General features: G+C 35.4%; 2 protein-coding genes, 2 non-coding genes and 1 pseudogene across 4 annotated transcripts in view; 1 reads left to right on the forward strand and 4 right to left on the reverse strand.

Annotated features, from left to right (window-relative positions):
* Positions 1–20,421: 20,421 nt before the first annotated feature.
* On the reverse strand, positions 20,422–20,525 carry LOC130964511 (small nucleolar RNA R71). Its single transcript, XR_009080601.1, has one exon. It is a non-coding gene; the product is annotated as a small nucleolar RNA R71 (small nucleolar RNA).
* A 15,538-nt stretch (positions 20,526–36,063) lies between these two features.
* LOC130964692 (small nucleolar RNA snoR53Y) lies at positions 36,064–36,143 on the reverse strand. The gene has a single exon (XR_009080777.1). It is a non-coding gene; the product is annotated as a small nucleolar RNA snoR53Y (small nucleolar RNA).
* A 1,325-nt stretch (positions 36,144–37,468) lies between these two features.
* Positions 37,469–38,094, reverse strand: LOC130960681 (uncharacterized; annotated as a pseudogene).
* A 5,958-nt stretch (positions 38,095–44,052) lies between these two features.
* Positions 44,053–45,552, reverse strand: LOC130962757 (protein ALP1-like). The gene is made up of 3 exons (XM_057888925.1): positions 44,905–45,552; positions 44,595–44,820; positions 44,053–44,510 (listed from the first exon to the last, which is right to left on the reverse strand). The coding sequence occupies exons 1-3, from the start codon at positions 45,550–45,552 to the stop codon at positions 44,053–44,055; spliced, it is 1,332 nt and encodes a 443-aa protein (XP_057744908.1).
* A 24,477-nt stretch (positions 45,553–70,029) lies between these two features.
* LOC130962271 (short-chain dehydrogenase TIC 32 B, chloroplastic-like) overlaps positions 70,030–72,089 on the forward strand; it is a 6,727-nt gene continuing 4,667 nt past the window's right edge. The window contains exon 1 of the mRNA XM_057888440.1: positions 70,030–70,457. Coding sequence (XP_057744423.1) covers positions 70,337–70,457 — 121 coding nt within the window. The 5' untranslated portion in view covers positions 70,030–70,336. The remainder of the gene's footprint in view (positions 70,458–72,089) is intronic.

Genomic DNA, 72,089 nt, shown 5'->3' on the forward strand with positions numbered 1-72,089 from the left:
TCTGAGATACGAGATCCCCTGGATAAAGTACAGTGGCCTGCCACCGTGTGTACCAGGTTGAAAACTCGATACTCTGTTGACCCTACAATGTAAGTGTGATCAGGCACTATATGAATTTCGGGAATGTAACCCCCGTTCAACAATAATCATTATTTGAGAAAAAGCTATGCATAAACTCTTGGGGATGCACGTCTGATGAGCGGATAATTTATACGCTTTTTGGCATTGTTTTTAGTATGTTTTTAGTATATTTTAGTTAGTTTTATTATATTTTTATTAGTTTTTAGTTAAAATTCACTTTTCTGGACTTTACTATGAGTTTTTGTGTTTTTTTGTGATTTCAGGTATTTTCTGGCTGAAATTGAGGGACCTGAGCAAAAATCTGATTTAGAGGCTGAAAAGGACTGCAAATGCTGTTGGATTCTGACCTCTCTGCACTCCAAGTGGATTTTCTGGAGGTACAGAAGCCCAATTTGTGCACTCTTAATTGCGTTGGAAAGTAGACATCCTGGGCTTTCCAGCAATGTATAGTTCATACTTTATCCGAGATTTGATGGCCCAAACAGGCGTTCCAAGTCAACTCAAGAATTCTAGCGTTTAATGCCGGAACTGGCACAAGAATGGGAGTTAAAAGCCCAAACTGGAACCAAAGCTGGCATTTAACTCCAAGAAAAGTCTCTACATATAGAAGCTTCAATGCTCAGCCCGAGCACACACCAAGTGGGCCCGGAAGTGGATTTTTATGTCATTTACTCATCTTTGTAAACCCTAAGCTACTAGTTCTCTACATATATGACCTTTTACTATTGTATTCTCATCTTGGAGAGTTTTATACTATCTTAGATAACGTTTGGGGGCTGGCCTCTTGGCCATGGCTCGACCTTGTTCTTATGTATTTTCAACGGTGGAGTTTCTACACACCATAGATTAAGGTGTGGAGCTCTGCTGTACCTCGAGTATCAATGCAATTACTATTGTTCTTCTATTCAGTTCGGCTTATTCTTGTTCTAAGATATCACTTTTTCCTCAACTTGATGAATGTGATGATCCGTGACACTCATCATCATTCTCACCTATGAACGTGTGCCTGACAACCACCTCCGTTCTACCTTAGATTGAGTGGATATCTCTTGGATTCCTTAATCAGAATCTTCGTGGTATAAGCTAGAATTGATGGCGGCATTCAAGAGAATCCGGAAGGTCTAAACCTTGTCTGTGGTATTCTGAGTAGGATTCAAGGATTGAATGACTGTGACGAGCTTCAAACTCGCGATTGTGGGGCGTTAGTGACAGACGCAAAAGAATCACTGGATTCTATTCCGACATGATCGAGAACCGACAGCTGAATAGCCGTGCTGTGACAGAGCGCGTTGAACATTTTCACTGAGAGGACGGGACTGTAGCCACTGACAACGGTGATGCCCAACATACAGCTTGCCATGGAAAGGAGTAAGAAGGATTGGATGAAGACAGTAGGAAAGCAGAGAGACGGAAGGGATAAAGCATCTCCATACGCTTATCTGAAATTCTCATCAATGAATTACATAAGTATCTCTATCTTTATTTTATGCTTTATTCATAAATCATCTATAACCATTTGAATCTGCCTGACTGAGATTTACAAGATGACCATAGCTTGCTTCATACCAACAATCTCCGTGGGATCGACCCTTACTCGCGTAAGGTTTATTACTTGGACGACCCAGTGCACTTGCTGGTTAGTTGTGCAAAGTTGTGTAAAGAGTTGAGATTGCAATTGAGCGTACCATGTTGATGGCACCATTGATGATCACAATTTCGTGCACCAAGTTTTTGGCGCCGTTGCCGGGGATTGTTTGAGTTTGGACAACTGATGGTTCATCTTGTTGCTTAGATTAGGTATTTTTCTTCAGAGTTCTTAAGAATGAATTCTAGTGTTTCAAGGTGATGTTCTTATCATCATCAAAGCTGATTGATTCTCATCAATTTAGCTCTTGAATGTAATGTCCTGCTGAAGCTTGGCTAGCCATGTCTAATTTCTTTAGACTAAAGCTTTAGACTAACATTGCATGATTCCTGGAATTCTTATTAAGAATTTTGAATCCTTTATTTTACTTCTCCATATAATTTTCAAAAAAGCACAAAAAATTTATAAAATCATAAAATCAAAAAATATTTTATGTTTCTTGTTTGAGTCTAGTGTCTAATTTTAAGTTTGGTGTCCATTGCATGTTTTTTTGTCTTCTAATTTTCAAAAATTACATGCATTATGTTCTTCATTGATCTTCAAGTTGTTCTTGATGATTTCCTTGCTCTGATCTTTAAATTCTCTTGTCTTGAGTGTTTAGTTGTTTCTTACATGCATTTTTCAAATTGTTATAGTCCTTGTATACAAACTTTTAAGTTTGGTGTCTTGCATGCATTGTTTATTTGATTTTAGTTGCATTTTGATAATTCCTCATCATTAAAAATTCAAAAAAAATTTAATTTGTGTCTTTTCAAGTCAATAATACAGAGAATTGAAGATTCAGAACATACAGCAGAGGAATTACACAGAAAAAGCTGGGCGTTCAAAACGCACAGTGAGGAAGGAAAACTGGCGTTTAAACGCCAGCCAGGGTACCTGGCTGGGCGTTTAACGCCCAAAAGGGTAGAGTTTTGGGCGTTAAATGCCAGAATGGATACCATTCTGGGCGTTTAACGCCAGGATGGCACAAGAGGGAAGATTTTGTTTTTAATTCAGATTTTTTTTCAAGTTTTCATAATTTTTCAAAATCAAATCTTTTTCAAATCATATCTTTTCAATCATATATTTTCAAAATCAATTTCTTTCTATTTTCAAAAATACTTGCTAACAATTAATGATTTGATTCAATATTTCAATTATGTTGCCTTTTCTGTTGAGAAAGGTTTCATGTCTGAATCATATCTTTTAAATTTCTTGTTAGCCAAGTCATTAATTTTAAAAATCAAATCTTTTTAAATTGTTTTTCAATCATATCTTCTCAATCATATCTTTTTAAAACCATATCTTTTCAATCATATCTTTTAATCACATCTTTTTCAAAATAGTTTTCAATCATATCTTTTTTATTTCTAATTTCAAAGTCTTTTTCAAAAATCACCTTATTTCTTTCCCAATCATATTTTTCGAAAATCATTCTTCATTTTTTCAAAATATTTTTAAAATCTTTTTAATTTATTTTCGAAAATTTCTTCCCCTCTTCTCACATCCTTCTATTTATGGATTAACACTCCTCCTCAATGCACAATTTGAACTCTATCTTTCTTGATAAGTTCGAATTCTTATACCTCTTCCTCCTATTTTTCTTTTCCTCTGACACCTTAAGGAATCTCTATACTGTGACATAGAGGATTCCATATTTTCTTGTTCTCTTCTCTTTCATATGAGCAGGAGCAAAGACAAAAGCATTTTTGTTGAGGCCGACCCTGAACCTGAAAGGACCTTGAAGCGAAAGCTAAGAGAAGCTAAAGCACAACTCTTTGTAGAGGACCTAACAGAAATCTTCAAAGAAGAAGACATGGCAGCCGAAAACAACAACAATGCCAACAATGCAAGGAAGGTGCTGGGTGACTTTACTGCACCTACTCCCGACTTCTATGGGAGAAGCATCTCTATCCCTGCCATTGGAGCAAACAACTTTGAGCTTAAGCCTCAATTAGTTTCTCTAATGCAACAAAATTGCAAGTTCCATGGACTTCCATTGGAAGATCCTCATCAGTTTTTAGCTGAATTCTTGCAAATCTGTGACATTGTCAAGACTAATGGGGTTGACCCTGAGGTCTACAGACTTATGCTATTCCCTTTTGCTGTAAGAGATAGAGCTAGGATATGGTTGGACTCACAACCTAAAGAAAGCCTGAACTCTTGGGAAAAGCTAGTCAATGCCTTCTTGGCAAAGTTCTTTCCACCTCAAAAATTGAGTAAGCTTAGAGTGGAAGTCCAAACCTTCAGACAGAAGGAAGGAGAATCCCTCTATGAAGCTTGGGAAAGATACAAACAGTTGATCAGAAAGTGTCCATCTGACATGCTTTCTGAATGGAGTATCATAGGTATCTTCTATGATGGTCTGCCTGAACTGTCCAAGATGTCATTGGATAGCTCTGCTGGAGGATCTCTTCATCTGAAGAAGACACCTGCAGAAGCTCAAGAACTCATTGAAATGGTTGCAAATAACCAATTCATGTACACTTCTGAAAGGAATCCTGTGAACAATGGGACGAATCAGAAGAAAGGAGTTCTTGAGATTGATACTCTGAATGCCATATTGGCTCAGAACAAAATATTGACTCAGCAAGTCAATATGATTTCTCAAAGTCTGTCTGGAATGCAAGCTGCACCAGGCAGTACTAAGGATGCTTCATCTGAAGAAGAAGCTTATGATCCTGAGAACCCTTCAATGGAAGAGGTGAATTACATGGGGGAACCCTATGGAAATACCTATAATCCTTCATGGAGAAATCATCCAAATCTCTCATGGAAGGATCAACAGAGACCTCAACAAGGTTTCAATAACAATAATGGTGGAAGAAACAGGTTTAGCAATGGCAAGCCTTTTCCATCATCTTCTCAGCAACAGACAGAGAATTCTAAGCAGAGCCACTCTGACTTAGCAACCATGGTCTCTGATCTAATCAAAACCACTCAAAATTTCATGACTGAAACAAGGTCCTCCATTAGGAATTTGGAGGCACAAGTGGGACAGCTGAGCAAGAAAATTACTGAACTCCCTCCTAGTACTCTTCCAAGCAATACAGAAGAGAATCCAAAAGGAGAGTGCAAGGTCATCAACATGGCCGAATTTGGAGAGGAGGAAGAGGCAGTGATCGCCACTGAGGAGGACCTCAATGGACGTCCACTGGCCACCAATGAGTTCCCTAATGAGGAACCATGGGAATCTGAGGCTCACACTGAGGCCATAGAGATTCCATTGGATTTACATCTGCCATTCATGAGCTTTGATGAGTATTCTTCCTCTGAAGAGGACAAATATGTCACTGAAGAGTAAGTTGCTAAATAACTTGGAGCAATCATGAAGTTAAATGACAAGTTATTTGGTAATGAGACATGGGAGGATGAACCCCCTTTGCTCATCAAAGAACTGGATGACTTGACTAGGCAGAGATTACCTCAAAAGAGACAGGACCCTGGGAAGTTCTCAATACCTTGCACCATAGGCACTATGACCTTTGAGAAGGCTCTGTGTGACCTAGGGTCAAGCATAAACCTCATGCCTCTCTCTGTAATGGAGAAGCTAGGGATCTTTGAGGTGCAAGCTGCAAGAATCTCACTGGAGATGGCAGACAATTCAAGAAAACAAGCTTATGGACTTGTAGAGGATGTTCTGATAAAGGTTGAAGACCATTACATCCCTGCTGATTTCATAGTCCTAGAGACTGGGAAGTGCATGGATGAATCCATCATCCTTGGCAGACCCTTCCTAGCCACAGCAAAGGCTATGATTGATGTTGACAGAGGAGAATTGATCATTCAAGTGAATGAAGAATCCCTTGTGTTTAAGGCTCAAGGATATCCCTCTGTAACCATGGAGAGGAAGCATGAAGAGCTTCTCTCAAAATAGAGTCAAGCAGAGCCCCCATAGTCAAACTCTAAGTTTGGTGTTGGGAGGCCACAACCAACTTCTAAGTTTGGTGTTGAACCCCCACATTCAAACTCTAAGTTTGGTGTTGTGAGGTTCCAACATTGCTCTGAGTATCTGTGAGGCTCCATGAGAGCCCACTGTCAAGCTACTGGCATTAAAGAAGCGCTTGTTGGGAGGCAACCCAATGTTATATTTATCTATTTTCCTTTGTTATTTTATGTTTTCTGTAGGTTGATGATCATGGGAAGTCACAAAATCAATTGAAAAAGTAAAAACAGAATGAAAAACAGAAAGAAAAATAGCACACCCTAGAGGAAAAGCTTGCTAGCGTTTAAATGCCAGTAAGGGCAGCAAATGGGCGTTTAACGCCCAGTCTGGCACCATTCTGGGCGTTTAACGCCAGAAAGGGGCACCAGACTGGCGTTTAACGCCAGGAATGGGCAAGAAGCTGGCGTTAAACGCCAGAAATGGGCACCAGCCCGGCGTTTAACGCTAGGATTGGCAGAAGGAGCATTTTTGCTCGCCACTTGGTGCAGGGATGACTTATCCTTGACACCTCAGGATCTGTGGACCCCACAGGATCCCCACCTACCCCACCACTCTCTCTCTTCTTCACCCATTCCCCAATCACCTCAATACCTCTTCCCCAAAAACCCCTCACCTATCAAATCCCACCATTCTCTTCACCACTCACATCCATCCTTCATAAAACCCCACTTACCTCACCATTCAAATTCAAACCACTTTCCCTCCCAACCCACCCATACATGACCGAACCCTACCCCTCTCTCCACCCCTATATAAACCCATCTTCACCCCCTCATTTTCACACATCATACACACTACTTCTCCCCCTTGGCCGAATCACTCCCACTTTTCCATCTCCTCCATTTTCTTCTTCTTCTCCATCCCTCTTTCTTCTTTTGCTCGAGGACGAGCAAACCTTCTAAGTTTGGTGTCGTAAAAGCGTTGCTTTTTGTTTTTCCATAACCATTTATGGCACCTAAGGCTGGAGAAACCTCTAGAAAGAGGAAAGGAAAGGCAAAAGCTTCCACCTCTGAGTCATGGGAGATGGAGAGATTCATCTCAAGGGTGCATCAAGACCACTTCTATGAAGTTGTGGCCAAGAAGAAGGTGATCCCCGAGGTCCCTTTCAAAATCAAAAAGGGTCAACTTTGATCAAAGGTTGGATCAAGTCCTAATGGATACCACTAAAAAAGGGATGGAGCAAACAAGAGATCCCACTCATGGACATGAGCATGAGGAAATTCCTCATCATGAAATCCCTGAGATGCCTCAAGGGATGCACTTTCCTCCACAAAACTATTGGGAGCAAATCAACACCTCCCTAGGAAAATTATGTTCCAACATGGGACAACTAAGGGTGGAGCACTAAGAACATTCCATCCTCCTCCATGAAATTAGAAAAGATCAAAGAATCATGAGAGAGGAGCAACAAAGGCAAGGAAGAGACATTGAGGAGCTCAAGCACTCCATAAGATCTTCAAGAGGAAGAACAAGCCGCCATCACTAAGGTGGATCCGTTCTTTAATCTCCTTGGTCTTTATTTTTCTGTTTTTCGAAAATTATGCTTATGTTTATTTATGTTTGTGTCTTATGATCATTAGTGTCTTAGTGTCTATGCCTTAAAGTTATGAATGTCCTATGAATCCATCACCTTTCTTAAATGAAAAATGTTCTTAATTAAAAAAAGAGAAGAATTGCATGAATTTTGAATTTTATAACAGATTAATTATTGTGATGTGGTGGCAATACTTTGACTTCTGAATGTATGCTTGAACAGTGCATATGTCTTTTGAATTTGTTGTTCATGAATGTTGGCTCTTAAAAGAATGATGAAAAAAGGAGACATGTTACTGAGGATCTGAAAAATCATAAAAATTATTCTTGAAGCAAGAAAAAGCAGTGAATAAAAAAACGAAAAAAAGGAAAAAGAAAAAGAAAAAAATAAAGTCATGATCCAAGGCAAAAAGAGTGTGCTTAAGAACCCTGGACACCTCTAATTAGGGACTCTAGCAAAGCTGAGTCACAATCTGAAAAGGTTCACCCAGTTATGTGTCTGTGGCATATATGTATCCGGTGGTAATACTGGAAGACAGAGTGCTTTGGGCCACGGCCAAGACTCATAAAGTAGCTGTGTTCAAGAATCATCATACTTAACTAGGAGAATCAATAACACTATCTGGATTCTGAGTTCCTATAGAAGCCAATCATTCTGAATTTCAAAGGATAGAGTGAGATGCCAAAACTGTTCAAAGGCAAAAAGCTAAAAGCCCCGCTCATCTAATTAACCATGATCTTCATTGATATTTTTGGAATTCATTGCATATTCACTTCTTTTTATCTTATTTGATTTTCAGTTGCTTAAGGACAAGCAACAATTTAAGTTTGGTGTTGTGATGAGCGGATAATTTATACGCTTTTTGGCATTGTTTTTAGTATGTTTTTAGTATATTTTAGTTAGTTTTTATTATATTTTTAGTAGTTTTTAGTTAAAATTCACTTTTCTGGACTTTACTATGAGTTTGTGTGTTTTTCTGTGATTTCAGGTATTTTCTGGCTGAAATTGAGGGGCCTGAGCAAAAATCTGATTTAGAGGCTGAAAAGGACTGCAGATGTTGTTGGATTCTGACCTCCCTGCACTCGAAATGGATTTTCTGGAGCTACAGAAGCCCAATTGATGCGCTCTCAATTGCGTTGGAAAGTAGACATCCTAGGCTTTTCAGAAATGTATAATAGTTCATACTTTATCTGAGATTTGATGGCCCAAACAGGCGTTTCAAGTCAGCTCAAGAATTCTGGCGTTTAATGCCGGAACTGGCACAAGAATGGGAGTTAAACACCCAAACTGGCACCAAAGCTGGCATTTAACTCCAAGAAAAGTCTCTACACATAGAATCTTCAATGCTCATCCCGAGCACACACCAAGTGGGCCCGGAAGTGGATTTTTATGTCATTTACTCATCTTTGTAAATCCTAAGCTACTAGTTCTCTACATATTGGACCTTTTACTATTGTATTCTCATCTTGGAGAGTTTTATGCTATCTTAGATCACGTTTTGGGGGCTGGCCTCTTGGCCATGGCTCGACCTTGTTCTTATGTATTTTCAACGGTGGAGTTTCTACACACCATAGATTAAGGTGTGGAGCTCTGCTGTACCTCGAGTATCAATGCAATTACTATTGTTCTTCTATTCAATTCGGCTTATTCTTGTTCTAAGATATCACTTGTTCCTCAACTTGATGAATGTGATGATCCGTGACACTCATCATCATTCTCACCTATGAACGTGTGCCTGACAACCACCTCCATTCTACCTTAGATTGAGTGGATATCTCTTGGATTCCTTAATCAGAATCTTCGTGGTATAAGCTAGAATTGATGGCGGCATTCAAGAGAATCCGGAAGGTCTAAACCTTGTCTGTGGTATTCTGAGTAGGATTCAAGGATTGAATGACTGTGACGAGCTTCAAACTCACGATTGTGGGGCGTTAGTGACAGACGCAAAAGAATCACTGGATTCTATTCCGACATGATCGAGAACCGACAGCTGAATAGCCGTGCTGTGACAGAGCGCGTTGAACATTTTCACTGAGAGGACGGGACTGTAGCCACTGACAACGATGATGCCCAACATACAGCTTTCCATGGAAAGGAGTAAGAAGGATTGGATGAAGACAGTAGGAAAGCAGAGAGACGGAAGGGACAAAGCATCTCCATACGCTTATCTGAAATTCTCACCAATGAATTACATAAGTATCTCTATCTTTATTTTATGCTTTATTCATAAATCATCCATAACCATTTGAATCTGCCTGACTGAGATTTACAAGATGACCATACCTTGCTTCATACCAACAATCTCCGTGGGATCGACCCTTACTCGCGTAAGGTTTATTACTTGGACGACCCAGTGCACTTGCTGGTTAGTTGTGCAAAGTTGTGTAAAGAGTTGAGATTGCAATTGAGCGTACCATGTTGATGGCGCCATTGATGATCACAATTTCGTGCACCAACATCGGGGGACAGTCTATGCATTTTCAGACTTGTCGGGTTGGCTGGATAACCGACAGATGAGCCTCATCAGCCATAGGACAGGCATGCATCATATGCATATTTGATAGTGAAAATTATTGTCGGTCTAGAATTTCTCTTGTAGAAATAAGAACTTCGTTGTTAGCATAGCTCCAAATCAACAAACAACTCTCACATCAAATTTAATTTGGTTTTGTCACATGTACAAACCCCAATGAAAATTAACCGAAGTATTCAAACCTCGGATCGTCTCACAAGGAATTGCAATAAACTGATCAATTATTGGCTATAAAGGAAACAAGGGGTTTGATTTTCAATTGGCAAGTAAAGTAATGACAAGAAAGTAAAATGACAAGAACTAATAAAATAAAGGAAAATGACTCTTGGCTAGACATAGGTAATTGAGATCACCATCCTTGTCTACAAACCATATATTGACAATTATGAGGGACCAACCCATTAAGCCTACTCTTATGCTTGAAGTAAGTATAATGTCAACCTCAACGCATTAAGTACGTCAAATAGGCTTGATCAACATCAATCCATAAGTCCTAACCTAGCTACTAATTAACTTAGTAGTAGGCTAGAGTCAATGGTTATCAAATTGACCACTAAGGGTTCTCAAATCACCAATTCAATGAGATCCAATGACTCAAGGTCACTCAATTTTCTTAGACTAGGCCAAGAGTAAAGAAAACTACCCAACAACTAGTGTAAACATTTTATTAAACACCAAGAGTGCAAGAAAAGTAAACATCACAAAATGCAAGAATTAATGAAACCCATAACTAACATAAGCAAGAAATCAACAATAACAATGAAGATAAACATCAAAGAGACATGAAAACATCAAATTGCATTAGAAGAAATCAAGATCCAACAATGGTTCATCAACATAAAAGAGAGCAAAATAAGAAATTAACAAGAGAAACTAAGAAGATTGAGACAATAGAATACTAAAATATAAAGAGAATTGAAATCAAAACAAGAATTGAAAAATAAATTTGAGAGAGATTAACCTAACTTTACCCTAATTTCTATCCTAAATCTAGAATTCTACTCCTAGAACATGATGAAAAATCTAGAATTCTACTCCTAAAACATGATGAAAACTCTCACTCTGACTACTTGGTTCATCCCCCTTAAATCCTTGGGTTCAATAGCATCAGAAATGAGTTGGATTGGGGCCAAAATGCTTTAGAAATCGCTGGCCACAAGTTGCCTTTAGTGAGTCACGCTGATCCACCCACGCATGCGCGTGGAGAACGCGTACGCGTCTCTAAACGCCAAGAAACTATGACAAAGTTTATATCATTTTGAAGCCCCAGATGTTAGCTTTCCAACGCAACTAGAACCGCCTCATTTGGACTTCTGTTGCTCAATGTTATGATTGATTGAGTACAAAGAGGTCAGGCTTGATAGCTTTGCGATTCCTTCATTTCTTCATGAGTTCTCCCACTTTGCATGCTTCTCTTCATTCCTTCAACCCAATCTTTGCCTTCTAATCCTGAAATCACTTAACAAATATATCAAGGCATCGAATAGAATTAAAGTGAATTAAATTTAGCTATTTTAAGGACTAAAAAGTATGTTTTCACACTTAAGCACAAATTAATGGAGAATTACAAAACCATGCTATTTCATTGAATAAATGTGAGAAAAGTTGATAAAATCCCTTATATTACGCACAAGATAAACCACAAAATTGGGGTTTATCAAACCTCCCCACATTTAAACTAAGCATGTCCTCATGCTAAGAATAAAGAAGGACAAGAAAAGGGGTATGAACATTTATTCAATGCAATGAAACTATTTGCACCTATCTATATGAATGCAACTAAATGCAAAGTGATTCTCCCTACTTGGTTAAAAATGAATCAATCTCCAAGAACATATATAAGCAAGTAGGGAAAAGATAGTATGATGATTCATGAATCCCACCAATTCAAATATCAAAATAAAGTGTAAACAAACTTGCAAGAAGAAAGCTCATGAAAGCCGGGAACAAGGAATTGGGCATCAAACCCTCACCGGAAGTGTATCCGCTCTAGTTGCTCAAGTATATAGGATTGATTCACTCAATTCTCTTCTACTCATGCTTTCCATGATTTGTTTTTCATCTAACAATCAACAATTATTCAATGCATGCATACATTTATCATGAGGTCTTATTCATAGGTTGTAATGGGACTAGGGTAAAGGTAGGGATGCATATAGTCAAGTGAGCTTGAAATTTGAATCTTTGATTAACCTAAGCTCTCACCAAACACATATAATAACTTATACAATTCTAATACAATACCTATCTACCCATGATTCCCACTTTTTTCCACACTCTCATACATTCTTTTTAATTCATACTATATATGCATTGTTATTGTTACTTTACTTTGGGGCATTTTTGTCCCCTTTTTATTACATTTCTTTTTCTATATTTTTTCTCTTTTTTTTCTTTTTATATTTTTTTTTGTTTTTCTCATTTTTTTTTCAAACTAAGATATGTACAAGGATGTCAATGCATATGGTTTACACATTTGATGCATGAGTATGTACCCAATCCCAAGATTTTCAACAAAAATACGAAATACACTTTTACCTCAACCAATGTCCCAAGTTTCCCATACCCAAATGATACACACCCTCACTAGCCTAAGTTAATCAAAGATCCAAATTAGGAGACATTTATTGTTTTTCACTTAGGGGTAGTGATGTGCTAAAATTAAGAATAAAAGGGATTAAATAGGCTCAAAATTGGCTAACAATGGTTGATGAAAGGTAGGCTATTTGGGTAAGTAAGCCAAATGAAATTATGGCCTCAATCATATAAATGCATGTATACATGGAATAATAGACATATAGAATAAAACAAATCAGAGATTACACTCATAGAAAGAGAACGATGCACACAAGAATGGAAATAAGTGGTTAAATAATGTAACAACACAATTAGGCTCAAAACTTACATGCTTGTGTTCTTAGCTCAAAAACCATGTTCTAAAATAAATTCTTCAAGCAAGTTCAACAAAATTTTTTTCAAATTGGTAGGGTGCCCTAAAAACAGTTTTCTTGGAAAAGAAGTCATCACCCTAACCAAGTAGTTCTAACATAAAAAAAAAGTGGTAAAATATTTAAAACTTCTAACTAACATGCAACCTATCACGCAATACAACAACTAACTAACAAAGACAAAAATTGAAAAATTGGTGTTGAAAAAGAAAATTGTTATCCACGGAGATCGGTCGAATGACCTCCCCATACTTGAAGATTTCACCGTCCTCGATGCATGAAAAGAAGAGCAATGTGGATGAGTTGCTTCAATTGATGAGCTCGTTCAAAAAGTTGTGTGGATGAACTTGTTTGGTGCCCCCTTTAGAAGCCTTTCCATTCCTTTCCTTCTTGGTGGCCAACCTAAAAGGAGAGAAGAAGAAATAAAATTAAGCCTACAACAAAGATATCAAACCAAATAGAACATAGGCGGGGCTAATGCCAAATAAGAGTAAGGTTCTCACTACATGTTAGCTACGCATGTAAGTGAGAGAACAATATAAGCTAAGGCATATTACTACACTTGATGCAAGGGTAAAGTCAAAGCATGAAGAGCATGTTGAGCATCAAGTTCAAACAAGAAAGAGTGGATGATGAGAGACATTAAAAGTTCATGTCAATGCACAAAGGATGCAATAGTCATCAAAGATTTAGCATTGACCTAAAAATTTCATCACCCAACAATACCAAACAAGTCAAGAAGCACCAAAATAATCCAAAAAATTCTCAACAATTGAGTAAGAGAAATAAACACCATTATTAAAATAAGAAACTTAGAAAAGAAACTAAAAGCAAGTTATAAGAACAAAATTAAAATGCAATGGATGATAACATGCAAATGCAGCATATGAAAGAAATTGAAAATAAGAAAAATAAAAAGTGGTATTTTTTAAAAGAGAAGAAGAAAGGAGAGAAAGTAAGAGAGGAAGAAGAAGAAGAGGAAAGAAGAAGAAAGAAAGAAGAAGAAAGAAGAAAGAAAAGAAGAGAAAAAGAAAGAAAGAAAACAGAGCAGAAATAGGGGAAAACAGGGTGCGGAAGGCGACGCGTAAGTACTGCCCATGCGTGCACGTGAGAGGAAGGATGGACAAAAGACGCGTAAGCGTCGGCTACGCGTACGCGTGGAACGCAGAAAGTCCAGGTGACGCGTAAGCGTCACCCACGCGTACGCGTGGGTCTAGATTGTGCTAAATGCACATTTCCAATGCCAGTTTTGCACAACTCTCGGGTTTTTGTACCGGGAATCCCAATATGGCATACGACGCGTACGCGTCGGTCACGCTTACGCGTGGCTCGCCACTTTTTTTTTTGAAATATATGAAAACAGAAATAGGGTACTCTCCTAATCTACAAGCATTCTAAAATAATCAAAAAACAAATTTAACAACAAATCTTTTTAGTTTTTGAAAAATTTTCAAATACAAAACACACAAATCTTACAATTCAAGCAAAATTCAACAACTATTCTAATCAAAACATGAATTTAACAAACAACTTATCAATAAAAATAAAATGTATAAGAGTATAGAAAATAAGAAAAACTACCTACAATGGCACTCAATTCATTCATTGATTATATTTACAAGAGAATGGAAAGAGTTTAGAATGGTGGGGTGTCTCCCACCTAGCACTTTTAGTTTAAGTCCTTAAGTTGGACATTTGGGAAGCTCCTTGTCAAGGTGGTTTATGCTTGTATTCATCCTTGAACCTCCAAGAATGCTTGCTCCTCAATTGGTTGTTAGAATTTCTAACCATCTTCACCAAACTTGGGAAAAGTTCTTCCCAAGATATGAGCTCCCAAAATTAGTTTTCATGTTGTGATCCGGGATCCCATACCTTATTCTCGCACCCGTCTTCTAATTGGTCATCATTGTTCCATCCGGGTGGTAGGCACATAGAATTCTCCTTAGAGCATCAAATCCTCCTCTTAGACCCATACAATTTAGCACTCTTCCAACCATGGAACCTGTTCCTTGAGGGTTCAACCTTAATGAGCCTAACATTGTTTTTTCAACCACTACACAATTCTCTCCTACTCTCTTAACTCTACAGAGAGCTCTAAGTTGACCATCATTTTCAATCAAACCATATTCAAGTGAGAAAGTGAAGCTTAGGGATAAGAATTTTACCCACTTGAATATTGTGTTGGATGATGGTGACTTAGGAAAGGGGACCTCCCCACACTTAGCCAATGCGAGATCCATTTTGTGCTCTTCCTTTGAAACTTCCACCTTTTTGCAAGCTTCTTTAATTTCAATTCCTTTCTCACCAACTTCTTCTATACACCCCTCATTGCTCAAACTATGTGTCGGAGGTTGTACACGGTCCTCCTTGTCATCAATTCCATAACACAATGAGGTAGGTTCATCAATTTCGAAAGACACATTGGTTGGTGTGGAATCATCTTCAATGACGGAGCTTGCTTCTTGCCCAACCTCTTCCTCTTGGTAGCTTCCTTCCAATTCAATCTTTACTTCATTGCTTACCAAGGGTATGGGAGGTGAGGTATCTTCTTCTTTACTCTCTATGTCAAGCCCAATGGGAGAGGATTCAATTGTACACAAGAATTCATCAATGATTGAATCTATCTCTTGATTAACCTCTTCAAAATCTTCAACCATGATATGTATTGAAGGTTGCACACCCTCTTCAACATCAACATCAAGCTTCTTCGAAGAGGGCTCTATGATTCTACATTCCCATGGACTTCCAACATCTCCTAAGGCTTCAACCACTTCTTCCGACTCAATTCTCTCAACTTCCTCCCTTTGTGGTAATTCTTGCTTCAAACCCTCTTCTTCACATTAAAGCTCCAAACTCACTCCCTCACTATGCTCCTTGATTGCTTCTCCATATTCAACAATGGGAGTGCCTTGATTGCGCGAGCTTAGGTAGGATGAGTACATGTTGTTAACGGCTTCCGCCACGATAACAATCTTGGCTTCTAGCTCCTTAAACTCCTTTTGAGTCTCTTCTTGCCTTTGGAGGTAAGAGCTAATATCTCCTTGGAAAGACTCATCCATTGGAGGTGGTGGTGGGAGAGAGGGTTCATTGTTTGGGAGGGGAATTCATAATTGGAAGATGGTTCTTCTTGGTAAGGATATGGAGATGGTGTATATGGAGGTGGTTCTTTGGAGTAGTTGTGTTGGAATCTTTGTGGTTCGATGTATGGTTCATATGGCTCATAAGGTGGTCGATATGGTGGATAAGGATTAGGGTCATAATGAGGTGTTTGGTGGTAGAAGGCTTGCGAGTAAGGTGGTTCAAAACCATGTTGAGGGATGGTTGATAAACCGCTATTTTACAGTTTATCTTGTGCTTAATTGAGTGGATTTTATCAATCTTTCATACACTTGTTCATACAAAATGCATGGCTTTACATTCTCCTTCCTGATTTTGTGCTATGATTGAAAATATGCTTCTTTGGCCTTATATTTGCTAATATTAATCCTCTCTTATTACCATTAGATGCCGTGATATGTGCATTAAGTGATTTCAGGGATTACAGGGCATGAATGCCTTAGAGGATGGAAAGGAAGCATCCAAAAGTGGAAGGAATACAAGAACCTGCTAAAGCTGTCCAGCTTGACCTTCTGGTACTAAATCGATCATAACTTGAGCTACAAAGGTCCAAATGACGCGTTTTCAGTTGTGATTGAAGCTAACGTCTGGGGCTTCGCAACGATATATAATTTGTCATAGCTGCTCCGAAACCAGGTGACGCGAACGCGTGGATCACGCGGACGCGTGACCTGGCAAAAACCCAATCCACGCTAACGCGTGGACGACGCTTCCGTGTGACTTTGCAGCGACCTGTACAAACTAGAAATTGCTGGGGGCGATTTCTGGGCTGTTTTTGACCCAATTTTTGGCCCATAAAACACATATTAGAGGCTATAAAGTTGGGGAATCCATCAATTCATACAACAAGAATACAACATTCATTATTCAAAATTTTAGGATTAGATGTAGTTTCTAGAGGGAGAGGTTCTCTCCTCTCTCTTAGGTTTTAGGATTAGGATTTAGGATTAGGATTTCTTTGTCTTTTCAATTCCAAGTTTAATATTCCTTTACTTTACTTTATGTTTTCTTCTACTTTTATTTATTAATGACTTGTGTTGCCAAATTGGCTTATGAACTTTCCATGTTAGAATTGATTTTCTTATTTAATATAAATTAAGGTATTTCAGATATATGATTTTTATTTAGCTTTCTATATTCTTGGCTTTGGTTGAGTAATTAGAGACTCTTGAATTATCAAACTCTTTTGTTGATTGATAATTGGAAGTTGCTAATTGACTTGAACTCCACTAACTCTAGTCTTTCTTTGGGAATTGACTAGGACTTGAGGATTCATATTGATTTATCCACTTGACTTACCTTCATAGTTAGAGGTTGACTAAGTGGGAGCAACGAGCAATTCTCATCACAATTGATAAGGATAACTAGGATAGGACTTCTAATTTTCATACCTTGCCAAGAGTTTTCTTAGCTATTGATTTATTAATTCCTGCAATTTATTTCTCTTGTTCAAACCTTTCAAAAATCCAAAAATACTGTTTTCCATAACCAATAATAAAACACACCTCCCTGGAATTCCTTGAGAAGACGACCCGGGGTTTAAATACCTCGGTTATAAATTTTATTAGGTTTTGTTACTTGTGACAACCAAACTTTTGTATGAAAGGATTCTCTGTTGGTTTAGAAACTATACTTACAACGCGATTATTTTTGTTAAATTCTTTACTAGCAAGAATCAGTTCGTCAAAATGGCGCCGTTGCCGGGGAATTGCAAATGTGTGCCTTATTATTGGTTATTGTAAATATTTTCTTTTACTTGTTTATTTGTTTTTATTTTTGTTTTTAACTTTTATTAGTTACTATGAGTTCTCACCCCCATCGCTTTGAGTTTGTTGAAAGGAACAGAAACTATAACAGGAACATGCATTAAGGTCAAAACAATCAGAAATGGACGGAGCCACGAGGATCTGATCAACCCTTTCGGCAATAACACCTTCCAAGATACCATGGACAACGACCATTCTACAATGCATGCCAAGACAATAGTTATGGTGGAACTCTTCGTGACAACCAACCTCTACCAAATTACTATGGTCAAGAGCCATTCCAGGAAGCGTACCAAGATGATGAATATGGTGGACCCCCTTGTAATTACCAGCAAGCCCCACCATATGCTTATGAATCACCTCCCCGACACACCTTTGAACCACCATACTCACAAGTCCCCTACAACTAAACACCCTCATCTGATCCTAACCCTTATCCACCATATTAACCACCTTATGAGCCATATGAGCCATACATAGATCCACCACAATTCCAACCCAATTACTCCCAAGAACCACCACCTCCATATACACCATATCTATATCCATCAATCCAAGAGCCTTATGGTCCTACTTATGATATCCAAGCAGAACAAGAGTCAAGGGGTCGTCTCAAGGAAATAGTGGATCAATTTCAAGCAACCCTTCGTCAATTGGACCGAGCAGTAAGCCGAATGGCACCCGAAGCTCTCATGGCTAAAGAATCTCAATTTGAGAACAAGGAACTGAAGTGTGTGCTGCAACAAGTGGAAAAGATGGAGAGTGAGGAACTACCCTCTTATCATGAACCCTTCCTCCCAAGTAAGGAACCCTCATATCCACCCCCAATCTCCAATGGATGACATCCTTCGTGGACTTCTTTAAGGGCAAGCGAAGATGAAAAGGGATATACTAGAATTCGAGACTTCCTTATCTGAGGTAGTAAATCGATTAGCTTCCCGACATTCGGACACTCAAGGAACCCCCATGGCTTCATGCAGAGAATCTACTAAAGAACGCAACATGAAGGAGAAGCTAGAAACTCCAGTGGACAGTGAGCAACATGACATTGTATTAGAACAATTAGAGGAAGCCGTAATCGTTGAAGAGGAAGAAGTGGTCGAAGACTTAGAAGATGCAGAACCTCCATGGGAAACTCAAGTCATAGAGCACCCTTCTAAGGAGTTTGAATTTGATGTTGATGAGGGTGTACAACCTCCAAGGCATATCATGGTTGAAGACTTTGAAGGGGACGATCAAGAGATGGATTCAATCATTAATGAATTCTTATCTACATTTGAATCCTCTCCCATTGGACTTGCACATGGAGATTAAAAAAGAAGAGGTACATCCTCCCATGCCCTTGGTGAGCAATGAAGAAGAGATCGAATTGGAAGAAAGCTACGAAGAGGAAGATATTGAAATTGAAGAAGCTTACAAAGAGGTGGAAGTTGTCAGAGAAGAGCACAAGCGAATGGAGCTTGCAAATTCATTAGAAACACCTCTCCCAAGGCCATTACCATCCAACACAACGTTCAAGTGGATAAAATTCCTATCCTTATCCTTTACTTTCCCACTTGAATATGGGCTACTAGAGACGGATGGTCAACTTAGAGCTCTTTACGGCATTAAGAGTAAGAGGAAGATGGTTAGTGGTTGGAGTTGTCAAGCAAGGTTCAACATGGTTGTGTGCTCAAAGTTTAAACGCAAAGGTTGGTGTATAGCTCAATTGAATGGGTCTAGGATGTTGTTTGGCCGCTTCAGTGAGAATTCAGACTACTTGCCACCCGGATGGAATAATATTGCTCAACAAGAAGAAGGGTGCAAAAGCAAGATTTGGGACCCCAGAATTCAATCTAGCGATCAATACTCTTGGGGCCTTGTGATGAGCGGATAATTTATACGCTTTTTAGCATTGTTTTCATATAGTTTTTAGTATAATCTAGCTACTTTTAGGGATGTTTTCATTAGTTTTTATGCTAAATTCACATTTCTGGACTTTACTATGAGTTTGTGTGTTTTTCTGTGATTTCAAGTAATTTCTGGCTGAAATTGAGGGACCTGAGCAAAACTCTGATAAGGAGGCTGACAAAGGACTGCTGATGTTGTTGGAATCTGACCTCCCTGCACTCGAAATAGATTTTCTGGAGCTACAGAGCTACAAATGGCGCACTCTCAATGGCGTTGGAAATTAGACATTCAGAGCTTTCCATCAATATATAATAGTCCATACTTTATTCGTGATTAGATGACGTAAACTGGCGCTCAACGCTAGTTCCATGCTGCATTCTGGAGTCAAACGTCAGAAACATAGAGGATTCATCTTCTCTTCTTTTCTTGTTCTCTTCTCTTTCATATGAGTAGGAACAAGGAAAAAGGCATTCTTGTTGAAGCTGATCCAGAACCTGAAAGGACTCTGAAGAGGAAACTAAAAGAAGCTAAATTACAATAATCCAGAGATAACCTTGCTGAAATTTTCGAACAAGAAAAGGAGATGGCAGCCGAACCCAACAACAATAATGCAAGAAGGATGCTTGGTGATTATACTACACCTACTTCCAAGTTTGATGGAAGAAGCATCTCAATTCCTGCTATTGGAGCAAACAATTTTGAGCTGAAACCTCAACTAGTTACTCTAATGCAACAGAACTGCAAGTTTTATGGACTTCCATCAGAAGATCCCTACTAGTTCTTAACTGAGTTCTTGCAGATCTGTGAGACTGTTAAGACTAATGGAGTAGATCCTGAAGTCTACAGGCTCATGCTTTTCCCTTTTTACTATAAGAGACAGAGCTAGAGCATGGTTGGATTCCAACCTAAAGATAGCCTAGACTCCTGGGATAAGCTGGTCATGGCCTTCTTGGCTAAATTCTTTCCTCCTCAAAAGCTGAGCAAGCTTAGAGTGGATGTTCAGACCTTCAAACAAAAAGATGGTGAATCCCTCTATGAAGCTTGGGAGAGATACAAGCAGATGACCAAAAGATGTCCTTTTGACATGTTTTCAGAATGGACCATAATAGATATAGTCTATTATGGTCTATCTGAGTTCTCTAAGATGTCACTGGACCATTCTGCAGGTGGATCCATTCACCTAAAGAAAATGCCTGCAGAGGCTCAAGAACTTATTGACATGATTGCAAATAACCAGTTCATGTACACTGGGACGCCTCAAAGGAATGGAGTTCTTGAAATTGATGCTCTGAATGCCATTTTGGCTCAGAACAAAATGTTGACTCAGCAAGTTAACATGATTTCTCAAAGTCTGAATGGATGGCAAAATGCATCCAACAGTACTAAAGAGGCATCTTCTGAAGAAGAAGCTTATGATCCTGAGAACTCTGCCATGGCAGAGGTAAATTACATGGGTGAACCTTATGGAAACACCTATAATTCATCATGGAGAAATCATCCAAATTTCTCATGGAAGGATCAACAAAAGCCTCAACAAGGCTTTAATAATGGTAGAAGAAATAGGCTCAGCAATATCAAGCCTTATCCATCATCTTCTCAGCAACAGACAGAGAATTATGAACAGAGTACCTCTAACTTAGCAAATTTAGTCTCTGATCTGTCTAAGGCCACTTTAAGTTTCATGAGTGAAACAAGGTCCTCCATCAGAAATCTGGAGGCACAAGTGGGCCAGCTGAGTAAGAAAATCACTGAAACTCCACCTAGTACTCTTCCAAGCAATACAGAAGAGAATCCAAAGAGAGAGTGCAAGACCATTGATATAGTCAATAAGGCCGAATGCAAGGAGGAAGGGGAGGACGTGAATCCCAATGAGGAAGACCTCATGGGACATCTCCCAACCAAGAAGGAGTTCCATATTGAGGACCCAAAGGAATCTGAGGCTCACATAGAGACCATAGAGATTCTATTAAACCTCCTTCTTCCATTCATGAGCTCTGAAGACTATTCTTCCTCTGAAGAAGATGAAGATGTAACTGGAGAGCAAGTTGCTCAATATCTAGGAGCCATCATGAAGCTGAATGCCAAGTTGTTTGGTAATGAGACTTGGAAAGGTGAACCTCCCTTGCTCATTAGTGAACTAGATACATGGGTTCAGCAAACTTTACCTCAAAAGAGACAAGATCCTGGCAAATTCTTAATACCCTATACCATAGGCACCATGACCTTTGACAAGGCTCTGTGTGACCTAGAGTCAGGCATAAATCTTATGCTACTCTCTGTAATGGAGAAACTGGGGATCATTGAGGTACAGCCTGCCATATTCTCATTACAAATGGCAGACAAGTCAGTAAGACAAGCGTATGGATTGGTAGAGAACGTGTTGGTAAAGGTTGAAGGCCTTTACATCCCTGCTGATTTCATAATCTTAGACACTAGGAAGGAGGAGGATGAATGCATCATCCTTGGAAGACCTTTCCTAGCCACAGTAGGAGCTGTGATAGATGTTAACAGAGGAGAATTAGTCCTTCAATTGAATGGGGACTACCTTGTGTTTAAGGCTCAAGGATCTTCTTCTTTAACAATGAAGGGGAAGCATGAAAAGCTTCTCTCAGTACAGAGTCAAACAAAGTCTCCACAATCAAACTCTAAGTTTGGTGTTGAGAGGCTACAGCCAAACTCTAAGTTTGGTGTTGAATCCCCACATCCAAACTCTAAGTTTGGTGTTGGGAGTCTACAACATTGACCTAATCACCTGTGAGGCTCCATGAGAGCCCACTGTCAAGCTATTGACATTAAAGAAGCGCTTATTGGGAGGCAACCCAATTTTTATTTATCTAATTTTATTTTATTTTCATTGTTCTTTTATGTTTTATTAGGTTCATGATCATGTGGAGTCACAAAAAAAATACTAAAATTAAAAACAAAATCAAAAACAGCAGAAGAAAAATCACACCCTGGAGGAAGGACTTACTGGCGTTTAAACACCAGTAAGGAGCATCTGGCTGGCGTTCAATGCCAGAACAGAGCATGGATCTGGCGCTGAACGCCAGAAACATGCAGCAATCTGGCGTTTAAACGCCAGGATTGCACACTGAGGAAAGCTGGCGTTCAATGCCAGAAACATGCTGCAGATGGCCGTTGAACGCCCAGAACAAGCATAAAGCTGGCGTTGAACGCCCAAAACAAGCATCAATTTAGCGTTCAAACGCCAGAATTGCATGCAAAAGCATTTTACACGCCTCATTGGTGCAAGGATGTAAATCCTTGACACCTCAGGATCTGTAGACCTCACAGGATCCCCACCTACCTCACCCTCTCTCTCTCTCCATTCACGGTCACCCCTTCTGTTTTTCATTCACCACTCACATCCATCCACTCTTCCCCACATACCCCACCTACCTTCAAAATTCAAAATCTCTTTCCCACCCAATTCCACCCATATAGCCGAATACACATCCCTCTATATCCTCCATATCTTCTTCCTCTTCTTCTATTCTTTCTTCTTTTGCTCGAGGGCGAGCAACATTCTAAGTTTGGTGTGGTAAACGCATAGCTTTTTGTTTTTCCATAACCATTGATGGCACCTAAGGCCAGAGAAACCTCTAGAGCATTTGACTGCACATCAAGAGAGCCCACTCATGGACCTCAACAAGAGCAGGAGGAATTCCCTCATCAAGAAATCCCTGAGATACCTCAGGGGATAAATTGTCCTCCACACAACTATTGGGAGCAACTAAGGATAGAAGCACCAAAATCACTAGGGATCATGCAACAGAAGCAAGGAAGAGACATAGAGGAGCTCAAAGAGCACCATTGGTTTTTCAAGAGGAGGACGCCACCCTCACTAAGGTGGATCCATTCCTTAATCTCCTTGCTCTTATTCTTCTGCCTTTCGATTTTTATGCTTCATGTTTGTCTATGTTTGTGTCTTTACTTCAAGATCATTAGTATTTAATAACTATGTCTTAAGCTATGAATAATTCCATGAATCCTTCACTTCTCTTAAATGAAAAAATGTTTCTTATTCAAAAGAACAAGACGTACATGAATTTCGAATTTATCCTTGAATTTAGTTTAATTATATTGATGTGGTGACAATACTTTTTGTTTTTTGAATGAATGCTTGAACAGTGCATATTTTTTATCTTGTTGTTTATGAATGTTAAAATTGTTGGCTCTTGAAAGAATGATAAAAAAAGAGAAATGTTATTGATGATCTGAAAAATCATGAAATTAATTCTTGAAGTAAGAAAAAGCAGTGAAAAAGCAAAAGCTTGCGAAAAAAAATATTTTTTTGGCGAAAAAAAGAAAAAGTAAGCAGAAAAAGCCAATAGCCCTTAAAACCAAAAGGCAAGGGTAAAAAGGATCCAAGGCTTTGAGCATCAATGGATAGGAGGGCCCAAGGAAATAAAATCCAGGCCTAAGCGGCTAAATCAAGCTGTCCCTAACCATGTGCTTGTGGCATGCAGGTCCAAGTGAAAAGCTTGAGACTGAGTGGTTAAAGTCGTGATCCAAAGCAAAAAGAGTGTGCTTAAGAACTCTGGACACCTCTAACTGGGGACTTTAACAAAGCTGAGTCACAATCTGAAAAGGTTCACCCAGCTATGCGTCTGTGGCATTTATGTATCTGGTGGTAATACTGGAAAACAAAGTGCTTAGGACCACGGCCAAGACTCATAAAAGTAGCTGTGTTCAGGAATCAACATACTTAACTAGGAGAATCAATAACACTATCTGAAATTCAAAGTTCCTATAGATGCCAATCATACTAAACTTCAAAGGAAAAAGTGAGATGCCAAAATTGTTCAGAGGCAAAAAGCTACAAATCCCGCTCATCTAATTAGGACTAATATTCATTGATATTCTGGAATTTATAGTATATTCTCTTCTTTTTATCCTAATTTATTTTCAGTTTCTTAGGGAGAAGCAACAATTTAAGTTTGGTGTTGTGATGAGCGGATAATTTATACACTTTTTGGCATTGTTTTTAGATAATTTTTAGTATAATCTAGCTACTTTTAGGGATGTTTTCATTATTTTTTATGCTAAATTCACATTTCTGGACTTTACTATGAGTTTGTGTGTTTTTCTATGATTTCAGGTAATTTCTGGCTGAAATTGAGGGACCTGAGCAAAACTCTGATAAGGAAGCTGACAAAGGACTGCTAATGCTGTTGGAATCTGACCTCCCTACACTCGAAATGGATTTTCTGGAGCTACAGAACTCCAAATGGCACGCTCTCAATGTCGTTCGAAAGTAGACATCCAGAGCTTTCCAGCAATATATAATAGTCCATACTTTATTCGTGATTAGATGACGTAAACTGGCGCTCAACGCCAGTTCCATGCTGCATTCTGGAGTCAAACGCCAAAAACACGTCACGAACCAGAGTTGAACGCCAAAAACACGTTACAACTTGGCGTTCAACTCCAAAAGAAGCCTCAGCTCGTGTAAAGTTCAAGCTCAGCCCAAGCACACACCAAGTGGGCCCCGGAAGTGGATTTCTGCATCAATTACTTATTTCTGTAAACCCTAGTAGCTAGTCTAGTATAAATAGGACCTTTTACTATTGTATTTTAATCCTGGATTGTATTTTTTGATCTTTTGATCACGTTTGGGGGCTGGCCATTTGGCCATGCCTGGACCTTCATCACTTATGTCTTTTTAACGGTGGAGTTTCTACACACCATAGATTAAGGGTGTGGAGCTCTACTGTACCTCAAGTTTCAATGTAATTACTACTATTTTCTATTCAATTCCGCTTGTTCTTATTCTAAGATATTTGTTGCACTTCAACATGATGAATGTGATGATCCGTGACACTTATCATCATTCTCACCTATGAACGCGTGACTGACAACCACTTCCGTTCTACTTTAGACCGAGCGCATATCTCTTGGATTCCTTAATCAGAATCTTCGTGGTATAAGCTAGATAGATGGCGGCATTCATGAGAATCCGGAAAGTCTAAACCTTGTCTGTGGTGTTCCGAGTAGGATTCAGTGATTGAATGACTGTGACGAGCTTCAAACTCGCGATTGTTGGGCATGATGACAAACGCAAAAGAATCAAGGGATTCTATTCCAACATGATCGAGAACCGACAGATGATTAGCCGTGCTGTGACAGAGCATTTGGACCTTTTTCACTGAGAGGATGGGATGTAGCCATTGACAACGGTGATGCCCTACATACATCTTTCCATGGAAAGGAATAAGAATGATTGAAGGAAGATAGTAGGAAAGCAGAGATCCAACAGGGACAAGCACCTCCACACACTTATCTGAAATTCCCACCATTGAATTACATGAGTAACTCTATCTTTATTTTATGTTTATTATTTATTATTATTCGAAAATCCATAACCATCTATTATCCGCCTGACTGAGATTTACAAGGTGACCATAGCTTGCTTCATACCAACAATCTCTGTGGGATCGATCCTTACTCACGTAAGGTATTACTTGGATGACCCAGTGCACTTGCTGGTTAGTTGTGCGGAGTTGTGACTAAGTGTGATTCACGTTTGAGAGCGCTACCAAGTTTTTGGCGCCATTGTTGATGATCACAATTTCGTGCACCAAAGTTTAAAGATGGTTAGTGGTTGGAGTTGTCAAGCAAGGTTCAACATGGTTGTGTGCTCAAAGCTTAAACGCAAAGGTTGGTGTAGAGCTCAATTGAATGGGTCTAGGATGTTGTTTGGCCACTTCAGTGAGAATTCAGACTGCTTGCCACCCGGATGGAACAATATTGCTCAACAAGAAGACGGGTGCAAAAGCAAGATTTGGGACCCCAGAATTCAATCTAGCGATCAATACTCTTGGGGCCTTGTCACTTGCTTTAACTTGCTTGAAGGCTTTCTGCGCCTAATTTGGGATCCCCGAGGCCATTGGAATTACAAACATTGGTGGAGATTCTTGGATGAGTTTAAGCACAAGCCACCATGACAAGGAGCTCACCATATATCCAACTTAAGGACTTTAACTAAAAGTGCTAGGTGGGAAACAACCCAGCATGGTATAATCGTTCCTTTTATTCCTAGTTTATTTTATTTTAATTTTATTAGTGTCATTCATAATGTTTGCATTAGCATCTACATTCTGCCTAAAAAAAATCTGAACAGAAAGTTGTGTGGGAACTGTGCAGGAAGTGTTCCAATCACACAAGCATCACCACGCGTACGCGTCCTTCACGCGTACGTGTCATTTGAGATTTTAGCCCTTCACGCGTACGCATCAATGACGCGCACGCGTGGCCTTGAAAAATTGACGTAAAAGGTGTATTGGCCGAAAGTTGGGCTGGCTTGCTGCGGGCACTGTGCCCGAGGCACAAATCACATCACACATACGCATCGTGGATGCGTGTGCGTCACTTTCACACTAAGCACTCACACGCGTGCGCGTGCCCGACGCGCACGCGTCATATGACATATTGGCACACATCCCAAAATGAACAGAGGGTTGTGCAAGTGCGACGTTGCCATCGCGCTAGTAGCACAAACACGGTCACACGTATGCGTAACCGACGCCTACGCGTCGCCCCCCTCAGTGCAACCCACGCGTACGCGTCGTGCGCGCAACACACCCAGAACCCTGCGCAACTCCGTTTTCTTATCTTATCTTTCCAAATCCTAATTTTCTTCTCTCTTCTTTCTTCTTCTTTCTTTTCTTTGTTCACTCTTTTCTTCTTCTTATCATATTTTCTTCGCCTCCCATTCTCTATTACCTCTCTTTCTCACCTTCTTCCCAAGGTTCTTTCTTTCTATTTTCTTTTTCTTCTTCTTTTTTATTTATTTATTTTTTTGTATTATTCTAATTGGTGTTAGAAATCTAAATTGGGTGATTATTTTCCTATAATTGCTTGTGGATTATTAAGGAATTGTTTGACAATTATTATTAATTATTTTTGGATTCTTTGAATGCTTTCAGTTTTAATTCTTTCCTTATCATATTAAACATGCATACTAAGTATTTGTGAAAAAGCCCGTATGGTATTTTGCATTTTTAATTGTTACATTCCTCTACTGTAATGCCTGTCTTTCACTACATCCTTACAATCCTTTTTATTAATTGAAAATAATTGTCAATAAAAACGTGATTATCAGTTTGTTATGAGTGATAATACATTTTAGTTATTGATGCTTGATCTATGCTACTCATGCCTTTACTGGCATGCCAATGAACATATTTTATCTAATTGCCATAATCTGCACTTGCTATATTACCATTGATGAACTAATTGCATGTAGTCGCGACCATGTATTTAGCTCATTACCTTTACCTTGGCAAGATTATCACTCGTACGGTCTCCTTCCTTGCTCTATCCCTTTGAACTCATACACCTTTCTTCTTTTTTCCCTTTTTTAGGATCTCCACCAAGAAGGGTAAGGAGAAAGCTGCTTCCAACCCACCGGCAAGGAGAGGAACAAAAAGAGCACCAGTTGAGGAACCACCACACCCATCCACTTGCACGTCTTTGCATGCACCGAGGACGGTGCAATCTTTAAGTGTGGGGAGGTCGATACCGACTTCCGGTGGTTAGCTACTTCCTTTTCAACACCAATTCTTACTCTTCTTTGTAGTTAGTTGTTGCATTTGCATCTTTGATTGCATGTTTGTTACATTGTGTGCATATTTTACCACTACTTGGTTGAAGTAATATTTTCTTTTTCATGAAACCTTTTATAGCATTTCACTAATTTGAATTAAAATTTTTGAGAAACTTGTTTGAAGAAATATTATTTTGGAACGTGGTTTAGAGCTCGAACACACAAAACCAGTGAGATTTTGAGCCTATTTGATTGGTTGCATTTTATCAACCAATATTTTTTTATGTGTGTTTTTCTCTCTATAATTGTGATTTTTGTCTTGCTTAATTCTATATTTCCATTATTTGATGTATGCATGCACTTATATGATTGAGGCCTTATTTCACTAAGCTTACATACCCATATGGCCTTACCTTTCATTATCCTTTGCAAACCAATTTGAGCCTATTTTACCCCCTTTGTTCTTTATTTTAGCACATCATTAACTCTAAGCGAAAAATAATAATGTCCTTAATTTGAATCCTTGGTTAGCTTAGACTAGTAACAGTATTCATGATTTAAGTGTGGGGAAATTGGGATTGAAAACATTTGGTTTGAGAATTGGGTGTTGTGTATTCTTGTGAAAATGTGGAAAACAATAATTGAGCATATATTCTTACATTCAATATCTTAATCGTATGCATTGAGAAAACTAAAGAAAAGAAAAATAAAAAGAAAAATAAAAAAGGGAGAGAATAAGAAAAGAAAAAGAGCAAATAATAAAAGGGGACAAAATGCCCCAAGTTAAGTAAGAATATCAATGCATATGAGTTGTACTTAAATTTGAGATGCATGAATGTGTGGTAAACATAGTTAATGGGCAGTTAGATCTTGCATTGTAATTACATGGATATTCTTAAGTTAGGTGGGAAGGTTAGGTTAATTAAGGATTCAAATTTTAGTCCACTTGGCCAAATACAATCCTACCTTGACCCTAACCCCATTACAACCCTCAAAAGACCTCTTGATTTGTGTATTAGTGCATTAAATTTTTGTTGATTGTTAGATGAAGAGCAAGCGTTAGAAAGTAAGATTAGTAGAGAATTGAGAGAATCGAACCTTAAACACTTGAGTGATTAGAGTGTATACACTTCCGGTGAGGGTTCGATGCTCGATTCTTTGTTCCCGACTTTCATGAGCTATTTTCTTCTGCAAGTCTATTTGTACTTTATTTTTATGATTTGAATTAGTGAAATCCAGTTCATATTTGTTCTTGAAAGGCTTAATTACTTTTCACCAAGTAGGTAAAAGCATTTTGCATGTAGTTGCATTCATATAAATAGGTTACATTTCATGCATCCTACCATTCCTCTTAACTCTTTTAGCTTCTCTTGAGCTTAGCATGAGGACATGCTAATGTTTAAGTGTGGAGAGATTGATAAACCGCTATTTTACGGTTTATCTTGTGCTCAATTGAGTGGATTTTATCAATCTTTCATACACTTGTTCATACAAAATGCATGGCTTTACATTCTCCTTCCTGATTTTCTGCTATGATTGAAAATATGCTTCTTTGACCTTATATTTGCTAATATTAATCCTCTCTTATTACCATTAGATGTCGTGATATGTGCATTAAATGATTTCAGGGATTACAGGGCAGGAATGGCTTAGAGGATGGAAAGGAAGCATGCAAAAGTGGAAGGAATACAAGAAACTGAAGAAACTACTAAAGCTATCCAGCCTAACCTCTTGGTACTAAATCGACTATAACCTGAGCTACATAGATCCAAATGACGCGGATTCAGTTGCGTTGGAAAGCTAACGTTCGGGGCTTCGCAACGATATATAATTTCTTATAGCTGCTCTAAAGCCAAATGATGCGAATGCGTGGATCACGCGGCTGCGTGACCTGGCAAAAACCCAATCCACGCTAACGCGTAGACGACGCTTCCGCGTGACTTTGCAGCGAACTGTACGAACCAGAAATCGCTGGACGCGATTTCTAGACTCTTTTTGACCCAATATTTTGCCCAGAAAACACAGATTAGAGGCTATAAAGTGGGAGAACCAATCAATTCATACAACAAGAATACAACATTCATTATTCACAATTTTAGGATTAGATGTAGTTTCTAGAGAGAGAGGTTCTCTCCTCTCTCTTAGGTTTTAGGATTAGGATTTAGGATTAGGATTTCTTCCTCTTTTCAATTCTAGGTTTAATATTCCTTTACTTTGCTTTTATGTTTTCTTCTACTTTTATTTATTAATGACTTATGTTGCAAAATTGGCTTATGAACTTTCCATGTTAGAATTGATTTTCTTATTTAATATAAATTGACGTATTTCAGATATATAATTTTTATTTAGCTTTCTATATTCTTGGCTTTGGTTGAGTAATTAGAGACTCTTGAGTTATCAAACTCTTTTGTTGATTGATAATTGGAAGTTGCTAATTGACTTGAATTCCACTAACTCTAGTCTTTCTTTGGGAATTGACTAGGACTTGAGGATTCATATTGATTTATCCACTTGACTTACCTTCATAGTTAGAGGTTGACTAAGTGGGAGCAACGAGCAATTCTCATCACAATTGATAAGGATAACTAGGATAGGACTTCTAATTTTCATACCTTGCCAAGAGTTTTCTTAGCTATTGATTTATTAATTCCTACAATTTATTTCTCTTGTTCAAACCTTTCAAAAACCCAAAAATACTGTTTTTCATAACCAATAATAAAACACACCTCCCTACGATTTCTTGAGAAGACGACCCGAGATTTAAATACTTCGGTTATAAATTTTATTGGGTTTTGTTACTTGTGACAACCAAACTTTTGTACAAAAGGATTCTCTGTTGGTTTAGAAACTATACTTACAATGCGATTATTTTTGTGAAATTCTTTACTAGCAAGAATCAGTTTGTCAGTGGTTCATAGGCATATGGTGGTGGTTATTGACAACCACAATGAGGATCACCACATCCATTAGATTGATATGCATTAGGAGTGGAATTATACCTATAAGAGACCGAACGAGGTTATTGCCAAGAAGTGTGATCAATCCGTTGAGGCTCCTCCCATCTTTGATTGCTTCATCCTTGATGTATATTGTCATTATAGTTCCCATTTCCTACAACATAATTTGAGCCAAACTCATAGCTAAAATGGTGAGAATTCATGATAGCAACGAGAAATAAAACAAAAACTAATAAGAACTTAATGAAAACTAACTCCTAAAGCAAACAAAAACTAACAAAGAAGCATATTAACATATATACAATAGCCAATAACATAGCATCATTGCAACTCCTCGGCAATGGCGCCATAAATTTGATAGCGAGAATTATTGTCGGTCTAGAATTTCTCTTGTAGAAATAAGAACTTCGTTGTAAGCATAGCTCCAAACCAACAAACAACTCTCACATCAAATTTAATTTGGTTTTGTCACATGTACAAACCCCAATAAAAATTAACTGAAGTATTTAAACCTCGGGTCGTCTCACAAGGAATTGCAATGAAGTGATCAATTATTGGCTATGAAGGAAACAAGGGGTTTGATTTTCAATTGGCAAGTAAAGTAATGACAAGAAAGTAAAATGACAAGAACTAATAAAATAAAGGAAAAGGACTCTTGGCTAGACATAGGTAATTGAGATCGCCATCCTTGTCTACAAACCATATATTGACAATTATGAGGGACCAACCCATTAAGTCTACTTATATGCTTGAAGTAAGTATAATGTCATCCTCAACGCATTAAGTACGTCAAATAGGCTTTATCAACATCAATTCATAAGTCCTAACCTAGCTACGAATTAACTTAGTAGTAGGCTAGAGTCAATGGTTATCAAATTGACCACTAAGGGTTCTCAAATCACTAATTCAATGAGACCCAATGACTCAAGGTCACTCAATTCCCTTAGCCTAGGCCAAGAGTAAAGAAAACTACCCAACAACTAGTGTAAACATCTTATCAAATACCTAGAGTTCAAGAAAAGTAAACATCAAAAAATGCAAGAATTAATGAAATCCATAACTAACATAAGAAAGAAATCAACAATAATAATGAAGATAAACATCAAAGAGACATGAAAACATCAAATTGCATTAGAAGAAACCAAGATCCAACAATGGTTCTTCAATATAAAAGAGAGCAAAATAAGAAATTAACAAGAGAAACTAAGAAGATTAAGACAATAAAATACTAAAATATAAAGAGAATTGAAGTCAAAACAAGAATTGAAAGATAAATTTGAGAGAGATTAACTTAACTTTACCCTAATTTCTATCCTAAATCTAGAGAGATGAGAGAGCATATCTCTAGAATTCTACTCCTAAAACATGATGAAAACTCTCACTATGACTACCTGGTTCATCCCCCTTCAATCCTTGGGTTCAATAGCATCAGAAATGAGTTGGATTGGGCCCAAAATGCTTCAAAAATCACTGGCCTTGAGTTGCCTTTAGTGAGCCATACTGATCCACCCACGCATGCGCGTGGAGAACGTGTATGCATCTCTAAACGCCAAGAAACTATGACAATTTTTATATAATTTTGAAGCCCCAGATGTTAGCTTTCCAATGCAAGTGGAACCGCCTCATTTAGATCTCTGTAGCTCAAGTTATGATTGATTGAGTACGAAGAGGTCAGGCTTGACAGCTTTGCGATTCCTTTATTCTTCATGAGTTCTTCCACTTTGCATGCTTTTCTTCATTCCTTCAACCCAATCTTTGCCTTCTAATCCTGAAATCACTTAACAAATATATCAAGGCATCGAATGGAATTAAAGTGAATTAAATTTAGCTATTTTAAGGCCTAAAAAGAATGTTTTCACACTTAAGCACAAAATAAGGGATAATTACAAAACCATGCTATTTCATTGAATAAATGTGAGAAAAGTTGATAAAATCCCCTAAATTACGCACAAGATAAACCACAAAATTGGAGTTTATCAATATTACTTGAATTACTTGCTTGTGCTTTAATTGGGTGTGCCTAAATGTACTTGCCATGTTAAATGTGTATTTGTTTCCTGCAGTATTTGTAACCTTCTTGTACTTGCCTTTATCTATTTATCTGTCTATGAAATGCATGATGGAGTTGGAGGTATGGAGGAATGGCAGTATGGGATTTAGATTTAAGGTTAAGTTAAGTTATGTTTAAATATTCTTAGAAAACCACCTTTTATGTCTCCTGTTTAATAATTTAACCTCTATAATCTGAGTGTCGGAGTTCTAGGATTGCCTCTGGTATTCCTAGGACCTTATATATTATGTGTGTGGCACCTTTACCATGCTGAGAACCTATGGTTCTCATTCTATACTATGTTGTTGTTTTTCAGATGCAGGTCGAGAGGCATCTCGTTAGGCGTCTGGACTCTTGAAGCGGAGTGGTTACTGGGTTAATATATATATACATATATATATATATGTATATATATATATATGGATTCTTGAAGCGGAGTGGTTACTGGGTTATTTTGTTATATATATATATATACTTAGCTCTCTCTCCACATAACTTCTTCCTTTTGGTCCTCCTAGAGGTGTATGGAGAGGCAGGATTTTGTTTATGTACATTTGGATTTTGGATATGTATATATATGTATATATGTGTATATATTCTCCGGCCAGTCTTGACTTTGCAGGCTGAGTCAGGAGCTCGTTATTTTGTATCTTTGACTCTCTGTTCCTGTTTTGGGTTACTTTACACTTGACAGTTGTAGCTTTCTTAGCTCCCAAGTTAACTCGTTTCTCGAGCATTGCGCTTTTATTTCGCGATTTTTATTTCCTCTATTCTTCAAGGCTCTTAGCATATTATAATTCTTCTGCTATTATATATATACATTTTATTTTAGAGGTCATAACACTACACCACCTCTGTTTTACGACTTAAGCGTAAAGCTCTGTGTGGTAGGGTGTTACATCATACGCTTCTTTTCTTCTTTTAAATTTTATGCTTCAGTTCGTATTACGTTCAATTTACTTTCATGCAATTTCAATTTCTGACAATTCTTCTCTTTTGGAATTCGACATTTGAGTTTGTATCAATCTGATTTACTTTCATGCAATTTAAATTTCCTGCAAGTGTTCTTAGAGCTATGATTCACTAAATCCCACTTCATTAAAGGAGAAGCTCTATTGCAATCCTAATGAATGAATGAAATTCTTCTTCTTCTCAATCCGCTTGAGTAGCTATAGGATATCTTCTGTTTTGATCGTGAATCATTCACTCCAGAAAGAGGTTTAATTTGATTGAATGCTTGTGTGAGCCTCGGAAGGGAAATCATGAGCATTAGAATTGGAGCTCTATCCTTCACAATTACCTTGACCAACACTATTCAGAAGGAATTAATGTCTTGGGAATTTGTGTGGCTTATGGATAAGAGAATATGCTTAACCTCTTCTCATGACAATTAGATCAAGGAGTTGGCAAGATTGATTGTAATTAGAGAGATTGGATTGTCAAGGAATTGGGATCCAATCAATTACAATCCACCATAGATCTACTCATATGATTGAGAAGGAAGTTGAGACCCATTTGATTCATGATGGATTATAATATCTCCAATTCCTAATGAATCTTTCTCTCTATTATTTCTCACTTTGATTGTCTTGAGTTTCATTTAATTACTTTGAATTTACTGCTTCCTTTAATTTCCCAGCACCCAAAGCCCCTTTACATTTGATGCAATTTACATTCTGTTGTCATTTACATTCAGCTCTTTTACTTTCTTTCTCTTTACGTTTCAAGTTCATTTAAATTTCTTGCCATTTACATTTCAAGCAATTTACAGTCAGCACTTTAAGTTTTTGCAATTTATATTTTGTTCATCAAATTTCACTCAAATCATCAACTGCTAGCTTGACTAGACAAATCACCTCACTAAAATTGCTTGATCCATCAATCCCTATGGGATCGACCTCACTCTTGTGAGTTTTACTACTTGATGCAACCCGGTATACTTGCCGGTAGTTAATGCAGATGCAATTTTTCTCCAGAGATATGGCCACGCTTTTGAAGCGTGACAATAGAGAGAGATATGGCCACGCTTTCAAAACATGGCAATAGAGAGAGATATGGCCACACTTTTAAAGCATAGCGATAGCAAGATACGGCCACGCTTTTAAAGCGTGGTAATAACGAGAGATACGACCACGCTTTAAAAGCGTGGCAATAACCTTATCAAATAAAAAAAAATCCTTTTTATGACTACACAATATGAATTTTTAGTCCTTTTTTATTACCAAACCTATAAATATAGTATGCAATTTTTATTACAAGACAAATCAAACAATAATTAGTGACACATATTTTTTACTATAATTGTTTCATACACTAAAAAACTAATGCTCAAATACAAAATAAATCTCGAGTTCAAATTCCAAAACTAAAAATTGAAGAAAAATACAGAAACAATGCAACTTAAACCCTAAGTCTTTTGCTATTCCTCCTTCCTCTAGCCCTCTCAAACTTCCTTTTCTTAGATCATATATAAGGCTTGGTATGGCTGTGAGGAACACCAGGAGCAGGACTAAAGTGTTTCACAACTTTTCTGGAGTTCTTTGGACCTCTAAAAAGGACCTACATTCATACAACAATATATAAACTAAATTAACCATCTAAAAACTGATCACTTAAACATTTCCAAACTTATCCTATCATAATGCATAGCGCCATTATAATTTAGAAACGAATATATACTTGGTTTCATGTGATTCATTCAATTAAATGGTATAAATATTTTTTGAACCAGTCCAGCTCAAATATCCATTGATAAGTTTATATATCATAGTCATAAACATCATTTGAAACTAGTAAGTGGATTATTTATCTAATGTACACATACCATGTTCTGTCCAAGAGGTGCTCTAAGTGCAAGTTGATCAAATGTCAAGCATTCACCACCAGTCTTCTCTATTCTAGCACGTGTAGTCTCTGTAAACCTGAGTTTAATTACTGCCGGTCCTCCTCACAAGAAAGCGGTAAAGCTGATTGCGTTACACCAAATCAAAACCGTCCAAATTCATACTTTGATAAAGAATAAATAAATCTCTAAAAAAGATCAAAATTTGCACAATTTATAGTTAAAGGAGTTTCTTCAGTATAATAAAAGGAATAATCAAATGTTATTCAGCATTAGCATGGTAAAGAATAGTAGTATCATTGGGAACCTTGCAAATTACAAGCACTAAAGTATTACTAAAAAGCATAAATTATAATGTTATTAATCAAAACATTATTAATCAGAATCTAGTACATATTAGAGCATGTGTTTTGTTTCAGATCCTGATCTGCAATCCAGAAATTAATGACTAGTAATGAGCTAAAATGGACACCATAAATTATGCATAGCAAATATAAGAACTCCCTGGGTGCAGTGTAGCAAACATCCAAATGATTAAATCATTCCAAAGAAGAAAAAAATTAACTATATGATGAATATTTATCCAAGCAAGGAACACAAGCAGGGATTTATGGTTTTTAATCATTTTAAATGATTACGAGATCTATTCTAATCAAACATATAGTAGTGCAAATGAAACATCCTACTTTCTCCAAAAATGCCTAAGAATTAGCAAAGTTTAAGTATAAATAAAAAAAAGTCTCTACCTAAAAATGCACAATTGTGAATTTTACAAGCCTTGTGTTGAATTGGAAGTCATAAAAGGCCTTCCCTTTGCATAAAGAGTATAGATCATCTATTCTAGAAAATAAAAAAGAACAATCAACTCATACAATAATCAAAATATGTAAAGTGCTAAGAATCAACACTTCTAAATTAGTACTCCATGTCTAAATCCAAATACCGCATAACAACTCAGTTAAGAATGAATCTCTAAGATGTCGAGTTCTCGACAATGATATAAAAGTAAGCATACTAATTTCTAGATAATTTATCTGTCTTTTCTCGGCGCAAGTTATGCCTAAAATATGCAATGAATCATATAGTCTTCTCTAATAGGTGCAGTGTCCAATAGCAACAAGCAGCAAGAATACTAACAGGTCATGTTGAAAGTATCAAATATATATTATGTTGCACAAGTTAATGACATGCAAGAATGAATAACAAATGATGAATAAACCACCAATAATATTATCTGACGAGAATCTTCTCAAAAGGTAGAAAGTGACAAAGGCTTACTCCAAATAAAGAAACGTTTGTCACATTTTTAAATCTTCTGAAAATATGCTATCTTTGATATTGGGTTTTATTTTTTAACGAGAGATTTTTAGTGTTTACTAGAAAATAATAATATAAAGCAACATAGAACATTGACGAAGATGCAAAAGCAGAAAGAAAGTATTTTTAAGAAAGACACTCTTGACAAGATTAACCAGAGCCTCAATCACAGTTCAACAATTATGCAATTGTCAATCCTTTAAAATTTTACCTTTCCCCTCACTTAAAATGATTCAAAATTTGTGAAAATTCTATAACACATGACACTAGAAGAAGAAAAGAAAGAAAAACCCAACATTGGTAAGAATTAAAATCTCAAATTCCAAACCCAAAAACTACACGTATCCTTTGGAAGATGAGATCCCTCCACCCTCTCTCTGTGTTCTCCACCACAGTGGCATTTCCATACCTACACACACCACAACAATATCATTTAACAAATTATTAAAAAAAAACTCAAAACAAACCTTCCAATAACTAATTCAATTAAAAAAAAGGCTTACTTATCTTCTTCAGGAACATCATTATGTGTGAGCTTGACAACAGTAACCCCAGGTTCAGGCTCCTCCAACACAAGCTTCACCTGTAACACTTTCAATCACCATTTTATTTACACGCACACATTCAAATCTCTACATTAACAAAAGAATGAAATGAAATGAACAAGGTCATACCAAAGAATGAACATCATCAGGCCAGCTTCCAAACCTCCATTTTTCAATGATCAACTTAGCTTCCTTCAACTCCACGTTGGTTCCGGTAATAGAACCATCGAAGATGCTGAACTCTCCACTAACCTCCTTGCTGATCTTCGCATTGCTCTGTGTGAAACCCTTCCACCTGTTCTCATCTAACAATATCTCATAGAAATCTCTCGCCCTGCAATAGAACCTCTAAATCATACTAATACTCTTGAATCCCTTTTTCTTCTTCTTCTTGGCCTCCTTCTCCACCGAACCCTCCCTTCTCAGTCGCAGCTAAAGCTAAAGAAGGCGACACACCCACCGACGCAGCTGCGGCAGCATAATTCTTCAGAGGGCAAGGGTTTTTTTGTGGAGTGTTTGGGTGAGGGTTGGGGTTCTTCAAAGTTTTTAGGGTTCTGGGTTCTTTGAAGAGAAAGGGGGTTTTGTATTATGAAGGAAAACGAAGCATTTTGGTTTTTATGAGGACCTTTTGGGCACGCTTTTGAAGCGTGCCAAAAGAGTTGTAAGAAATGGCCACCTTTCAAAACACTACTATAACAAAATTCTGTTGCGACACTTTAAAAGCGTGCCTATTTCTCTCTACGTCTATGCTTTGTAAGCGTAGCAAAAAAAGCGTGGCCAAATCTTGAATCAGTTGCCACCTTCATAAAAGCGTAGCTGTAGACTCCTTTTGTCATGCTTTTTAAGAGTAGCAAAAAAACGTGGCCAAATCTATAATCAATCGCCACCCTCGTAAAAGCGTGGCCATTGACCACTTAAAGCATGGCAAGAAAAAAGCATGGCCAAAGGTCTGGGTGTTATTCTGCTTGCGTACTGATTTGTTATTACTTTAGCACCTGCACCAGGTGAGGACAAAGGTCTCATCCTACTTGTTTCGTGGTTGTAGTGTAATTGTGGGGACAAAAGTTTTATCCTGTCCACAATTAGGACAGTGGTCTCATCCCGCTCACGAGTTAATAGAATTAAAATAATTGGTAAAGAATTGGGGATAATAAATCTAATAACTTGTGATTTTGATTAAAGACTATGAATGTATTTGATTGCCTGGGTAAGATGCAACAGTTGCGGCTTTGTCCCCCTTGCTCTGGATTGATATTTGAGGCACCTGGGTAAGATGCAAGAGTTACAGTTTTGTCCCACTTGCTCTAGGTTAAGCAGTTAAACACATGCCTAGGTAAAACGTAAGGGTGGTGGTTTGTCCCACTTGCTTCGGGTAAAGTTTTGAAACACTTGGATAAGATGCAAGGGTTGAGGTTTGTCCGACTTACTTCGAGTTGAGAATTGAAACACCTGGAGAAGACGCAAGGGTTGATGTTTGTCTGACTTGCTTTGGGTTGAGACTTGAAACACCTGAGTAAGACACAGGGGTTGAGGTTTGTCCCACTTGATAAAGGTTGAGATTTGAGACACCTAAGTAAGACGAAAGGGTTGTGGCTTGTCCTAGTTTCTCTGAATTGATATTTGTAAACACCTGCCTGGGTAAGACACAAAGGTTAAGGTTTGTCCCACTTGCTCTGGGTTAAGCGGGTAAGAGGCAAGGGTTGAGATTTAGTCTCACTTGCTCCGTGTTGTGGTGTTCCATATCTAGGCTAGCTACCGAATGTGTCAGGTTCTGGTAGTTTAACCAACGCGTGAGCTCCTGGTTAGCAAGACAGGCATGCATCATTTGCATTTGTGTGTATTGTTTAGGTGTGCATCTTGTATTTGGCTTTTCTTGTTGAATAATTGTATCTATATGCTATTTGAGCTATTTGCTTTATCTGTTTTCTCTATTTGTGTATTCTTTGTATTATTTTGTATGTGTTTGAACAATTGAGAGATCCCTTATGCTGGCGATGGTGACGCTGAAGGTTGTTCTTGATGCGATGTTAATGATTGAATGATTGGATGGTGGAAATGGATTTGACTGATATTTGAGTTGCCTAGGTAGATGCAAGGATTGTGGTCTTGTCCTACTTGCTCCGGGTTGAGAATTAAGATCACTAGTATGACTGATGACTTGTATTGAGTAGAGTTGAGAATCTAAAATTACTAATTTAGCTGAGATTTAGTCTGATCACCCTATTAGGATTAGTGGAACCCTAGGCTTGAACCTTGTGTTGATTAGAGTTTGGGATTGTCTAACGGATTCATATTTTTTACATAGTCCCTATTGGATTTATTACACTATTGGGAACCTTCGGGTTCTCACGCATTGTCGGATTTTGTTAATTTTCAAATACAGGACATGACGCACCTCATTGAATGTACCGGACTCTTTGTGAAAAGTGAAGACTGCTTTGGAAATTTTATTTTGTACTTAATATATTTACATTCTGATCTCCAATTTTGAACACATACTTGTATATCCATCTTAGAAGTTGATTTATGGAGAAACAGGTTATATTTTGTATACCTCTGGGTTGTACTATACTTTCTAGTGGGCCTTGTCTTCGTAGGTCGAGACTAGTATTTCCTTTGTATTTCTTTTGAATCTTATATATATTTCTTCTGTTTCTATATACCTTTGACTTTTCGAGCGCAATGTGATTTCTGTTATGTCATCTTTCTTCACAGGTTCCTAGCTATATTATTATCTTTCAAATATACATATGTACTTTTTCGTTTTAGAGGTTGTAATACATCACCACCTCTAATTTATGACTATAGCATAAGATTTTGTATGGTAGAGTGTTACATTTTGCGATCAATTTTTCTGTCGATTTTAACCGTGTTTCTTGTAGTATTCGCAAGCTTAGTATCTTGAGACGAATCTCAAGCTTTTTAAAAATCAATTTCAAGCTTAAATCGTCCTAGAATACCACCTTTTACCAATTAATCTAAACCACGTCTAAGACTATTTATATAAATATAAAAAGAGAATATTCATATATTAAAAATTGATTTAGGAGATTCATGTAATATTAGATCTCTTTTATTTTATTTAGGTAAAAAAACCTTTTTTATGTATTTCTTTAATTGGTTTCAATAAAAGGAGTAGTTCTGCTTCTAAATATTAGATCTTGTACATAAAATTTCTTTAAGATAATTGTTGAAAACTGCCCGCTTTGACATAAAAATTAGTAAAACAGAATCATTCAACAGCTATATATACTACCAAAAAAAGGGATTTAGCCATGAAATATTAACTAGGAATACGGAAATGGATCCTCTCCATTTTTTTGGTCATCGGAGAGAATAAAGTGTAATCTCCACCTTTAATTCTACAAGTGGGACCAGAAATAAATAAGAGAGAAAATACAATGAAGGGTGAGATCTTCCACTAGATACCATCCAGTTTTTTTTCCACTGGAGAGGATCCACTCCCCTAGAAATACCAAACTATGGGCCGTGACAATATTAAGGCTTTGTTTGGTTGGAAGGAAAGAAATAGAAAGGAAAGAAATAGAAAGGAAAGAAGAGAAAGGAAAGAAATTGAGTGGAATTTTATTTTCTCTTGAGTTGTTTGGATGAAAGGAAAATGAAGAGAAAGAAAAGAAAAGAAAGAATAATTTCTTTTGTTTGGTTAGAAAGAAAATTAGGGAGAGAGAAGAATAAATTATTAGTAAATGACATTTTTGTCCTTATATTATAAAAAGAGTAATTTATGTATATGAATTTATTATTTAATTTAAAATAATTAAAATAAAATAAAATAAAATATATTAATTCCAATAATAATTTAAAGATAGATTATGAATCATAGTTTTTTTATGTTACAATAAGTTTGAATCATACGAAATAAAGTTATACATCATATAAAATATCACTTCATGCAATTTAAGACAAAATATAATGCATTGTTTAAATTATTAAAAAAATAACAACTCCAGTCCTATTCATGCAAAGCATGATAGATAGCTAATAGAAATTCTATTGAATTCTCTTCATACACATCAAAAATAAAAAAAGAAATTCTAAAACATGTGCTTGCTCTTTTAATAGTATATATATTTTGAAGGCTCTTTTAATAGTATATATATTTTGAAGGATTTAAAGTTTCATATATTTCATAGCTAACTTATAAATTTGTTACCTTCAACAAGAAAAATTATATCAACAACACAAATTAATCAACACCAAATACTTTGATATCACCTTTGGAATTTTAGCACTCTCAGTATAATGAATCACATAAATTCTTGTACTTCTCAACGGTCTATTAATCAAAGAGCCACTACAATAATACCAATATTATAATATGCACTTCCTGATGGATTAAATATACATTTCAGTCAATAAACAAGATATATAACTATATATTCAAAATGCATAAGCCTATACCAACCGTAAACCTCTTTTAAGACTTTGATGAGTATATTAATTACAAAATATAGAGGCTTTACTAAGATTATACAACATTAGATCCTAAAATCATAAACATGCACAAAATATATATTACCATTACTGATTGCGTTCCTCTTAAATTGCACCAGCTTCCTTCATTAAGTCGTATAATGCACCATGGCGATCTTCAAAGGGAACACCAAAAAATTCTCGTTTTGCTCTTTCATCTCTACAGAGAAAACGATAGCAACTCCAAAAGATCTCTTTGACAACACCCAATTTCTTTAACTCGTTGTACACATCATTTTCAGAGTAAACTCGAGTCCTACTTTGTTCTAAGAATGTAATTCCTCTCTCAACAGCTTGAGCTTGCATCTTGGCAACTTGAATTTGTTCTTCAGCTATCAGAACTTGTCTTTCAGCTAGCATAACTTGTTTTTCAGCTGTTTCCGCTTGCCTTTCAGTAGTTAATGCTTGCTTCGTAGCAATATCAAGTGATTTATCATAATAACTATTCCCATCCTTCAACATATCTGTCAATCCTTGGATACCTTTACTCATTCGTTCCATATCAGCTTCAAATAAACCACTCATTGGTGCTTTACGCTTAGCACCTCTATGATTCTCTTGTGTTCCGTTAGATTGGTTTGAGTTACCTAAATTTGGGCTTTCCTCTGCAACAAAGCTAGTTGAATGAGTAGTAGGCTGCCAATCATTCCACTCACAGTCAAACCCCTGATATTCATCATCATTCAAATTAATTGGCTCCTTCATCTTGGCCATACTTTTGTTTCTTTCTTTGGCACTTCCAGCAAGATTTCCAGTTGCTCTGTCTTGACCGTATATAAAATATAGTTTATCATAATGTTTAATGGGAGTTCGCATCCACTTTTTTGCATCTGGTCTTGCCTATATAAAACACCAATGCATATATGTTAATTCAAATATACGGTTTTCTTTCCTTAAGTTGTCACTAGTTTCATAAATAAATATCTACAAAAGCAATAGCTTCCTGAAAATCTAGTCCTCACATATAAGTTATTTGTATACATTTTTTAGATGAAGGAAGCATATATTGTGTGTAAATATGACTCTTGTGAAGAATTCTAATCATTTAGAATCACAGGGCAAAATAATTTCATACTGCAACTTATCTTGCGCAAAGGAATCTATAAACTTTAGAAGTAACTTATTATGATACTAATTACCTTAATTAAATCCGCCCAAACTTCAGGTTCAGCGGTAAAGAGTTTGGTATCTGGATTCCATGAAAATCCACTTAAGTTATGAAACAGATCATAACAAACTCCAAAGTGATCCTTCAAAGTCTTCAGTCTATTCTTAAGATTATCTTTACGAAGATGGTTTCCGAACGAAGCTTTTAGAGTTGCAAGGACGTTGTCATATGCAGTTATTGTAAAAGTACCATCAACTCTGTTTCCTTTGCTACATTCCTCTATCAAAGCATCAAGAAAAGCTGCATCCATTTCTTCAGTCCATCTTAAATTGTCTTTGCTTGATGTGTCACCTTGAGATGCCATCTTTTTTGCCATTAGGTCTTAACCTGAAAAATTAAGAACTAAATTATAAAAACAATCTTCTATAAAATAAATTCAATGGAATAATAATGTAGAAAGTGTTAATAATGAATTCATCAATTAAGCAGGAATATTACCTTCAGAAGTAATTCCTATAATACAAGTAATTTAATTAATTTCAGAAAATAATTATCATCATTAGTGAATGTTTCAACTGCACACTGCATACATAGTAATGTCATGCTTTTCACGATACTCATGAGAATTACACCTTTCAAAATATTAATTTGACACTTAATACTCATAACATTCACATGATATTCACACATTACATTTAATTTGGTTCAAAAAATTTCATTCCCCTTCATAAGGATGAAGGTTCAAATAAATCTCATCTTTCCATTTGATAGTCAGCCCACATTTGAGCCGCCATGTTATCTCTAAGCACTGCACCTCGCCTGTAATCTTCATTTACTTCTTCTCTTTCCTCATTAGTGGCTTCTGGATTATTATTTTGTAATTCTCGATCAACTTGAGAAATTAAGTGTTGGTCAGGATCCACACCCATCAAAAAGTTGTGGAGTATAATGCATGCTAGGACAATGTCAACCATAACCTCTATGTCATAATATGGTTCTGTACCACCTGCTATAATTGCAAATCTTTTTTTCAAAACTCCAAATGATCGTTCGATCACATTTCGTAACGAAGAATGACGGAGGTTAAATAATTCATATGCATTTTCAGGTTCACGTCCAACAAACTCCTTTAAATGGTATCTTACGCCTCGATATGGAGTTATTAGAGCATGTTTAAGCATGAATCCAGCATCCCCAAGATAAAACTTTCCTAAAAAAAAATCATATAGAAATACTATACTTTAGATATCACCACTTTATTTAAACATATGAAAGTTTTTTTTAATAGATAAACCTCTTGGAATTTTGAGCCTATCATCCCTTGATAGTGCACTTTTAAGAACTTTAGAGTCAGATGCGGTGCCTTCCCATCCTGCTAAAGCATATGTAAATTTCATATCAAAGCCACACGCAGCAAGTACATTCTGAGTTGGCCATTCTTTTCTACCACGAAATCTAGGTTGATCAGCTATTGGAACCTTGACTCTGACATGTGTACCATCAATGGCTCCAATACAGTCCTATATATATAACTTAATTAAAAAGAAAAATTTTGTACTGTATACTAATTATGATTGTCTACTTCAATGAACAACTAATCATACCTTAAAATATGGATAAAATCTATTGCTATGAAGAATCTCTGAAGGAATGGTTGTTCCGGAAGGTTGCTGAAGAAACTCTTCTTCAAGTGATATTACAGCTCTTAGAACAGCATGAAAATTACGACTGATTGTCTCTCCAGACCGGTGGAAGAAAAATGAAATGGTTCTATTTTTAACATTATGAGCTATAATGTATAAGAATCTAGCTACTTGCTCCTCAACTGTGACATGTATAGTATCTTTGACATGACCGGTTGCCCTTAATTTTGTGCATAACTCTAGAAAGGCATGTGGGCCCATTCGTAAAATATCACGACACCTATTAGTTTCGCGTAACTGTTGTAACAGAGTGGTTCGAATCTGTTCTCGCCCAATAATGTGATCTCTTATGGGTTTCTCAACTTTCTTGGCCATCACATTCAGTAAGTATAACATGTGTACAGTATAACACAGCATTGTTATTGTACAAAGTTGCTTATCCCTCTTCCAATTTTCTTTGAGAACAGTTAATAAATATTCTTGACCCTCAACAGTATATATAAGTCCCTGGTTACCTATGGAAACAGCTAATCTATGCTCTTGATTTTCAACTGTAATAGGATTCCATATTTGGAATAATGGAAAATCATCAAAGAAAATGTTTTCCATGCCGTACTTACAATTAATATTATGCAGTAAAATAACTTCCAATCTTCATCACCAACGTATATTACATGCCCAAACTACAAGAATAATCAAACCATGTTTAAAGAAAACAATGAATGAAAAGCAATTTTTTTTCTACATTCGTAATGAATTTTAGATTTGGATCCTGCAATACTATTTTTCAGGTACAAAAGCCAAAACTTAACGTATAACATTAACAACAACAGAATACCCAATGTGCATATGCAAAAGATTAAATACCCATATCTGAAATAGATAAAACCCTAACATTTTATTTATAACCAACAGATTTAAAAAGTTTTGGATTTCTTAGTATCACAACTTCTGATTTCTTAGTTATGACAGAACAAAACAAAATATAGCGCTCAAATCACAAGGCTGGTAGCTCAATGCAGAAAAGAAGGAATAAACTAAAAAGATAGAGACAGCAATACTATCAATACAAATTAAAGAAGAAAAAATTTCAAGAACTACCATAGATTTCATACATGCAGAAGTAGTTTCACATATGAAACGAAAAAAAAATTACAACTTTTTCACATCAGATATCGTAAAACCCTAACCTGTTTGTGTAAACTTAGACTGAGAATAATTGTAGTGCAATGTTGATTGTAACAGCAAGATTGAAGAAGAAATACGCTTTGATTCTGTGGTGGAAGTAGAACCTGAACGCTTCTATGTGATGCTCAAATTCGCCATTTTTGCAGAAGAACTCTTCTATTTTTTGTTCTCCATTTTTTTTTATGAAAGGACAAATATGAGATAATGCTTTTGGGTTTTCTTTTCCTTTCTGTTTTCCGTCCATAGTGGGAGTGAAAAAATCTGAGTGGGACCCACTCTGAATTCTAAACTATTTTAGTTTTCCATTAAAAATTTCATTCCAAACAAACAAGGGAAAATACATCTTTTCCCTCCCACTTCCTTCCTTTTATTTTCTTTCCGTTGGTTTTCATTCGAAACAAACAATACCTAAATGAGAGGGTCTCATATTTGTCACGAAACACTCTCATCGTGGCTAGAATTTGGCAGTTTGCCACAAATAACTCTCACCATAGCCCCTGAATCAGATTTCTTTCAAAATTTTTATTCTAGGTTTGGTTTCTTTTTTTTTTTTTTTTTTTTGTTCTTTTCAAGTCCATACTTAAAAGTATATACTAACCTAGAAGTTAGAGCCTCTTAATTAGCTCTATCGCTATAAATATACTAAATTTATATCTCTTGCTTTAATTTCGGTGAAGTCATTTTAGGCATATAAGTACAATAAAGAAAAGAAAAAACGAGCGCGGAAAACTACTATACATACAGATAAAGGATCATAATATTAATGTTGATATTGATCTGATCTGAATCATCAATCATACATTGCGTTGGTTGAAAAGAAATCCAAAAGAAGCTAAGTTAATTACAACTGAAATTAGTTCAGAGTCGTAATCATATATCGTTTCACTACAATATATACATGCATCATGCATGCATATAAAGATTTCTACAATAGTAATACGGTGATGAATGGTGATCATCCAATCCGTTTAGAAAATATATAAGACAAAACATAACCATGTAATTCATTGCGATCTGGTAGGCGTAATTAAATGCATGAAGTAGTGGTTCTTTTTTGTTTGGTTCGATTTGTGGTAATAGCGTGCCCCTAGAAGAGCCATTATATCCTCGCATGGGTCATTATTAATATTATTGTAGGGCTACCCTATCTATTAGCTAGGCAGTTTCCTTTCAATGATATTGAAATCTTTTACATTTGTAGGCAAATTCTTTTGAGTTAGTTACCTTTTACATTTGTTTTTTTTTTTTAATTGTCAACTCTTTTAATTTCTACTATCTCAATGTTATTGTTATTGTTAGGGATATAATTAATCATGTATCTCATTTTGTCAATTTAAATTTTTTAAAGAAAAGATATTATGATATAAAATCAGAATTTTTATAACTTAAAGTCTAAAATTTGATTATTTGTAACCAAAAATAAAAAATTTTAGTATAAGAAATAAAAAAAGAAAAAAAATTTATGCAAAATTTTAGACAAAAAAAAATTTCTTATGTAAAAGGACGCGTCAAATATATTTCTGATTATGGGTAATACTAGGTAAATAAAAAAACAGCCAGAACTTGCTTTATTTAGCATTTATTAATTGTCACAACAATTAATGAATGCTAAATAAGGCAAATTATAACTGTTTTTGACTGATTTTCTTTGACTACCAAACATTTTCGATTATTTATAAGCTGCTTTTATCATCTTAATCTTTTAAAAAAAATGATATTATAACCGTTTTCGTATTTAATATTTGTGGACAGAAATATCACTATATCATTTTGAATGGGCCAAATTTCTACTCACATCTATAGTTCTATACTTATGCATGCATGATTAATAATATAGATATTATATCTGCTTGTTATATTATTGTATTGTCTTTGTTTTTTTAGATGCAAAAAACCTTATATCTAATCTGGGCAAGCAAAGTAAAATGTTACACAACTATATATGAAGTCTATTAAGTATTAATTACTCATAACTCACACCGAGGTCAGCTTCATGAAAATGGCATTGGAAAATATCTAAACAAAAAAAAAAAACAAAAAGAAAAAGGAATACCAGTATACCACACCCGAATGATCTATGAGAAATATATATATAGAGAGTCACTAGCGGTGAATTCTCTAAAAATAACTCAAAGTGCGTGTGTTATACATGTTGTGGAGTTTTATTAAATATCAGCGATGTTTTTGTCTTTGCATAATTAAAAAAAATATATATTTTTTTACAAAACTTCAATAACATTTATTTTTACATAATTAAAACTTTTTTTAACAATACGTCAATGATAAATTATGTTGCTATTATAATTATGTAAAACATTAAAATAATTAAATACTTTTATATTTCACAGAAAAATAATTCATATGTGAAAAATTTAGCATCAAGTATGAACCCCGACCCATGCATATACATCAATATTATTTTATACATCAATTCATTGTTCCGCACCATTTTTATGTATTTGTTTAATAAATATAAGAAAAAGTTTGATAGGAGGATAAAAGTTTGACGGAAATTTCTATAGATAAATTTAATGTATACAATTATATATAAAATTATCATCAAATATTTTTTATTCTTTTTTAATCATTAATTAAACATAGGTCTAATTATTTTGTTAATTTTTATAATTTTACTAAATATTTAATTAGGTCTAATTTAAAATAATTAATTTTTTATATTAGATAAAAAATATAATTAAATCTTTATTAAATTTTATTTTTCAAGAAAAAATCAATAATCATAGAATATTTGCTTTTAAAATATTTTATAGTTCATCTTTCGTCAAACATAACAAATAATTAAAAAAATAATTTTATTTTTAACAAAAAATAATTAAAAAGGATCTAAGAAAAGTTTTAATTTAGTATAAAAATTAAATTACAAAATTTTAAACAATAAAGACCTAATTCAAATTTTTGATGAAAGTATAACAACAACCAACAAAGTAATTAAGTCTTAAACATAAATAAAATTAGCATTGTGTTTGTGTTTGTAATTTGGGAAATTTAAAATTTTGAGATGAAATGAAATTTAAAAAATTGGAGTTTCCTTATTGTAAAGGAGACTACGGTAAAAAAATTTAAAAATTTAGGTGAAGCATCATACGTAATTAAAGAGAATTTTTTGAAAAAAAATGTAGGTAGAAAAAAATTGTAGCACGAATGTTTTAAAATTGATCTTGGATATATGATAAAGTTGATCTAAATAAAAGATTTGAAATCGTCTTTTAGGTAGCGTTTGAAAGAGAGACTAAGACTGAGAGACAAAAACTTAATTGAGTCTTAGTATTGTATTTGGTGTAATATGTATAAAACTGAATTATGTTTAAATATTTTGTTCGATTCAAAATAAATATAGAGACTAAAATGAATATAATGATCAAATTACCCTTAATTATCACTACAGGAAAAACACGAGTAACATCGGATTTATCGGCGAAAAAACGAAATTAATCCGCCAGTAATAAATTTATCGTCGGATTTTGTGTCAGTTCCAATCCGATGATATAAATCTCGCCGGTAAATATTTACCGTCCGATTTTGTGCATATACTTGAAGGTCTCCGCCATTGTCGCCTCACAATCCAACAACTTGGACTACACAATTTGAAACCACATGTTAAGTCAAGTAATAATGACATTATATTACTACTAAACGAACTTAATAACTAAATGAAACAAGTTACTTATCAGCCTGACCTTAGTCTTCATGAAAGTTGCTGACCCACCGGTATAATTCGACAATCTGTCCGATGCCCTATTAGCTTTGTTGGTGAGACGGTGATACTTGAATCCCTCATCAGTCTCCCAATGGACATACAGTAACTTCTTAGTATTCGGGCCAAGCCAAATGGTAAGGTGGTCACAGTGCTCACGTACGCCCTCCAACATTTGCGGAAGCTGCCTATCCATCCGATGGTCGAAGATATTCCTGATCATGAGATTATGAGTCTTGTCCCATATAAATTTCTCCTGTAAAAAGAACAGTTAGCACGAGTTAATCGAAATAATTAAACAAAATAAAAGATATAAACTAACACTAAGGTTTGAATATGTTGAGTTCTTATCGTCCACTTCTGAAATCATTGCTCTCTGATCCTAGTTGAGATCTTTTTGTAGCTCAATCATGGGTGGTTATACATCAACTTGATGACACTAGTGCATTCCTGTGTACTTGCATTGTTATTTAGCGCAAACCTATCAATGGAAAACTTAGGTTTAGTAGTTTACTAAAACATACTTCAAAGTAATCTATAAACTTCAATTATATTTAGATTTCTCTAGAAATTTTGGTAGAGTTTCATCTATAACTAGAATGTAGCAAAAGCTACATCTATCAATAATTCACTTAAACAATAACATCTATCAAGATTTAAGAATTATCAAACACAATAAGCAGTTCAAGCCTACTAAACTAAATTGAACATATCTTAACAATTTAAGTCTACTAAAACTAGTAAAATTGAGTGTAACTAAATTAAACTAATTAACTAAAATGGTATGCATATAAAGACTTAAAATAGAACTCACGTTGAAGTCCCATCAGACTAAATCGTCATTCGTATGATAGGAGGTGGTGGAGGGGCATCTAGCTAGGATCCGTGAGAGGATTCTGACGGCGCGGTGTCTGTTGCTAGAGGCGGTGTCATCGAGATAGTGTACTACTGAGCAGATGGAGGTGGTGGAGGAGTCCAATCTGATGAAATAGATAAACAACTTCCTGCAGGTTGTGGTGGTGGCGCAGTAGTAGAAACTACGTAGTTAGGGTTAGGGACTATGATGAACGATTGGTTCTGTGCATTCATTGCCTATGACGTCACAGGGATAGTCAGCATAGGTGGGGATGAATGAGAAGGTTCTACCACGACCACGTGGTCGATCCGTGACACCTCTACCTCTCATCATGTTTGTAAAGAGAATATCAATTAACACTTGTCACAAAAATAATATAATAGCAAAGATAAAATTCATAAACACTTTAAATCACATAAATCAGCAAATACAACATAAATCTTGTGTACATTTATATTATTTGAAAAACAATTATGCATAATCTCTCCTAAAGTTGGATATATATCCACCTTTGCAGTTCACACAAATCCAACCAACCTTAATCATGAATTAAAACTTGCAAATAGCCACAACATATCCAAAATAACTTAATCAGCTAACTAATTAGTTTAGTTCCTAACTACTTAGGTGTTTTAATTTGTACATAAGCAAACCAATTACTTAATCAACAACACCTCAAAACATGTTTTAATTAGAATTAGAACCAAAATAACGAATTCAAAATTATAATAACAAATCAGAACCAACATTATAATAACAAATCAGAACAAGTCAGAACCAAAATAACGAACACAAAATTATAATAATAAATTAGTACCAAAATTATAATAACAAATCATAATCAAGTAACGAACACAAAATTATAATAACAAATCAATACCAAAATTATAATAACAATTTAGAATAAATCAAAAACAAAATAACAAATACAAAATTATAATAGCAAATTAGAACCAAAATTATAATAACAAATTAGAATAAAAATTATAATAACAAATTAGATCTTATTCCTACTTTAGAAAAAAAAAAGTTCAGAAGCATTACCTAAGCACCAATGCCGAGAAGAAGAAGGGGGTACCAGCAGCAGCGGCAGAATCCGGCAACAGCAACAGTGACAAACAGAGCCGACGAACAGCGGTGACGAAGAAGAGGGGGCTTCCAGAGAAGAGGAGACTGTCAGAGAAATAAGAGGGGTAGAGAGAGAATGGGAGGCGAGGGATTAGAGAGACAAAGAGAGAGAAGTTCAAATGAGGGGAAGAAGGTTCACGGTTCGAATTTAGGGTAGAATTACCGTCAGATTTACCGGAAAATAAATCTAACGATAGCATGTTGCGAGTGATCAAAATGCAGCGTTCCATTAAGTGGGTTTACTGTCAAAAAATTTTTTCAACGGTAAATCCGACCCTAAATGTCGCACCTATTTCCATGTTTTTCCTCTAATTATTACTGGCGAATTTACCGTCGGAAACGATAATCTGCTGGTAATATTTTGACACTACGAATTTCACGCCTAAACCACCGGTAAAAGATGCCGCTACTCTACAATGCTAAATCCGACAGTACTAAGCTTTTTTATTGTAGCGTATTAAATCAAAATGAATACAGAAAAAGAAAGCCTTAACCCTCTCCTCCCATCCCTTTCTCCTCTGTTCTCTCTCTCTCTCTCTCTCTCTCTCTCTCTCTCTCTCTCTCTCCTCCCATCTCTCCCTTGCCAATTGCCCCCTGTTATTTGCAGTTTGCCGGTGTCTTTTTCATTCTCGCATCGAATTTGCCCCTAACAAGAAAGCCTTTCCACCATTTCACATTGGATCACACAAGGTTATCTCTCCCTCTTTCTCTCTCTCTCTCTCTCTCTCTCTCTCTCTCTCTGTCTCTCTGTGGCTATCTCTCTGTGTCTCACGCTCTTTCTCTTTCTCTTGTTGTGTCTTACTGTTGTCATCATGTTTGATTTTTTAAATCTACTCTTTTGTTATGGAAGGAGGAGGTGGAATAAAAATTGAAAGAATTGCTTCAGGGTAAAAAGTTTTTCTTGTTGGTTTTAGATGATATGTGGATTAAAAATCAACAATTAGAATTCAGATTAAACGAAGACAAATGGGGTCAATTGAAATATATTTTATGTTGTGGATTCAAAGATGTCTCTGTTTTGCTATCGACTCATGATAAAGATGTTACAACAATCATGGGAGGAGGAGGAGGTGGTCTGGCGGTGGCGATGGAGCAGTAGCTTGATCCAGGAATCTTCGATGCTTGAAAAAAAGAGGTGGTATGAGAAGACGATATGTGCCCTAATTTGATTTTTAAAATAGGTAAATTTGGAATTAACAATTTAGACTGAGGGCATTTTGGGCAAAAACTTTTTTCGTTCTAAAAATTTTAATCCTCTGTATCTCTACTTTTGGATGTATTGAAAAAATTGAAATTTTAGTTCCAGTCTCAACCCAACAAACATGTTAATGAGTCTCAATCTCCCAGTTGTCTGAGTATCTCAAAACAAATACTACCTTATGCTTGGTCTAAATAAATTCATAAATGCGTGTAAGAGAATGATATGATTTCTTAATGGTGAGAAGCCCATTAGATGCCTTTATACTAAGTTTAAGGTTTTTATAAGGTTTGAAATCAATGAAGATATTAAATGTAATTTCATTATGAATGAGTTTATACTTTATTATTGGGTATTGGTTCAACATGACAAAGAGAGTCTAAAATTAGCAAATAGTTTTGGAGTAGTGGAATATTCATATAATAAAGAGGTTGACGGTGTTATGACTTAGGAGGATAATATTGTTACGTACAAAGGAATGGTGATAGATGCCTTTCAATAATCTACCCTAGTGGAGGAAGAAGAAGCTAATCCCGATATGCATAATAAGTTTTACCGGGTGTTAGAATCTATGCGCATAGACTTATATGAGACAAAAGTATTCAGATGGAGCTGTCAATTATAACAAGAATGTTAGGTATTAAATCTGAAAAAATAACCATTCTCAATACTTGTTTTAGCAAATAGTGACTTTTGTTAGGGAGATCACATCACATTCTAGTGATATTATTCCCAAAAATCATACAAAGCTAAGAAAAATATTTCTCAATCGAGGTTAAAAGAAGTTAAGATAGTTTGTTGCATATGTCATTTATTACAAGGATGATGAGGGTTCGACCGAGTATATATTTTATAATTCACTTAAGTTTAGCCCTAGCATACCAAGATATTACTTTTTCTTGATACGTAACTTGTAGAAAGTGTATGCATCTATGAATTTAGCTCCTCACATGAGGTGGTACTTCGAAAATATTATTGGGCTTTGTTTCGATAGATCTTTTTCTAATATCCATCTTAGCCTCTCATATTCTTCTTAGCTCGTGATTGTTATCCTACACAACTTTTATTTTGAAATGTGTATGCAAGATTCATACCTCTTCCTAATTAAATTGAGTTATTCCAAGTCCAATTCAGATGATCTAAATTCAAAAATAGAGATATTCTTTCAATGTGTTGTCATTTCAAGAGAGTGAGATCTTTGAGTGAGTCAACATAAAGAAGGAGAACTACGGCAAATTGGTTGATGCACACTTTAAGGATGTCGGAATGACTTTAACTTAATTAATGCCATATGTTATTTCAAGTTAGATGTTACATATATAAATTGCATACTTAAACTGTTTATGTTAGTTTATGTTAAACATGATTCAAGGCGAGTTTCCCTAAAACTAAGGCGGAGTGTGGACACAAACAATGGGTGGTTGAAAACGAGAAGGGGTGTACGTTAACAAGACCACAGTTTCTCATTTTTTCTGATGACTGATAAACCCGTATTTTATGATATATATATTGTGCTCAATTTAAGTGATTTATTCAACCCTTCACCTACTTATTCATGTAAATTTCATGGATTTACTTTCCCTTCCTTATTATGTGATATATGTGAAATACATGTTTCCTATGCTTTAAAAATAATTATTTTAATTACCCTTTATTACCATTCGATGTCGTGATTTGTGTGTTGAGTAGTTGCAGAGATTCTAAGGCAGGAATGACTTAAAGGATGGAAAGGAAACATACAAAAATAGAAGGAAAGCACAAAATGGAGTTTTCGAAGAAACTGGCAGCGACGCGAACGCATGGACGACGCGGCCGCATGCCCAGCGCGAAAAGAGAGCGACGCGAACGGGTGACTGACGCAACCGCACGCCTTAAGCAGAACACAGATGACGCGGACGCATGATCGAAGCGAACGCGTGACAAGGAAAACTCCTGATGACGCGATCGCGTGACCCACGCGGATGCGTGACAGACGCCACGCACTAGAAATTACAGAAAATGCTCCCAGCAGTTTCTGAAACCCTTTTTGGCCCAGATCCAAGTCCAAGAGGTACAGATTAGAGGTTATAAAGTGGGGAAATGCATCCATTGAGAGAGATCTCCAGTTACACACTTTTCATAATTTAGATGTACTTTCTAGAGAGAGAGGTTCTCTCCTCTCTCTTAGGTTTTAGGATTAGGATTTCTTTTAGTCATTAGGATCGTTTATTCGTACCAGGTTCAAAAATTTATGTTTCTCTTCTATTTTTGTTTACTCTGAAGCTTTTATTTGTATTTTATTTATATTGCCCAATTGGCTTATGAACTTGTCCATGTTAGAATTGACATCTTTATTTAGATATAATTTGAGGTATTTCAGACTCATGATTGCTTCACTTTCTTTATATAAATAAATTTAGATTTTTTTACTATTGGCTTTGGTTGATTAATTGGTAACTCTTGAGTTGTCAAACTCATCGTGATTGATAATTAATATCTTTGCTGATTAATTTAGATTCCTATAACTGTAGTATTTCCTTAAGGAGTTGACTAGGACTTTAGGTGTTAAATTAAGTTATCCACTTAACTGACCTTCATAGTTAGAGGTTGACTTAGTGGGAGAAAAACTATAATTCTCATCACCATTGATAAGGATAACTAGGATAGAACTTCCAGTTTTCATACCTTGCCAAGAGATTTCTTCATTATTAATTTATTAATTTCTGCAACCCATTTCTCTTGCTTAAAACCCTTTTCAAAACCCAAAATACTATTTTCCATAACCAATAATAAAACACACCTCCCTGCAATTCCTTGAGAAGACGACCCGAGGTTTGAATACTTCGGTTTATACATTTTATTGGGTTTGTTACTTGTGACAACCAAACATTTGTACGAAAGGATTTTCTGTTGGTTTAAAAGCTATACTTACAACGCGACTATTTTTATAAAATTATTTACTAGCAAAAAAATCCTAACGTCAAAATGGTGCCGTTGCTGGGGAATTACAAACGTATGCCTTATTATTGGTTATTGTAAATATTTTTTTACTTGTTTATTTGTTTTTGTTTTCCCTTCTTATTTCTGATAACTACTATGAATTCTCACCCCTCTCGATTTGAGTTTGGTTCTACTTTTGTTGCAAGGAATGGAAGCTATAACAGGACTATGTATCAAGGTCTAAGCAATCAAAGATGGATGGAGCTAAGAGGATCTGATCAACCCTTTAGGCAACAACACCCTCCTAGATATCATGGACAAGGACCATTCTACAATGCATACCAAGCTGATAGATATGGTGGACCCCCTTGTAGTTACCAACAAGCCCCACCCTATACTCAGAGACCATCCTCTCAACATAATTTCGAACCACCATATTCACAAGCTTCTTTTCACCATTCGCCACCGTATGATCTTTATCCACCCCAACACCAATCCAATTACTCCCAAGAACCACCACTCCCCTATGCACCATGTCCATATTCATCAAGCCAAGAATCACAGGTTCGCTTCGAAGAATCAGTAGACCAATTTCATACAACCCTTCATCAACTGAAGCAGGTAATAAATCAATTATCTTCCAGGCGTTCGGACACTCAACAGACCCCCATTGCTTCATATGGAGAATCTAATGAAGAATGTAGCATGAAGGAGACACTAGAAACTCCAGTGGATACTATAAAGCATAACCCCGTACTAGAACAAGTAGAGGAAGCTGTCATTATAGAAAAAGAAGAGTTGGTTAAAGATTTAGAAGATGTCGAACCTCCGCCAGAATCCAGAGTTGTGCAGAATTCTGTCGAAGACGTCACAATTGATGCTAAGGAGGATAGTGCACAACCCCCAAAGCAGGTATCCTATGAGGAATTGGATGGAGTAACCCGAGACGCATGTCTCCTTGATGATAATAATCACAAGTCAAGTCCTCTTAGTAATGAACTTGCAGCCGCAAGTGAATTCTTTGAGATAGAAGAATCTTCTCCAAGTGAATACGAAGATGATGCAGAGGTAGATTTTTCTCAACCTCCCAATTATGACTCAAGTGATGAGGAAGATATCAGTGACTTTGATCAATACATGGTCGAAATGGAAGAAATTTGCAAAGAAGTGGAGGAATTCACTGAAGACCACAAGGAAGTAGAGCTTGCAGAACCACTGGAAACACCTATCCCAAGGCCATTACCACCTAATACAAACTTCAAGTTGGTAAAATTCTTAGCTTTCATCTTTACTTTTCCACTTGAGTATGGTTTACTTGAAACAGATGGCTAGTTTAGAGCTCTTTGCGGCTTTAAGAGCAAAAGAGAAATGACTCGCACTCAGCGCTAGTATGCAAGATTCAATGAGGTTTCACACTTCAAATTGAGGTGCAAGGATTGGTGTCAAGCTCAATTAAAAGAATCTCGGAAGCTGTTTGGTCACTGCAGTGAAATTCAGATTACTTATCACCCAGCTGGAAAATGCAGATCAAGACAAAAATGGGTGTAAAAGTAAAGTTTGGGATCCTGGAATCCATTCTGACATTCAACACCCCGAGAGCCTGGAAAACCTGTTTGAAACTGCTCAAAGGCTTTGCATGCCTTGTTTGGGACCCCGGAGGATGCTGGCATTCCAAATACTGGTGGAGATTTCTGGACGAATTCAAGCACAAGCCATCATAGCAGGAAGCTCATCAAATGTCCAACTTAAAGACTTTAACTAAAAGTGCTAGGTGGGAGACAACCCACCATGGTACGATCGTTCCTTCTCCATTCTACTCTGTTTTTGAATTTTGTTTGAACCTAGTATTTTTGCATGACATTCATTGCATTTTACATTCTGCATACTACATAAAAAAAGAAAGGCGTGCGATGCGACCGCATCGCTAAAGCGATCGCGTCAGTCAAAAAAACCACCTCCCATAGGTCTGCGTCATTCACGCGGCCGCGTGATCTGAAAATCGGCGTAAAAATCCAACGCCCAGAAATTTGGGCTGGAATCATGCGGCTGTCGTGCGTTTCGCGCAAAACGGCCCACGCGTTCGCATCCATCACGCGAACGCGTCACTAGCAAAACACCCATCCTACGCGAAAGCGTGAGCGACGCATTCGCGTCGCGTGGATTGTACAACACCCCAAAGGAGATAGAGAGTTGCGTTGAAATGATGCTGGAATTGTGCATTTAGCACAATTTCCAGCGACGTAGTTGCATGCCTCATGCGACTGCGTCATTTACCCTTTTAACCATTCCATGCGATTGCGTCACTCACGCGATCGTATCAACCCCCCAACCACCTCCTACCGCCGCACCACCCTCGCCCACCTAGCCCCAACCATGACGCCACCCCCTTCTTCCTTCCCTCTCTTTCTTCTCTCTCTCTTCTCTTCTTCCCTCCACCACCGCTACCCCCTCCGCGGCCAGCCCCCACCACGACCGGAACCCCACCGCCGCGCCTCCGACCCCCACCACCCTCACTACAAACAACCACCACCACCACTGTGCAACCCAGTTTCGCCACCACGCCACCGTGTCCCTTCCAGCACCACCGCAATCACACCCCCGCCATCTCTCAGTTCCTTAGCCTATTTCATACGCATACTAGGTTCCGTCGAACGCCACCTTTCTTTCATTCATAGTTATTTGCATATTTTTCAGTTTCTGTTTCACATTAGGCTAGTTAGAGATGCATGTTTGTAGTGGATTATAGGTTGTTAGGTAGCTAGGATCTGGTTAGTGGATATAGGCCTGATTCATTGCGCTGTTCTTGCTACTTGTTTTAGAATTTTCGCAATTCTGCTGTTGCTGTGATGTTAGTATTGTTCATATGATGTTTTTCTGTTCATGCTGCTATTGCGACTGCTCTTTCATGTCATATTATTTATATCCATTTGCAGTTTATGTTAATTTATATGAACTATTCTGCTTCCTGTTTATCTTCCGAGAACATCCAATTTTAGCCGGAATGCTGCCCAAATTTTCTGTAAATTGTTTTGATATTCATTCATATTTTGGTTTTAGCAATGTGAATTTGGCAATCCTTCGCGTTTACCAAACCAATTAACGAATGCACAGGCCAGCATTCTTATTCCCTTCGATTTCCTGGTTAATAAATCACATTGTTGTTTATTAGATTTCACTTTTCGCTATTTCTATATCTATATGCATCATCAACAACTTGATTCCCTTGCTTGAATATGAGTTGACTGTTGCTTAAAATTGTGAAATTCTTGTTACTTAGAAACCAATCATCATGCCACTTACTCTGACTTCCTTTTTACTAACTCACTGATTTTTGCTTTCTAACCTCTTTTTCAATTTTACCCACTTTTAACTTTCTAAATTTCCCCTTTGCCTTTTCACTACTTCTTTTAATTAATTTCACTCATGGCATAATTATTGTTTTTCCTAATTAACAGGCTTTCCACTTCTATCATATTTTGGAATGTGATTTCTCATATCAGCTTTTCAACTCCAAAACAATCCAAAATATACATTTATTTAACTTATTTCATTTTTCTACTGCTCCTTTGTCACTTCGTGCTTATCTTGTTATTTGCCTACTTATTTTCCTGCTTTTATTATATCTTAGATTTCTGTTTTTGTTTTTCAGGATGTCTGACCCTCAGCGAAAGGGAAAAGGAAAGGCAACAACTGGCAAACGAAAAAGAGGTGAATCCTCTATGTCTCTTCTGGAGCTTATGCATGATGAATCCTGGCGGGAAAAGCACTTTACCGCGCAGAAGAAGGCTGACCAGCTCCTCCCTGCCTTTGATCCAATTAAGTTTGCAAACCGATACTATGAGCTGAAGTTTCCAGTGTTTGCTACCTCCAGAAATCTGTACCTGGAGAGGACTTTGAAAATTCCAGAAGAACTACAGCAATACACCTCCGATCAAATCAAACAAAGAGGCTAGTTCTTCTTGGAGAGAAACTTGACTGAGGTAAACGCTTCCTGGGTAAGAGAGTTTTACTGCAATTATTTCAAGACTTCCCTGGATGCAGTGCACCTCAGAGGGAAACAGATACTAGTCACTGAAGAGGCCATTGAGGATATTCTGCGCCTTCAGCCTACGTCTGATCAGCCTGACAGTTACCAAAAGGCTGAAGAGGACATGCGCTTTCTGAAATTTGACTGGGATGCTGTTAAGGAGAGGATAGCCCTTGACCCTACTGTCCCATGGGTCATGAGTAAGAACACCACCATGCCTAAAGGAATCAAGCAGATATACTTGAATGATGAGGCTCGGCTCTGGCACCAGATCCTGAGTAACTTTATTATGCTGAGCACTCATGAGACAGAGCTGCCTGCTGCTATGATCACCCTCCTCTGGTGTGTAATGGAGGGTAAAGACCTGTACTTGCCACGATTCATCCGGCACTATATGGCCAGGGTCCATATCAGAGGCACCCTCCCCTTCCCTTATCTGGTCACCCAGCTAGGCCGTCGAGCTGACGTGTCTTGGGAGGATGCTGATGAGAAGTCACCCGCTGCGGACTGCAAGAAGATCATTTCTCACAGAAGGAACTTTCTGGCTTTAGGCTACAGACCTTCATTCCTTATTGTTTCTGATGAGACAGCCACACCTTCAGCTGCCCCCTCGTCTTCCACTGCTGCACCTGCCCCGCCCACTACACCTCCAGCTGCTCTTGAGCCTATCTACCATTTAGTGCATCGATTCTTCGCCCGCTTGGATCGTATGGAGCGTCGCAACAAGAGACGCTATGAGCACCTCAAGTTGATGATTCGGTCCGACGGCGATATCCCCTCCGAGCCTGACACCCCTTCTGACACATCTGAGGCGGAGGCGAGCGATCATGAGGAGGAGGCACCTACCCAGGCTGAGCAGGCAGACCCGGAGCAGGCTGCGCCTTATCCTGAGGAGCCACACCAGATACAAGCCGCGGATCCCGAGATTCCTATCCAGTCAGAGCCTCCTCTGCAGCAGACAGATCCTCATACCTTCATCCAGTCTGCAGATCCTCAGACACCACCAAGACTCCAACAGCCCATCCTTCCAGTGGTGACACTCCTTCATGTCCGGCTTGAGTGAGCATCGAGGACAATGCTATTATTTAAGTGTGGGGAGGTCGCCATCTCTGGCATATATTTCTTTTGGTGAACCACTATAGACTCTTATCTTATTTTGTTCATTTTCTGTATTTTATTTGCACATTTTTCTCTCTTTTGTTTTTGTTGTACTTTTGCATTCTGCACTTTGGGCTGTATATATCTTGGATATTTAAGCTTAAGTTGCACCTTAATTTACTAGTTATATATTAAGTGGATTAATTAGTGTAGTTTACCCTTTTAGCATATGATAAGTTTGGTTTAAATTGAAAATAAAAAGGAAGTAAGATAGAGACTTTAACAAAATCAAAACAATCCACACCCCTTGTATATATATAGCATTACATGTTAGTTAGTTAACAACATTTCATCAAGGAGGAACACTAAAACTTTAAAGCCACCCAAATAAATTTTACATTGAGAATAATGGGAACTCTTAATTTCTACTTGCATGACATGTATAACTGATATATGATTTTTTGAGCTAGAGAACACACAGCCTGAGAGTTTTGAGCTTAATTGTATGGTTACATTCAAACCATAATTTTTATTCATGTGTGCTTCGCCCTTCTTTTTATTCTGATGTTCTTTGCTTTATTTTAATCTATATGTCCGATTATAGAATATAGATACATACTAAGAAAGTGATTGAGGCCATCATTTGAATTTTTTCTCACTTATCCCAAATTAGCCTACCTTTTACATCACCCTTGTTAGCCCCCTCGAGCTTGTTAATCCCCTATTTTTCTGTAAACCACATTACTAACCTTAAGCAGAAAAACAAAATATGAATCCCAAGTTGAATCCTTGGTTAGCTTAAGATAAGATATTGTGTATAATTTAAGTGTGGGGAACTTTATGGGAACATGGATGATAGGAACAAAGGTAGAAGGCTTAAAAGAATAAAAATATTCAAAATAAAAATTTTGGAAAGCATGCTCATGTGAAATCAATTGAATTACCATGTGCAGTTTCAAAAAAAAAGTTTCTATTTTTAGTATTTAATTAAGGGGACACAAAGAAATTCCCCAGTTACAAAATAAAAAGAATCATTCCACATAGGATAAAATTAAAATCAATGCATGAGTTTGCAATACAAAGTGAGAAAACTGTAGGCAAATAGGTTGAGAAACTTTAAATTACAAAATATGTGTGTCAGGTGAGATCTTAAACTAATCAAGGATTCACTTATTGGCTCACTTAGCCTTATACATATACCCTTACCTCTACCTTGGTCCCATTATAACCTTGGAAAAAGACCTCATGATTTTTGTACGCCTGTATTCTATAATTGTTAATTGGTTAGATGAAGAACAAAGTTATAGAAAGTAAGGATAAAAAGAATAATAGAGTGATTAACCCAATAAACACTGAGTGACTAGAGAGTAAACACAAAATCAGTGAGGGTTCAATAGCTCATCACCATATATCTCTTCCTCAATTGTTAATTGTCTTGCAAGTTTGAAAAATATTTTTACCCATCTCAATTGTAAAAGTGCTTTAACATTATCTAAGGTTGGCTATGCATATATGATTCCTTGAGAATGTGATTAAATTTAACTACATGTAAGTTTTATATACAAGTGAATAACAAATTAGAATTGCATGATTCATTTAGGTGGTTGCATCTAGGATAGATTGTATTGCATGAGATTCCACCACTTTACCTTACTCTTTATCTTGGATTTAGCATGAGGACATGCTATTGTTTAAGTGTGGGGAGGTTGATAAACCCATATTTTATGATATATATTGTGCTCAATTTAAGTGATTTATTCAACCCTTCACCTACTTATTCATGTAAATTGCATGGTTTTACTTTTCCTTCCTTATTATGTGATATATGTGAAATACATGTTTCCTATGCTTTAAAAAGTAATTATTTTAATTACCCTTTATTACCATTCGATCCGTGATTTGTGTGTTGAGTAGTTGCAGAGCTTCTAAGGCAGGAATGACTTAAAGGATGGAAAGGAAACATACAAAAATGGAAGGAAAGCACAAAATAGAGTTTTCGAAGAAACTAGCAGTGACGCGAACGCATGGACGACGCGGCCGCATGCCCAGCGCGAAAAGAGAGCGACGCGAATGCGTGACTGACGCGACCGCGCGCCTTAAGCAGAACACAGATGACACGGACGCATGATCGAAGCGAACGCGTGACAAGGAAAATTCCAGATGACGTGACCGCGTGACCCACGCGGATGCGTGACAGACGCCACGCATCAGAAATTATAGAAAATGCTCCCAGCGGTTTTTGAAACCCTTTTTGGCCCAGATCCAAGTCCAAGAGGCACAGATTAGAGGTTATGAAGTGGGAGAATGTATCCATTGAGAGAGATCTCCAGTTACACACTTTTCATAATTTAGATGTAGTTTTTAGAGAGAGAGGTTCTCTCCTCTCTCTTAGGTTTTAGGATTAGGATTTCTTTTAGTCATTAGGATCGTTTCTTCGTACCAGGTTCAATAATTTATGTTTCTCTTCTATTTTTGTTTACTCTGAATCTTTTATTTGTATTTGATTTATATTGCCCAATTGGCTTATGAACTTGTCCATGTTAGAATTGACATCTTTATTTAAATATAATTTGAGGTATTTCAAACTCATGATTGCTTTCCTTTCTTTATATAAATAATTTAGATTTTTTTACTATTGGCTTTGGTTGATTAATTGGTAACTCGAGTTGTCAAACTCATCGTGATTGATAATTAATATCTTTGCTAATTAATTTAGATTCCTATAACTCTAGTCTTTCCTTAAGGAGTTGACTAGGACTTTAGGTGTTAAATTAATTTATCCACTTAACTGACCTTCATAGTTAGAGGTTGACTTAGTGGGAGTAAAAGTATAATTCTCATCACCATTGATAAGGATAACTAGGATAGAACTTCCAGTTTTCATACCTTGCCAAGAGATTTCTTCATTATTAATTTATTAATTTCTGCAACCCATTTCTCTTGCTCAAAACCCTTTTCAAAACCCAAAACACTGTTTTTCATAACCAATAATAAAATACACCTCCCTGCAATTTCTTGAGAAGATGACCCGAGGTTTGAATACTTCGGTTTATAAATTTTATTGGGTTTGTTACTTGTGACAACCAAACGTTTGTACGAAAGGATTTTCTGTTGGTTTAGAAGCTATACTTACAACGCGACTATTTTTATAAAATTCTTTACCAGCAAAAAATCCTAACATCAATGACGCCAAAAGATCACTCAACCATGAGTGAACTAGACATAAGAGAACAAATTACTTTACTCAACAAAGAGCTCAGGCAACCAATACATCAACATGACAAGTAGAAGATGAGGTATCTAGAGTTGGAGATGCATTACCATCAAGAGGCAAACTAACAAAAGGTAAAAGGGGAGATCACCCGTTTCTTCTAGCAAGTCTTTAAGACTTAGAAATCCAAGATGACTAACTTGAAGAGCATGGATGCCCTTAATTTGATCATAAGGCAGTAGGGGAGATCACCCGCTCCTTTGTTCTTAATTTTTAGCATAATATTTTCTTAAGTGAAAAGACATGAATGCCCTTAACTTGGTTTTTAATTAGCTTGGGCTAGTGGATGTTTCATCGTTCAAGTGTGAGAGAAAAAAAAGAAAAATATTGGTAGACAAAAAAGTATATTGATTAAAAATTTCGAGAATTAGACAAACACATACATGTATTAGATTGTTCAAAGCATATGCATTTACTCATGAAAAAAAAGAAGAAAATTTTACTCAACCATGAGTGAACTAGACATGAGAGAGCTAATCACTTTACTCAACAAAGAGCTCACCCAACAAATGCATCAACATGGAGAATGAAGTATATAGAATTGGAGGTGCACTACCATCAGGAGCGGGATGATTGGAGATAGACTAACTAGAGTAGTAGGTGAGATCACCCGCTTCTTCCAGCAGGACTTTGAGACTTAGAAAGTCAATATGATTGGCTTGAAGAGCATGAATGCCCTTAATTTGATCATAAGGCAGTAGGAGAGATCACTTACTCCTTTGTTTTAATTTTTAGCACAATATTTTTTTAAATGAAAAGACATAAATATCTTTAATTTGATTTTTAATTAGCTTAGGCTAGTAGATGTTGCATCATTTAAGTGTGGAAGAAAAAAATAAAAACATTGATGGACAAAAAATATATATTGATTGAAAATTTTGAGAATTAGACAAACACATACATGCATTAGATTGTTTAAAGTATATGCATTTACTCCAAAAAAAAAAGAAAAAAATTTGTACATAATCATTAAAAAAACCTTGAAAAAAGGTTAAATAGTGCCCCAAAGAAAGTTTTAGTATTTGATGCATGTGTGATATAATTTGAGAAAATATATTTGTATGGGTGTATGTGAGAAGTGAATCATGGATAATTAGCATAGAAATTAGAATTGAGTAAGTTGTTGTAGGTTAGGTGAAAGTTTAAATTAATTAAATGTTCAATTTTTAGTTCATTTAACTAAATTCATCCTCACGTTACCCAAATTTGATTATAACTCATTAAAGTTCTTATAATATTTTTATGCAAGTATTAAATCTTATTTTTATTAATGCTAATCGTTTACTAATTCAATTAGTAAGTTGGTTAAAATTTGTGGATTAAGATTAATTAAGTCTGATTGACTTTCTTCAATTTATAGAAGTTAACGAATTGGATTAATTCTTTATAATTATTATGTTTTTTGTTAGTTACAAGAATAATGATCTTTAACCCTCAACTCTTGTCAATATCTTTTTAGCATTTGAATTTAATTTCTTTTACTATTAATTATCTTAATTATTCTTAGTTTGATTTTTTTTACCATTTAGATATTGCATTTCTCTTTAATTTCTTTTTATTTAAATTTCTGCCAATTTCAATTAAATTCCAAATGTTTTTCATTGTCAATAATTGAATATTCAATTGTGATTTTAAGAGAAAATAATTCCGACTAAACTTCTGATTATTGATTTAAAATTTTATAATATTTTAAATTAAACTTTAAGAATGTTAAATTCCGAATTAAAATTACAGCGAATCTATATTTTTAAATTTATAAATTTTATAAATCGATCTTTAGCGCTCTTGACAGTTATAAACATCTTAGGCTTCGGTAAACTTAGTTGAATTTTATCAAAGGAATTTATTGACAAACTTTTTCAGTCGACTTGGCAGTTTGTAAAATAAGTTATTGATGACTTAATCATTTGTAAAACCTTCTGCAACAATTAATATTCTAGTAACAAGAACTTACGTATTTATATAACCACTTTCTCTGTATTTATTTCTACTAATAACAAAAATTGAGAAGGTTTAGTGAAACATTTTTTATTCCCAAAATTCCTTCATCTTTTGTTTCATAAAGTTACGTTTTGCAAAATTTCTAACATTTGAGGTTAACTTTTTTAGTCAGAATATAAAATATTTGTCATTTTAATTAATTCTATATCTATTATTTTTCAATTAATACAATAGTAAATCAATAAGTAGATTTAGTATACTACTATTGTATAATATTTTATAGATCAATAAACAAATAAAGGATAAAGGAGCTTACCAATATCTAGGAGAAAAGAAATTATAAAATATAAAGTAAGCCACCACAAAGCCATAAAGTGCCCTGAGAAATCATTAACAAGAATTTTAAATCACAACTAAGATATAAGACATTAAATGATAAGCAGCGCAATACATTTTTCCGCCACCTTAGATTGCATGTTATGTAGAGCAACTAGTCCCACATTTCTCCCAATATGGTATTTGATAAATTGTGCTGCTAATTCACGTGGACTCCATGTCTCCATTATTCCACTTCTCAGTTCTCACGGACCAAACCAAATTAAAGTCCTATGATCCACGAATTTCATTTTGATAAAAATTCCTAAACGCTGCTACTGTCTTCGAAGGAATCTAAATATAAAAATATACTGAAACGTCACATTAAGAGTAGGTTGGGCAAAGTTTTTTAGCTAGTTACGGAAAGATCAGTGTTTGTGTTTGAAAGATAATTTTTTAAAGTTTGTTCCATAAATTAAATTGAAAATAATTAGTTTATTATTAAACGCTGTCTATTAAATAAGTAATATTATACTCTTTATTACTTAAACAAATTTTAACTCTTTATTTATTATATTTTATAATAATAATTTAGATTTAGAATTTAGATTTATAATTTAGAATTTACCATTTAGGATTCAGAGTTTAATATTTAAAGTTTAAGCTTTAGGAGTTAAGATGGAGAGTTTAGGAATTAGGATTTAGACTTTAGAATTAAAAGAATATTCTTTACTTTTTTTACTATTTTTTACTTTCTCTGACTTTGAAAATTATCTTTTTAGGTGTTTTTATTTTCACGTTGTAGTAACAACTAAGATTTTTTCGATCAGTTAGAACCGGTGGAACTTGAACCCAAAATTTTTAGGTGGGAAGGAAGAAACTATCCCATTTAATCTATAGTTCTTTGGCCTTCTTAAGTGCTTTTAAAAACACTCCAAATTCTTAAAAATTAAAAACACAATTATATGATATTTTTTATTTATCAAACATAAAACGAGATGTTTGTATTTGTGAAAAATATAAATATTCTTTCAAAAAAAAATTTACCAAATTAGATCTCTGGAAAGAAAAAAAAAGGAAGAAATACTTTTCATAGAGTTTCTCTACACATCAAGCATTTTTGTCAACCAATTTCAACAAAATTAATCCAAACCCAACAAAAATTACATACACAAGATGTGTATTCACGCACATCTTCTTCTTTACCTTCCTTCTTTTTATGCACGTTCTTTTTCTCGTCTTTTTTCTATTACCGTTGTTATTGCTGTTGTCTTTTTTATTTATTTCTTCTCCTCCTTTTCTTTGTAGTGTTATTCTAACATTTTTTAGTTTATTTTGTGTTTGATTTTTTTTATTCTTTTTAAAAGAGTGAAAAAATGAGAATATAAAATAAGAAGACAAAGAAAAAAAGAAGAAGATAATAAAAATGGTGAAGAAAAGGTCAAGAAGAGGAAAAATGTAAAAAAATTCTTTTCTTGTTTTTGTTTTTGAATTATTGTGTAGAATTTATCAAAAAATAGCATCAAAACTTTTTAAACTTGAAACAGAAAAATTCTAAATTTTGATACCGAAATTTCTTAATGGCAATATAGAAAATTCCTTAACTAATTGAAAATTTTTAAAATAGCACCAAAATTTTTTAAAATAGCGCCGTCCTAATAACATATTTTTTTCTTCTTCTACTTCTATTTTTTCATATTTTATCTTTTTTTCTTCTTTTTCATGTTTTTCTTCTTTTTCATGTTTTGTTGTTGATATTAAAATTTTTTTTGTATCTTCTTATATTTTATTTTAAAAATAAAAAATTTTATCTAACAAATTTATTTTAAAGTTAAATTGTATACTTTTAAATCATAAACAACAAGCTTTTTATAATATGACATGAAAAGCAATTCAAATTTTGAGTTTATCTTTTATATTTTATATAACAAATTTTAGTATCATTTTAATTTATTTTTATGTTTTATATAAAAAAAATTTGTATTATTATTATCAGATTTTATATGAAAAAAATTAGTGTTGTTATCTTTATCGTTATTGTCGTCATCTATCATTATCATCATATTTCTTTTATGTTCTATTTTTTTCTTCTTTTGTAAAATTTTGATGAGAAATATACAAACAAATAAACAAATAAAGAAGATAAATAAAAACAAAAAAAAATAGAAGAAGAAGAAAATATTGTCAATGATGATGACGAAGGAAGAAGAAGAGAAAGAAGAGAAAGAAAAAAAGAGCAAAAAAATTAAACAAGAAATGATAAAAAAAAAGGAAGAAAAAAAAAAGGAAAAAAATAAATAAAGAAGAAAAAAGCATGTATGTATTGACTTAACTAAATTTGGTTACGTAAAAAGTTTTGTTATTTAAAATTATTGTTTTTATAAAATTAAAAATATATAGATTTTGGTCTGATATTGTTGATAATAAAAAAGGAGGAAGAAAAAGAGGAAACATTAAATGAAAAAAATAAATAAATAAAAAGAAGGTAAAAGATAAAAAAGGAAGAAAACAAACAAAGAAAAAAAAACGTGTATATATCATTACTTATTTTAACTTAGTTACATAAAAAATTTAGTTATCTAGAATTACTATTTTTATAAAATTAAAGAATCTACGAGTTTTGATCTGATATTGCTTTTTCTTTAGGTAGATTATCCGAATACTATTTTCATTATTATTAGTAAATGTAAGTTATCCATATAGCTATAGAAATTTTTTAACTTTAAATTTATCCAAAAATAAAAAAAATCTCATTTAATTATTATAGAGAAAATGTATGTTAGGGATCAATATATTTTATTATTTTTAGTTAACATTTTAAGTTACTATTTTATTTTTATACTATTAAAATTTATTAGAGTTTAAAAGTCAATTTTTAATATTCAGAGTTGGTTAAGTATTAATTAAATATGATAAATTTTATTGATTATTAGTATTAGAGTAATATTTATTTTAGTCTCCAAAAATACATGTGCAAAGTATTCTGTTTCCTGTAAAATTTGATAAAAATCAAAATAATCTTAGTACACATATAACAAATGTTAGTTAAATGAACATAAAAAAAATGTTAGTTAAATGATTACATACAGAAATTAAAATTATTCATACGTACACGTATACTAAAAGACCAAATTTAACATAAACCTTACAAAATTTATATAGATATGTATGTACTAATTCAATTTACCAGTAGAGTTGATAAATACAAATTATAAATGACTCGTATATGTCTAAATAGTAAATACTTCCTGTCTTCCTTACATTGCATGGTAATTAAAGTGAATTGAAAATATTTAAAAAAAAAATAGTTGAATGGTAATGGCCGTTGAGGATAATAAGTGTCAACAGCTCCTCACCGGCAAGCATTTAATACACCAAATCTTTTTCTATTTTATGAAAAAAATTATAAAAAATAAAGGGAATTTACAACCTGCAACCTCCCAAACCCCAAATATTTATATTCATGCTTTCCTTCCCTCATGTTATACCTTCTCCCTTCCCATCATCCACCCCCACATTTATTTTATGTACTCTTTCCTAACCCAAACATGTACATATAAAATCTTGCATACTCTTTATGATATCTAAGAAAGGAAACTTTTTTTGAGGTTACAACTTTGTAAACTATTATTATTACGTGCTTACGTGACTGGTTATTCAAAAGATCCCTTTTTTTGTGCGCTAGCTATTGAAATATATAGAGCGAGTGATAGAGATTAGAGATATATACCTACAATATGGTTGGTATTTTCTCATTGGTTACAGGGAGGCCTGGACCAAGTGGTTTTGGATCTGCATCAACTGCAGAACAAGTTACCGAAGGAATTGATGCTAGTAATCTTACTTGTATTATTACAGGTCAGTATTTTTTTTTTTTTTTACAGTTTTAGAAATTTATTTATTTTATTTTCACTTTGCGTTTTTTAGGACTATTTTTTATACGATAAGGTGCAAATATAGTGTTTGTTCTTTGATGTTCATTTTCCTCTTTTCTCCTTTGGTTTATGTCAAAATCCTGCATATATTATATATGTATGATTCTTTCATGATATTATTTTTTAATTTCTTTTTATTTATTATTCTCATCATCATTTTGTATATCTCAAAATTAAAAATAATGTACAAGGTTCTTTTTTTTAATGGTCATATATGTATATGTCTGTTGTGATAATATTATTAAAATTTAGTGGAGGAGTTTTTCATATGAAAGTTCCTATATGAGTATGCATTCTTAGCTTGAGAGAAAGAGTTGATAAAACTATTTTTGTTTATGGGACTTGGTAAATGATCATAAGGCACAAGAAAGGGAACATGGTGGTCACACTTTTCTAGTTTTCTTTAGTACCTTGCTTTAGGAGAAATTTCCACATTCTCTGAACATCGTTGTTTGTTCTCATCATTTGACGTCTACGGCTTTGGATTTGTTTAAGTAAGGGGGAACACTAATGGTCCACAAATTCAGGCAATGGTATATATCTAACAATAAGTTTTTCTTCCTAAAATACAAACTAATAAAATATAATTGCATTTTTGAAACATTTGTATTTTCATTTTTTGATACTGCTCTTCTTTTTAATATTATTTTCAGAAACTATCAACTCCTTTTTATCCTATTTTCTATTTTTAATTTTTTTTTAGAAAATAACAGTAAAAAATATTTGTTACCATATTATAAAAATTTAAATACAGAAAAAAAATAAAACATAAAAACATGATTAAAAAAAACAGATTTTTAAAGTAAGGGTCTATTTCATTTACATTTTAATTTTCCATTTCAAATTTTATTTTCGGTTTTTATTTTATAAAAAATAGAAACAAAAATAAAATTTTATTATTTTTATTATTTTTTACAAAATTTTAAAAATATTTATTGTTTTAAATAAAATAAATCAACACAAATTTCGACAATCAAGATGGGCTTCAAACATAAAACAGCTATCAAAGCGAAACAAAAAGACAGACGTTAAACCTATACGGCTATACCACACCACACTAAATGCATGCCTGTGCAACACCTCCAATATAATGAATGGAATGACTAGATCTAATGCTTTATAAGTGTCAGTCACCCCTTTTCTCTCAGTTAATTTTTAAAATTGAATAACTTATTATTTTAGGGTTGTCAAAATAGATTAAGTTTATTGGATCAGTTGATTTACTTATTTAAATGATAAATTTTATTTTTAAACTTAAGTTCGTTTAAATTTTGGACTAAATTCGATTAATTTAAAAAAATGACAGTAAAATGAATTAATTCGTAGATTAAATAATCGGTTTGTTTATTTTTTTATATTATTCTTAAAAATTTGTATTTTTAGTCAATATTTTCTTTAATTTAACATAAAAATTTGATCTATCAATTAAAAAAATTATTTGTTTAGAATTTTTAACTTAAAAATGATATTTTTATGAAAATATTTTTTTACAAAATAAAATAAAAAAAATAAATAGATCAGTTTGTTTAACCCATCGAATTAATTATAAATGGTA

Source organism: Arachis stenosperma, chromosome 2 (assembly GCF_014773155.1).
Source record: "Arachis stenosperma cultivar V10309 chromosome 2, arast.V10309.gnm1.PFL2, whole genome shotgun sequence".
Classification (NCBI taxonomy): Eukaryota; Viridiplantae; Streptophyta; class Magnoliopsida; order Fabales; family Fabaceae; genus Arachis; species Arachis stenosperma.

What these genes read in the sequence shown, in the direction of transcription:
- LOC130962757 (XM_057888925.1), bottom strand. Translation starts at nt 45,552, where the DNA reads ATGGAAAACATTTTCTTTGATGATTTTCCATTATTCCAAATATGGAAT. An exon ending in GATTTTATCCATATTTTAAG is followed by an intron (nt 44,821 to 44,904) that starts GTATGATTAGTT and finishes TTATATATATAG; the next exon opens with GACTGTATTGGAGCCATTGA. An exon ending in TAGGCTCAAAATTCCAAGAG is followed by an intron (nt 44,511 to 44,594) that starts GTTTATCTATTA and finishes ATTTTTTTTTAG; the next exon opens with GAAAGTTTTATCTTGGGGAT.